The following is a 72089-nucleotide window of genomic DNA, read 5'->3' on the forward strand; positions in this document are numbered from 1 at the left end:
AAATACAGTTTGCCTTATTTGAACTTCGCGTCAATTATTCAAAAATTATTCGAAAACTTAGACATATTTCATTTGTTCCGAATAATTTTGAACATACGCATCTTGATTCCTTCGAATAATCGAATGCGAGGATATTCGATTCGGTATTCAAAATATCCGAATATTCACAGACCCCTCAAACTCAAAACTAACCAATGTCGATCTGGTATATAATTCCCGTCCGTCTTTTCTATCGTCCTTCGTGCCATCTTCGTTGCGCTGTGAGCAATATGAATAAGTGTCAGGTCGGGCCACACCGATCTCGACATTCATGTAACATTTGTGGGCCGACCCTTCGCCACAGAATGTTCCGGGTAGTGTCAAACGATTCATCGTTTTGTACAACATAAACTGACTGGTTAAGTTAGAGCCTAGCTTGCGGCTGAGATTTGAACTGGAAACCTAGGTACCCGAATTCCACACCTTTAGGAATCTTCATATAAGCATTGCGGCCCAACCGTTTGTCACAAAGCGTTTGGGGTGGTGGCCTACGATATGACGTTTCGTGCAGCATAAATTTTTTAGTTAAGTTAGGGTCTAGCTGGCGGCAGGGATTCGGACAGGCGACCTATGTTAGGTGTCCTAAGGCCCGATATTCGATCTCTGCCTCAGCATCGGCTCATTTATTTGCGACGTGTTTCATGTAGTTTCCTAAAACCGTTGTAAATAATTTGTTTTAAATAGAATTTATTTTGAATGTAATAATTACCATGCTTTAAAAAAAAAAACTGTGCAGATAGCGTAGTTGGCGTAGTGGTCGGAAGCAGAGGCCAGCGGAATTGATTTTTTAGCGCCGCCGCGGGTTCGGATTTCGCTCCCTCAGCTATGAATTTTTTTATTTCTTTAGTTTATTCACTCATATAGACGCCAGCTTTCAGCTGCAGTGAAGCTATTATGCTACTGCTTAAAATAAAACATTATTCAGGCCATCTAAAAATCAAACGGATCGCTAAAATGCAGGATTTGGGCTGATTAATTGTAATCACTAACTCACCGAGTCTGGAGTAAACGATTCCTGTGGTTGCCATTATAGTGCCTTCGCGCTTCCACACCGTCGAAAAGCGGTTGTATGTTTGCCTGTCAGAAGCCACATTCTACCACGTGGGCCACCTTGGTGAGGTGACGTTGTGAAGTCATCCCAAGCTACCAACCTGATTGTGACCAAGCTTCCCACCGTCGCGGTTAAATTAATGTTTGGTCGCGAGAGATTCCTAAGGGTCAACTTGAGTTTCACAAGCCCCACCAAGGGCAGCACCTGCCATCGCAGGGTGGTAGCGCGTAGCACCTTTGCTCAGCAGCGGAATCAGGTCTCACAGAGATCTGTGATTGTAGAGAATGACCACTTCTGCCGCAGTATTTGTCTAAAATGATGCAATATCAAGCAGTCTTACATATTATGATATATGAACAAAAGTAATCCAGTTCAGGTCAAGCAAAAATACTTGAAACTCAATATAAACCATGAAAAACCATATCTAATGGTGCTAGCGCACGATAACTCGTGGTTAACCCCAGGCCCGTGACTTTTTTGCTTCCACGTCTACGCATTACCCAAACGCTGAGTACAAATTACTAACCATGGATGCAAGAAATTTGGTTCGTAAAATCATGAGCGCGATTACGCGGTCACACGTCTCGTCGGGGAAAAATAAACCAAAAGATGTTACAGTTATTTAGAGAGCAGTAAAACTTTTTTGTTTTTAGCACATCGTACACTGCAAGGCCAAGCGAGCGATGATTGAAACCAAGGTTGTTAAGCTGCTGCTTTATTTCCATGGTAGGGATACCTATAGTGGCTGGCTTTGCCCACCACATTGCGGCACCGCTTTCCTATACCGCAATTCTAGCGAAAATAGAAAGAAGATATGACTGTATGGAACTACACACAGTGTGAATGAAAAAAATTCACAGCAACGCCGCCATCTTGCTTTGATTTGACATTGGAATTTCATTGGAGTATTTTTTGCGCTGCAGCCAATTTTTTGAAACTTCACTGAGCTGACATCGGACTTCGTTCCGGGGACAAGGTTTAGAAATTGGGAATTCAACAGCCTTTCTAGGCTTAATTTTTACACGTTTTACTCTACACTCTGGTAATCTGACAGACAAGGGGCCGATAATGAAAATCGTGACTGCGGTACCCCGGTTGCCATGGACTGGCAGCCACTCGCACGGCCCGGCCAGTGCCCCGTTCTTTAGCGCACCATGAAGGGTGTGTCACCCAAATGTTTACACTGTTTCTAAAAAAAGATTTTAGGGTTAGAAGAGTGCTTTTAGAGTTAGAAGAGTACATCGCGGCCACGGAGAAGGCATGCGGCTCCCTGCCTTTCGTGTTCGCTTCGTGTATCTACAGACTGCAGAAACTACGTCTTCCACAGCAACCTTCACCCAAAGAAATAGCGTTGTAAAATGGGCATTCATAACGGGCTGCACGGAAAAAAATATTAGCCCTGAGTGCGGTGCGGGCCTCCACCCTCACCCTCAGACAATGTATCTTTCCCTCACCCTCACCTCCTGACATCTTTCCTCCCTCGCCCTCACCTCACCATGCCTTCCGTTCATCGCCCTCACCTCACCATGTCTTTCCTCCCTCACCCTGCTCCTCACGAATTTTCATGCGCCCATCCTCCCTCACCCTCACCTCACTGACTGAAATACTCATTAGATGAGGGTGACGATGCCCATCGCTGGTTTTACGTATGCTTGCCGCGCACAAAGTCAACTTACGTTTGCTATTTCGCAACGCTAGTGCGTAGAGATGTTGATATTACAAGCATTGACATTTCGATAGATGCTGTGCCATTATGTTTCGCTTCCTCTCCAGACTAATCGCAGAGTATGATACATCGGCCGTGGCATATGTCTTTCCTGCGTTCTAAGCCACTCTATTGGTTGAATATTTAGGGGAAACCCCCAATGGTGAGTACACTTTTAGTCACGGAGGGATTACTCATAGGCATCCACCTAAGCGTTGCCTTGGGTGGAAGCCGCCCATTTTTCGCTGCAAGCAAAATGCGCTACGCCGTGAATAATTCTGAAGCAATTTACTTCTCGTTTCACATTTCCCGTGTCTGTGAGTTTCCCCAGTCAACATCCTTAACACAAATTTTTTTCATTTGAAGCCATCTGCCCATTTGTTCATGAGTTTAGCGCTATTTATTAGCCGTTTCTGGTGTCCTGCGCACCTACTATCGAGTTTTTGGTCTCCTTGGGCTTTCTCTGCAAATAGTTGAAGTACCTAAATAACTTCGCATCCGTTCGATTTTTCATCCATCTTCGGTAGCCGGCAACAGTAATTCCACTAATGCTGTTCGGTCTTCAGACGATATCCAGTACGTATACTCATACATTACCGCATTTTTGGTTATGCGGACAGATTCTGAAACTAATCTGACAAACCTTCTCCGGCATATTTTTCGCCACGATTGTGCGTATGAGATTTTACAAAGCGCTATATAACCATAAGTGAGCCCTGGAAAAAGTATTACTACTTTCCTCAAAGCTATGAGTGCGTTTTGCCTGTTTTACGTGGGTTGCTGGGTGCATACTTCCTTTCGCCCTGGTAGTCAAGGGCCTCGACACATCTCACGCTCGTTGATTCATACTTTCTACCCATGGGAAAGACGGCTTTGTATAGTGAGCGCCTCTTCAATAGTAACTTTCAAAATCGATAACTCTGATCGATTCGCACTATATACATGCATATATACGGTCACCTTAGTTTGCAGAAATATTCATGAGGTACTGTACGTATGCATTTCTTTAACAACTAAGAGCAGGCTATCGTCTGGATGCATTAAAAGCCAGGAAGAACTGCTCCACAAATTTTCGTTCAAGTTGAAAAGAGGATAAGTCTTAATTCCATTCTTGTTGCCGTCTTTCTGCTTTGGTAGTTCAAAACCAGTGTCGGTAGTTATAACAGGCAACTTCTCTTAGCCTTTTACAAATAATGAATTTAACTTAATTCTATATATCTTTAAATGCACTTTATGAATTATTATCCTGTCATAATAATATGTGTAGGTACTATAGATCCACCGGTCATGCCACCTCCCAAACAAAGCAGATTAAATCAATCAATGCATTCAAGATGAGCGAAATTTTAGCTTGTTGCGCGGTGCGTGACGACGCAGAAGCCCTCAAGGTAGCGGTTTAAATTATTTTCTTCAGGAACAAGAAACGATGACTGCATGGTTTTCGCTCCTTACGCAGTTATTGTGAAGAGTTGTTGTTGTTAGACTTTCAAAACATGGCACACGCCCACACTAAGGGATCGGCCAAGAATCGGGAGGCACTCGAATAAGAAGAGCTGCTCCTTTTCGGTCGCTGTATTGCTGCGGTCCGCCAAGTTTTAAGAGCGTTAGCTCTTACTCACAAGGTTTCGAGATTTCGTGGGGTATGCTACCGCCCTTGATCACAGCGCCATCTTTGGCAGCAACTACTCATCACGCTTCGCGATTTCGTGAGGTCTCCTACCACCCTGCGATCAAAGCGCCATCTCTGGCTGCAACTAGAGAACAGCGCAGCTCGCACTAATACACGTAGCGCCATCTACCATTGCATTGCAGAATTAACCACTCGCCGAATGCCAATGGTGACGTCACGGTCCAATATGGTCTGTAGAGGTGGAACTATGTGGGCATGACGTCAGGGCACGAATGATTGTTTCATTGAGGGGATTTAGGTGTTTGCACACATTCCCTGTGCACCGCGGCCCCCTTGCCTTTTGCCAGCCGATGTCGCTGCTGCGGCGGTGCGACTATTGTGCCGCAATGCCAGTGTCCGGGTGGAGACAACTTCAGCGGCGCCGCCATATTGAATCACACGGGATCAGCGGAGCTAGCGTTTGTTCATGCTCGTTCATGCTCTCGGCGCGCTTCAAGGGGCTTTAACTTGAACGGCGTTTTGCAGCGAGAGCTACACTGGGCTACCAGTCGAGCATTTCGCTGTACATGGGAGAGGCAAGTTGTGATTCATTAAGGCGGGTTGTCTCCACCCTAAACGGCGGCACTGGCATTCAGGCACCCTAGGTGCAACTCCAAGACTGCGGACTGTGTCTCATGGCCAAGGACTCCACTCGACGCGACGGCGATCCAAAGCCAGAGGGGGTGTGTTTAGCCGCTTCAGGTGCCAATTAAATCTACTGAAAGAAAAATGATATTTTTTTCATAAATCACGATAACTATACCAAGTAGAAGTGATTTGCAAAAAATTACGCAAAACTTCATATTTCAGCACATTTTATTCCTGTCAACATATGTGGACACGACGTCTGAAAGCTGCTACACGAACAAAAACACTGCAAAAGATTAACTTACGTTTTATAAGTGATCATTACACATGAACAAACGTTAATCTATGAAATATAAACTTCAGATAATTATTCTCTAGTTCCTGATCTATCAAACGAATAAAAATAATCGTTCTGTGACGACAGGTAGAGGAAAATTCGACATTTCCGGCATTGAACATTGCTTTTAGAGGTTCAGCGTTCACGTCTGCACCGTTCCATAATTAACATGTTCAGAAGTTTGGGACAGTCGATGTTTCCATCATAGGCAGTGCTTAAAGTCTGGCATCATCGAAGGGGTCTCGAAGTGATCTGAGGAAGAGTGGGAAGAACACAGAGAGAAAAGAGCGTGCGGCCTATTTAACACATGGTTTTTAAGAAGAGGTCAAATCATTTTTAAAGGTCGTTGTTTGCTCAGTTTATATCAGAGTCCTGAAACAAACGATCCCTATGCTCCACCAGTGTGCTGATTGTTGTTTCGTAGCTTTGTAGTTGAGCGGCCAACTCTTAACTGACTCCTGGTTTAAGAGCACTGGTTCCTCATTTTCATTCCTTCTTTTGTAGTGCTGCCGCTTTGTATTTTTCGTCGTCTCTGGTTTTTAAAAAAAACGATAATGATACTTGCTGAATACTGCAGCGAAATTTAAAAAACGATAGAGAAGAATTGTTCAGACCGCCAGTGAAGTAGAAGCATAAAAAAAGGTTTCTTGCTTCGGATTCACTCATCCCACATTCTAGAATGGGGAGGCCTCAGATCCCTTTTCCATATTGGTGGGGGCCTGAGTTCTTCCGCGACTCCTCTGACTTTAAGCACTGATCATAATGCGCTGTGTTCGTCTGCTGCAGCTCAACGTAGTGGCGGTTCTTTGTGACCATCGGCGGTTCTTCATTGCTCGGTCTGCAACGCTTCTTTGGAGGGGCTTCTTTATTGGCTATTTTCATGAACAATGCTCCAGTGCAGGAGTCTTTCAACTTTCTCTTTGCAGAAGCATATTTTTCAACATCTGTAAGCAATAAGCCTATTTCTTAGAGCATTTTCTCGAGAAAAATGCGCATAGTGGGCAGAAAACACCTCTGAGATATTTTTGGCTTTAGGGTGCCATGTCCATGTTAATGGACACAAAACTAAACTCCACCGCAACACTTTTTCTTCGTCGATCACAATGAGAATTGGTGTGCCACTTCTACAATAAACTATTGACGCATTCCAATTGGTAAATTGCATCGTTCACGACCACTTGAAAAGATAGCATGCAAAACAAATATATTCACTCGTCCCTCCAAAAAACGCTTTGATGACTATCTTTTGTTATTTTTTACAAACATGTTTCACTCCAGCTGCAAGAGTTCGCACCAGAAACTTGACAGGGAGAATCAAATTGTTAAGAGCGCAGAATTCAAAGTTGGAAGTTCGCCTTGTATACGAAAAAATAAGGAGGCTTAAGTCGCGTCCACATATGTGGACACAGCAGCTTAAGGGGTTAGTCACCCGGCGCAAAAGTACCTTAGTCCAGCAGTCGGCTCTTTAAACTACCTGCTTCGCCCCGATGCACATTTTGTTTGGTGAGCCATGAGCACACCCAGTGCAAATCGCTCCTGCAACCAAAGTGTGCGAACTGTGATGATAATTATGCCGCTTCTTTCTCGGGTTCTCCCAAAAACACAGCGGCTTTAGACATCTGGCGTCACGAAAAACTTATAGCAGGTCACCACGCAAACACGCGCTTACTCCAAATCTGAAATCAGAGGATCCAGTGCTCCAGAATTGAGTAAGCATGGCAAACACCAAGGTTCGAAATCTGCATCGTATGTCCTCCCGTTGAAGAAGTCTGGTCGACAAAATTCAGGCGATCAAGTGCAGAATTCTACCTCTAATTCTTCAGCTGTGTGGCCTGCTTCCGCGTTGAGCAGGTCTACTCGGGAGCTTTCTGACAGCCAAGAGCAGAGTCCTATTTGGGATCGCTCAATTGACCCATTTCCGCGTTCTTTTTCACGGCCAGCAGCAATGGTGCCTGAACCAGCCCCAGTTGCTGGTATCAACTCTTCAACCTCTGTGGTGCATCTCGTTCTACCTGCGCTGTTTACTGCAGTTCGAGCCATTCTAAAAGCCATTCCGCAAGCAAAACCTCCGAGAAGTGAAGGTTTTCTATCGGTGGGGCCTCTACTGGCTCAGCTTCCTAGGTCTTTCATTAGGCGAAATTTTTGCGAATAAACGTGGTAAAAATAGCGGTGTTTCAGTGGAATGCAAACAGCTTCAGAGCAACAAGGGAAGACTATCGGAGACTTCTTGAGCTAACCAATTTTTCTGCGTTGTGTATACAGGATACCGGTGTGGATGATGATTTCCGTCTCTCGAACCATTGGTCGTACAAATTATCACATCCATTTGGTTTAAGTTGGGCGATGTTGTGTCTAAGAAATCACCTAACCTCCTACCTGATCCAGTCCAGTGATTCCGACATTCCGGAGTTCGTGGCCTGCAAAGTCTCCTTTTGAAAATTTTGCGTTACTGCTATACGGGCAAGTATTGACTTAGAAGCACCTTGATGATGCTCTTTTGAATGAGTATGTTTCAAAAGCTGGCTACCATTTGCTGATTCTCGATGATTTTAACGCCCAAAATACTGCTTATGCTTTAGTGACCACTGTGACGTCCGTGTTAGTGTCGTAGATTGCACCGCATAGAAATGTAACTTATGTGTTTTGAACGACGTCTCTCCGATCTTTTTACGCGGTTTTAGTTATTCGGGCTGTATAAATATCACTCTGTGCACTCAAGAGCTGGTGTCTTGCGTAGGGTGGGCCGCAGACATGTAGACTGGCGGGGGTGATTACTATCCGATACTGGTAAATCAACGTAGCTTACGATGTCATGACGCTCGACATAAATCCAAGCTTAGCAACGGAACCTTTTATTCACAACATAACTCTAAAAGTTTCCATGTGCATTAGTGCTGACTGCCGCGAAAACAATGAGGTGCCGACAGGGCATGTCTCTTACAAATTTATCACTCTGTTGTACGCTCTACCCTGAATTATCGATGTACAGTATATGGATCAGCAAGACCATCGTACCTTAAACAACTGAACTCAGTAGATAATTTAGCTTTGTCTTTCCACTAGTGCATAGAGGAAGTCATCTATAGACATGTTTTGTGTAGAAACTAACGAACCATCGCTTACAGACAGAATAAATATTGCTCATATGTTCATATATTCTTATAATTCGTTCACTACCTAAACACACCTGTCACAAAATAGTCACAAAGTTCCCATCTAGACAACCAGCTTACAACTAACCCCAGAGAACTAGGCCATTGCTGTTGCGTTTTGAACAGATGTGCCAACACTCTCGCCTACTGTTCACATTACCTGGCACTGCTCGTAGGCATGGTTCACTGCCCTCTATGGTATTATTTTCCTGCATTCTGTGATTTTACTCTTTCACAGTTCCATAAAAAACAAATTTTATAGCAACATATAATACAGGAATTTCTTGCACTTGCACCTTGCTTCTTTTTATACACATGGCTCTAAACAGATGGTTACGTTGGAAGCGCAGTTGTAGAAGTGAATTGGAATAAAATAGTAAAGGTTCCGCAGTGCGCACCAATTTTCTTTGCCGAAAGTTACGCCGTCTGTGTAGCCATCGAACAAATAATAAACGTGAACCTCACAAACAGTATTATTGCAAAGCCCTCTCGAGTTTACTTACTGCTCCCCACTCTATAAATGCAATCATTCGTATACTGGGTGACATCATACACAACATTGTAACAGCCACAACTCAAGAACAAGACATAAAACTGTGCTGGGTCCCGAATCATGTCGGAATAAAGGACAGCGAGAGAGCACATTGGTGCCCTGCTCAAGCTCCTGGCAAGGAAATAAAAAAGTAAGTATACCATTTTTAGGATTGGATGAACACAGTACAACGAACATTAAGGAAAAAATGGCGCACAGCTTGGTACAATGAAGTAAACAGCAAACTGTACTTATTAAAGCCAGCTTCAGGTGAATGAAAGTCATGTTTGCACAAGGAGTGATTCATTGAAGTTATTTTATGTCTTCTCCGTATAGGCCACACACACATCACAAAACACTTTCTATTGATAAAAGAGGAGAGACCTGTTTGTAAAAAATGCGGAGATGAGCTAACAGTTAATCACATTTTATACTCATGCACAAAACTTGAAGAACTTTGCAAAAAATATTTTAATCAGTTTTACAATGAACACATTCTTTTGTACCACAATCTGCCTCATCGGTGAAGATGCATTTGCTGACACGTCTTGTATTTTGGGCTTTTTCAGAAATGCGGGTTTCCTCGGCAAACTCTAAATTTTTACAGATTCGCTGGATTCTTTGACACACCTCAGCTACTTTCTTTCTTCTGAGAAGAAGGCTGAGGTTTTGTTTATGTTGTGTTTGAGAGCCTCCAGATCCTTGCCCAGGCTAGGATAGCTGCGGAGGTTTCCCGAGCCTCTTGAAAGCTTTTTTAGTAGCCATTTCTTAAATATCTTTCATTTGTCATCACTAAGTGGTACTAACATTTTAGGCACGGCACCAAACATGGTTTTTAACATTCCTATAGGGTTCTGCAGGAAAGCGTTTCTTATACCTTGAGTTTTGCGCATGATGACCTAAGTTGGCCTCTAGATAGCGTTAGTACTGACACCTCTTCGCTAGTGCAAGATAAAGTCAGTCGTTTCACCAAGTAATTCCCTATATCTGCTGAGTTCAGAAGTATAGATGTAGGACATTTATTGAATTAGAAAGTAGAAAACACAAATAAACTTTAATTTATTCTCCTTGCGTTCAGTATTTATCCAACAGAATATCTTCGTTGCTGAGAGAAAATAGCTGGCATCAATCTGGTAGGCTGCCGTTGTTACAGTGTTACAGCAGTGCGTCTGATCTGTATTGGCCGTTCTGGAAACGCACGAGAAAAACGCCGATCAGTAGTGACTCGGCCAAAGTTCACCCTCAATTCAATATCTACTCCACCAATCTGACAACTCATCTTCGTGACCCAGTGTGTAAAGATGAGGATGCATAGGACATGAATAAATAAATACGCCAGTTGAGAAGCGACACAATTCCAGAAGAGCACCTGTCTTGTATACCGCACAGTGTTTTCAGAACAGGACGAGCTCTCGTTAGAAAATAAGAGTCATTTACGTTTTCTTTTTTACTTCTCAAAAGCAACCAAATGAATATGCTTGAATATTTTCCTCTATTTCATTCTTTTGTACTAGCGTCACCCACTGCTTCATAAAGGCCGTGCTTATTTTTTGCTTCAAATTGGACATCAGTCGTATTATAATTCAGCGGCGAATTTGTCGCTGGCTCATCGTCTCCTATTCTGATGATATCCGCACTTTTATGTGCAAATATTTAGGTAAGAAATGATAATCAGCACTAGATGCGAAAAGCACGTACATCACCAGTTGGCAACCTCTTCGCCCTTACAGATGTCCTTGCTGTAGAGAGGAGGTCCCACACCGCAGTGCTTAGAGAACTCGTCTAGGCACTTCTGGGGCAGCGAATCTTTCCGTGCTTCCGAGGCCCAGAGGATGCACTCTGATGAGGGAAGAAAAAAGTACTCTTTAATAATTCTGGATGCGTACAAATCGTTGAACCAGAAGTGTTTACTTTGCATTTTACGGAGAAAATCGTGGCCAGAAATACCGTCTTCTTGTCGCTTTCGCTGCAGCCACTTTTCAGACTGACGAGATGTCACTGATCTTTGGATGAAAATATGATTAGTTTTATAGAAGAATGTCTAATCGACGTCAACTGAGAAAAATCATGTCAACTGAAAAGTACACATACAGGCCGTAAGCCAGCCTCTACAATCCGCAAGAAAAATTGGCCTGGGCGTCATTATGTTCACTTGTAAAAATTGAATTTATTGTTAAGTTCCGCGTTTCATATTGCAGCATGCAGATCTATGAAGAGAAGCCCACTCCAATATTTAATTCCTGTTCCTTTAAGATTTCATTTTTTGAAGAAAACACGGCATCAGGACCGAAACTATCAGATGGTGCAAAAATGGACTGTGGCTGACTCAGTGAATCAGGGGCGTTGATATGTTCTAATATTGTGTGCTCAGGCACATGGAAAAGAACTCCGCATTCACCGCCTTGTGATTGGCTATGTAGCCTACCTAGCCTCCGATGTGGGCAGCGAAAAATCTGTTGACGCACCACAGCCTACTTTCGAAGTCGGGTGGTGATGATTCCAGCCCATACACTCCATTCTTGCGCCTTCTCTGTCTTCTCAGCGCTCTATTTTCAGTGATAGGTATTTTTACTTAGGATTCGGTAATATGTATACACAAGCTAGCCGAAATATTTGTCCAGTGCTCTGGTAAGTTGATGTAAGCGCTTTATGATGGACTTTCAACGATCTGTGCAAACCGTCTATTGTATGTTCGCGTTCGTGGATGCGGTATTTATGATGATCAATAAAGTCATGTAATGAATGATCCTTCCGGAGGCTAACGTGTCATAATGTTGCTACTAGTGCTACTAGCGCCAAATACATTTATGTAATTGAAGGATTTTAAAAAATAACTCTCTGACGAACTCAGGAAACCTGGGAAAACGGGCTTACTTAGCGGGGCTGCCTCCAACCACCCCGAAATTTGTCCTGGCATATTTTCTTGTTTACCACACCCTATTGATGTCGTACGGCAGTCAGCACTAGTCTATGCGAGCGGGTGAACCATTTTAGATAGCGCATACGAAGAGTAAGCCATTATTGTGAAAGTTCTGAGTGCACAGCGTACTCACTCTTTCCCTGGTACGGCGTCTCCATGACTGCGCAAGTCTCATAGTCCGTGTAGTGGAATGTTCCAACCTCGGGTTTCGCGTCATCTGTAATCACGCAGAAGAGAGGAGTGCTAGTTCGCTGCGGAAATCGTAAGTTAGAAAATCTAGTATACTTGGTTGGGCACGCATTGGCATTCAAGTGCAAATATGAAACCAAAATATCTTTCAATATGCTTTCTACTGCGCATGTTGGCTCCTAGAAGTTATGCTTAAAGAGTAATCCAGACTCGGGTTTAGAATTAAGATCTTGAATCTATTCTGTTAGTAGCATCCTCACATTGTGAGTTACATCCTCACCTTCAGTTAGGTGATTGCGTCCTCACGCCGCTTTCCTGTTTCACTTGTTTTTTGGGCAAGCGACGATGCGACTAATGTTGGCCAAAGCCATGCCAGTTTTCTGCTTTCGATTCATAAGCCCTGTCTACATGAACCCGATAGAGTCGAGTATAGTTTGCTTGTCGGGTAAAAAACCAGTTGCCGGGTTCATGTAGACGCTGTCGGGTCGAGTAAAATAAGCGGCAGAGCGAGTCGAGTTAACTCGCCTGCAGGGGGTAGGTTAACTCGCCTGACCCGCCTTTTCAAAAACCATGTATACGCAGTCGGGTCACGGAGTCTGGTAACAGGGAACTCTGGGAAAGATTTCGGTCATGTGATCAGTCGACCAAAATGGCAGCCGCCGTCGGTCCCCGCGCTGTTTCCACCCGAGCTTCTTGGACCGACCGGGAAGTGGGATGTTTTCTGGGGCTAATAAATGAAAAAAAAGTGAGCGAGGCGCCGGACAGCAGACGGCAGCGCAACCAAGATGTGTTCAAAGATCTGCAGGCCGAAATGGCCAATCTCGGCTACCACTGGACGTGGCAGCAGTTGCGGAACTGCTGGAAGAATTTGAAGAAGCGATTCACGGCCGTGAGTATAAACATTCCCTCACCCGAATTTCGACACCCATACGGAATGATACGACGTTGCAGCACAAATCTGTCTTGCGTGACAAGAACGGTTGGAGCAAGAGAGAAGTGGAGCTGCACCGTCGGCTTGGAAGTGGTATGACCACATGAGCGCGCTGCGGGAACCCGCGGGCCAAAAACAGTAACCGGAAACTTGCACGATAACTGCGCACCTCGATGCTAGGCCCCACAGCGATACTTACGGGCTTGAACAGAGTTCATGTAGACACCAATCGGGGCGAGTCAAAGGCGAGTCACCGAGCCCGACGCTGACTCTACCCGGTACTGTCGGGTTCATGTATACAGGGCTATAGTGATCCCACTTGTAGCGACCGCCGAGATCTTTTGAACGCACAGGTTTTTCGACTAACGTAGTCTTCAAGACTGTGTCCTATGCCTGTCGTCAACGCAGAGTAACAAAATTTACCCGAGCTTAACCAGCGATAGAAAGCCAGGCTCATACGAATATCTGCTCAGACCATTGACATGATCTCCTCATTCTTTGTGGAAAGCGTTTATGTTTGTACTCCTCTAGGTTTGAAAAGCTTGTTGAACGCATGCCGAAAGTTTCATTGCTTTTTTTTTAAGCGTTCGAGCAGCCAGTCGGGCTGGTGGATTAACCCTTTGAAACACGGGACTAAATAGCAATGTTTTAAATACGATAAATCCGATTCACAATTCAGCATTAGGTTCGACGGGCTTAACGTCCTAAAGCGGCTCAGGCTATGAAGGACGCCGTAGTGAAGGGCTTCAGAAATTTCGTCCACCTATGCACTCTAATGGTGTCTTCGACTGGTCGCTCCAGCAATCCGGTTAGGATCTGGCAGAGTGGGAGCTGCTCTCGCTACGAGCGCATAGCGAGACTAGTGAAGCCGAATGGTCAGCGAGTTTTTAGAGCGGAAGCGCATGAGGCAGAAGGGGGACGTAACTTCCGGAACCCCTACGCGGCACCGCTGCTGATGTCAACAGTAGCCGCACGTAAGGCACGTAAGGCCACACGTGGCCACACATAGTTTGCATCGCGGTCGCCGCTTAGCCTGTCTCGATCGCTAGCCCGGCTTTCCGTCCCACGGGACGCTCATTTTTCGAACATCGCCTTTTTGGATAGCACTGGCGTCCTCGCCTGAGCTGCTGCTCGAATCCCTGTTGTCATGCGACTGAAACACAGACCGCGTTCTTAGCGTAGTTATCCGTCGTCTCTTGGACATTTTGCCTCACATAGCTCGGCACACGCAAAACACAGCACAGCAAGGACGCTACTACTGCGTGAAAAGCCTACACTTGCTTCTGCCTACGCGCAGGGGACGCCGAGGCCTCGCACCGCTTTCGCGAAATGGCGGAAGTGGCTTTGTCACGTGGACTCATCTCGGAGCCGCTCCGACGTTTTCCTCGGAGCGCCTCAAAGCGCTCTGAGCTGGAGGCGATCGCTCAGAAAGAAACAGCCGAATGCAGCCAGAGTGGCCGGTTTCAACCAGCCGAATGTGCGGTCGCCTCTCAGAGCGCTCTAGAGCGATGTAAAGCGACCAGTCGAATTATTTACCGCGCACTGACATCGCACAGTACACGGGCCTCTAGAATTTCGGCTCCCTTGAAGTTCGATTGGCGCTACCGGGATTGAGTACGCGTCTTTCGGGTCAACAGCAATGTTTTATTACCACTGGCCACCGCCGCGGCACGACTGACAATTCACATATCCTTTCTAAAATAACCGTGGAAATAATTTTTGCGACATTTAAAATGACTAGGAATATTTTTTGTACATTTTGGAACATTGCCGTTCCCCATTTACAGACCGCTAATGACGTCTGTAGCAGTCTTTATGCTCTATACTGTGCTAATTTCATCTTGCTTTCTGGGGAAAAGCTTACAGCTGCCTGCGACGTCTACGCTAATTGTAGAGGGCTAAGTTAAAAGATTATGCTATAATAACGTTTTCGTTCACTGAGCTAGCTCTATCGCAGCCTACGTTTATGAGTCCGTGGTAGACAGGAAAGCATTTGTTGAGCATTGGATTTTTTATGCTTCATTGGGGTTTAACGTCGCAAAGCGACTCAGGCTATTAGAGACGCCGTAGTGAAGGGCTCCGGGAATTTCGAATACCTGGGGTTCTTTAACGTGCACTGACATCGCACAGTACACGGGCCTCTAGAATTTCGCCTTCCTTGAAATTCGACCACCGCGGCCGGGATCGAACCCGTGTCTTTCGGGCCAGCAGCCGAGCGCCATAACCACTCAGCCACCGTGGCGGCTTCATCGGCTTTTTTAGAGCACAGCTATCAGACGCACTTGCAGCGACGACCCACACATTGGTGTTGTGTGATCCCGTGACCACCTTCTGAGCCTGCCTCACGCAGCCTTCATTATCTTCGGGTGGAATACACGAAGGAGGGGGGTGAGGGGGGGGGGGGTGCTTGACTATAACATGCATGCGCTCCGCCTTTCGCTTCGTGGAGTATTTCCTGTCATCGGTTGGGACGCGTGGGCGTCAAGCGCGCCGAACGCTTCTAAACGCCCTTCAGACGCAGCACGCTTCCGAGAGGCGACTGCTCAGAAACATGCCCCAGATCCCACATGCCTAGGAGGCGCTTTGTACGCTGCCCATGAACGTGCTGCCCTATAACTTCTTCAGATCTGTGCCGGTCCTATTAATAGCCAGGATGGGACAATGTTTACACCAGCAGAGTCTCGCCTTTGAAATTTGCCAGTGTCAAACGCAAATGTATCAAAGAAGGAGCATTCGCACAAAACTCACAGCTAGTGAACGGCGCAGGAGCTGTAGTCCTTGATTTTTATTTCATGAAATCATGAGGTATTTGTTAATACTGTGGTCTGTTTGCTTCATTTCAATAGTTTTTTCCCTCTATGAAAAGACTCCACAAACAGTCGTCTATGCAAGGCCCAAAATCCGTCTGCTTAACGGTAATAGTTTAGGTCTTTAAATAAGTAACTAAATATAATCTAATTCGGGACGTTTTCCAAAATCATCATTAGGTATGCGGAAGCCAAATATACAAAAAAGTGTATTTCGAAGGGAAAAAAAAATTTAGTTTTCTTATCTTCCAGATTTGTGACATTGGCTAGTAAAGGGTTATTTGAAATGTCCCAAACCTTTGCAAACAATCACGAAGAAAAACTGGAATCAATGTTTTGTACATACATTGCTATTTTAAGGCAGTTTATGCAGCAAGGAGGTAACACACAGCGAGAAATTTAATTTTACTCTATTACGGTCATAACCTCACTTCTCTTCTTTATTGTAAAAAACCGGAATGATAAGACACGACGCCCTCATCCGGGTCCATAAAAATTCCTTACCATAACTCCACGTATATTCTGTCAATTAAAACTCAACCTAACACTCTTACGGGGCACTGCGCCTTGCTACATACATTCATTATAGAGCCACGCTGAGGGATTCCAATCAGCTATAAATTTGTTGTTATGAAATCTGTTTTCTAATCAGAACAGCAGATGATCCAAGAAAGCAACAGCCGCGGTTTTGAGTGGTTTTTCATAATCATTGTATAAATTCATGACGGTCGGGAACCAAAGCTCCTCCGCCGCGTTCGCTGCTGACGAATGGCGCTGTCTTGGCGGTTGATTACACTGCCGCATCAATATCAACATGAGCAGTGATAACCCCCTTACTAGGCGAGTTTTAACCAATATATTTAAACTTTTCTTCAAGCGCTTCAGGGCAATATTATCTGATACCCTACGTAAAGCAAAAACAATTCCGAGGTATTTTAGAAATCATTCACACCCGATGCTGCGTAACGACCATGAATGTACTGTAAACCAGCAATTTTTGTTCCTGTCAGCCCCAGGCTGGTATTCTATTCAGCCCCAGCTACCCAGGCTGGTATTCTATTTATGTTTTCCTCTTTTAGACTTGGTATGCTACGCGTGGCTGCTACAATGTAGCAGCTTCTAATGCGTCCTATTTATGTGCGATATTGTGAAATCTGAAACCTTACACACTACGCTGACAAATTTGAAAGTTCTCACCCGATCCTTCCATGTACAAGAAAGTGTCGGGGCTGCTTCCGTCCGCGACATAAAACGCAATTGTCTTCCTGCAAGAAATAAAAACAAAATGTGGAGGCAAGAGCCCTTTCTAACTGTCACCATCTATGGGCACCGTTGTTTATTGGATATGAGTAACAGGAAAAAGTTGCATTCCGAACTACAAGCTGCAACTAATTTAATTTACATCGTATATTTAGAATCCAGATGTGGAGGTCAACAGTCTTGAAGGCTTCGTGTGCCATGAAGGCAGGCCCTGGTGCATGGCACACGCTGGAAGTGTCATAAGATGCTGTGTATTAGTTTACGTCTTCAGAACACTCCAATAACCTCAATTTTTTGTTACCTGGAAAGATCAACTAACTCTCCTATTCATTGCGCATCATATACCTCCTGCCATTTCTGTGTTCAAGATCCTATCATTTTAATCTGCCTCTGTGAGTGCCTCGAAGTATTTGTAGAAGATTCAGAAAGCACCTAAACGACCAGAATTTGCAAGGAATTCTAATCACTTGCATGGCTAATAAGGACATATCTCTTTATTGTCAGGTAGAACTCTCGGCCACAGGCGTCCACTAGTATTCAAATAGCACTTCCGTGTCGTCAATGTTTTTAATATGTCCAGTGCCTGAATATTTCTTTAATTCATAGGTTGCTGTGGCCTTTTTGACTTTTTATTATCTTAGCACATTCTTTAACAATTGCGAGAGATTCGCTAGTGCCGTCTGTGCAAGTGTATTGGGCTGCTATGCGCGCATTATGTACGCGAAAGATCGGCCAAAAGCTATTAATTTCTGAAGTTACCTCATGTGCTCTTTTTATTTCAAGAGCAAGAATAGGTTTAAAATTAAGCGTCGTAAACTTCAAAGGCGGGACCATTTTTCGTATATTCGGAATCAGCATCGTTGATTCGATATAGCAGAGATTAAAACAGCACCTTTGAAAGCTAGTTAAAGTAACTTTCTCGTGTATTCCGCAAAGGATATATCATCGTTCTAATTTTTAGTGCAGCAAATACGGACGCAGTTTCTGTGATTTATCATGTGGAAGTAGTAAATGTGGCTTATTAAACCATACCATGAGCATCGGAGCCATTTTATAAATTTGCAACATGGGACAGCCAACTCGACGAGCTTTCAAAGGCGCTTCTTTCATTCTCGATATTTAAAACCACAATATCGATTCAGTGAAAGCCCCGATCACTGTCTATGTCTAAACAATCCCCTCATTTTCCTTTTCTTGTCTGCTCAATATTGATTATGATTATCAACGTGGCAGCGTTAAGATAGCTCATGTCGCAGAGAAGTCGGTGTCGGCAATGTAACACGGTGACCAACAAATGAAAAAAAAATCGTTGAGATACGAGGAACCGAACCTAGGTCTTCTAGAAGGAGGCCACGCACTGAACACGCTACGAAAGTTTTTTTTTTCTTTACTACATGAAAGTACTCCTAGGTCGCTACCCTTTACACGCTACGAAGGCTAGTTAGTTCGAACTAAATAAAAGTGTGCATTGTGAATGCGTTGGTGTCTTTGACTTCGTGAAGTTTGCTTTGAGTTCTGAATATCATGGCAGCGGTACAACAATTTGTCGCGTTCCACTCTTAAAGGCGAAACTTAAGCGTCCTCCAATTCTTTTCAAGCTTGGGCTAACATTCGATGTTAACAGCCTTAATTTTAGCAACTAACCTTGCGCTATAAAACAACAGATTAGTTTCTCGATTAGTTCAGTCCAGTTAACCAGTCATCTTTTCATTGCATTATGTCACTCGCATTCTGTCCGCCTTTCTGTGCAATCCTTGAGCACTGGCCGCACCGACGTTCCTTCCCCGCTTAAAAAAAAAAGCTTCTGTATCGATCACATTACCCGGTGGATAGCTATACAATATCTGACCTAATGAACATTTTTTTCTGCTGTATCTTTGATTTATTCCAGCCTGCATGGCTTCCGAGCTGTTTAGTGGAATAATTCACGCCAGCTCTCCAAACTTCGAGCTACAGTCTTGAATATAAAACTAATATTTTATTACGAAGAATTTCTTAAAGCGTATCATGTAGTTTTGCTAACAATTTATGGGTCACACCAGAAAGGAACGCTGCACATTTTCATCTAACACGAAGCGGTGAATCTGTGGCTTTGATGTTCGGGTGGTGATCCCATGTTCACGGGATGAAGTCAAGGCAGTGGACGCCACAATTCGGCTGGTGAAAAACAAAAGCGCTTTGACTTTAGAATGATGTCAGACCCCGCGAAGGAACCATGGGTAGTCTAAGATATCCCGACTAACTCCACGACAGCGTCCGTCCAATCCTCAATGCCCCTCTGCGACGGTTAAGCAAACAGCTCGCTTTATTTGATGTGTTTACTTATATACTGAAAGCCAAGCCGCAGTAAAAAGTAAACTTCCGGAACTGCAAAGAACCTGTTTTACTGCATTTTACACTAATTACGCTGCACTGCTTGCCAGCTAAATTTTAGTTGAAAATGCAAAACTAGACTCGTCGTGAATCTTTGCATTCGTGAAGAAGTTCCCAAATAAATACAGCTTTAACGCTTGGAGTTTATTTAATGCAACAAACAAGCAATTTCACTGAACATGGTAGCAAGTTGGGCGCGTTTTTCACTATTTATCATGAATGGGACGCCTGAACTAGGATGACCACGGAAAGGAGGCACACAACAAGCGCTTGTATTGTCGTTTTCCTTATTCGCGCTTTCCTCTCAAGATGAAATGCGCGTTTTTAACGCGGTTTTTGGCGAATAATAGATTTAATTGCTTATGTGCAACAGGGACCAGCACAAGGCCTAGCAGTCACCGAGAACTTCTACGCAGACTGGGCAAAGCATTATCTCCGATGACCGCTTGTTGTATGAAAGTAGAAACTTACTTGGGATTATTGTGATGGCCCCTTAGAAGCCAGATATATTCGCCTTTCTTGGCGTCTTTGTCAAACCATGCTCTCTTAGCCGTCAGGCATTCGTATATGGTGTCGTTATTGACATCAGAAATGGCAACAACGAACGGAAACTTGCCGAATATCTGCGTAAGAGAGGAGAGTACACGTGTAATAAAATGTAGAAAAGCAATGTTCAAATTTAGATAAAAACATTTATGCTGCACCATTTGATAATCGAGGGCGACTTCTGGAGAACCAATGCTGAGATGTATGAGTGCATGGTTTTCAGCCAAATAAATTTTTTGGAATTATTTCATAAATGATTAACACTGCGAGATATTTTAATGTGAATCATCGCCTTGTATTCGCAGAGCAACCACTAGTATTGAAGCTTTACTGACATTCACTGCTCGGTAATACCCTGGAAAGAGGAGCGCATTGACAAACTCTCTCGCTCTGTATATATATATATATATATATATATATATATATATATATATATATATATATATATATATATATATATATATATATATATATATATATATATATATATATATATATATATATATATATATATATATATATATATATATATATATATATATATATATATATGATGGCTTGGTTTTTCTTACTGTCTTAACTATATACACTCTATAAGATAAACTAAGCCGTGCCTGACTCTACCGTACACGTCGATGATATAAAGATAGTGAAGAAGACTAAACCTGACTTCATTACTGCAGAGCTACTTCTTGCACATAATAACCAAAGTTAATATCTGGAAATACACAAAGCCTCGGCTACACTAAGACATCAGGAATACTTGTATGCTACCGTCACTGATAGTTCCTCAGGCTATCACGTCGTCGGTTTGGTGTCATTGGAAGTATAATTCTATCTGGTCTTGTAATTATTTCCAGAGGCTTATAATCACGATGAACGCAAATGTAGAATATGTACATTGCCGCCGTCGTGTTGGGCAGTGCAATGAACTTATCGCAGACAACAATCACGACAGCCGATGGCGGAGAACTTAAAATTTTATCTCGCCTAAACAAACAAAACTGACAAAAACTGTTCAGCGTAATTAAAGTCGTATTAGCTATGTAACGAGCCAAATTTGTATTTTTACTTGGACCATGTCAGTATGAAGTTTAGAGCTTAATACGCGGGTAATCGCACCTCCAATTTCAAAGAGCTGTCACATGGAATGAGAAAACTTTCTTCCAAGATGCATTGCAAGAAATTACTTTGGACACCGCGACAGCATCATATATTTTTTGTAAGAAATCGAGGAGAGCCGGGGGAAATCTCTGGTGCGGTTGGTGCGAAATGACTCTTGTGAGAGCTCGACCGCGAGCTTGGTACCGCCTCCTATTAGCATCACACGATACACTCCAGTGTCGCCCGTATAGCTTCTGCCGCTGCAAAGTGCACTGCTGCCTTCGCAACCTGTGTATGCAGCAGCGTAAAGCTAACATTGGCGGCGTAGTCTAAACTAATCGTTTGGTGCGGCGTAAAGGGCGTATCTTTCCCGACCTATAATACGTTTCGCAGAACACTGCAGCGACTGTACTTTTCATGACGCCGGTTTTGCCTCTTTATTTAAGTGTGGTAATAAGAACTATGTGTTCTCTAACGCAATCACTACGAGCACTCTAAAAAAAGCGCCATTTGAATCACTGCGCAAATGCAGTTTTCACGGTAGTGTGGTTGTGCCACATTCAATATACAACACATCAGGCGTGCAGACGCTGAGGTTGCCGAGATCTCTAATGAGTCAAACGGCTAACTAGGCAGCTTCCCGCTATCATTTTCTCGAGCGCAGCTGGGAGTGATAGTGAAGGTTCAATTTTGGTACGCGCCTACTCGGAAGAAAATTTCCGCTTTGTAAGGCATTCGATACGTTTCATGTTCTTCAGTGGTTTCGCAGAACGGAAGCTAAATGTAAACAAATATATATTAAGTAGAATTGATCTCCAGCTCCCCACAACACGTAGGCAATGTGTAAAGGAACCGTATACAACGTTGCACTATTCCACACGTAAGATTGGATGCTCGATAGTGGCAGCCGCTTCCTTACAATATCAGTTATCAGCGCTGATGCGATTCCTACGCACTATTTCGTATTCGGAGTAAAGTAAAAGCAATTCGCTGACGTTGGTAAAGCCGCTAAGATGTCACTAAAGTATTAAACACACAAAAGCGGGAGCTTTGTGTAGCAAGACGTTCACGTCTGCTCCGGTAGATCGCTTTCGACGTGACAACAGGCGCAAAATTTATCTTTGGTCTCTGGCACTTTGAGCAATACTTGGTGAGGTAACCTGTTTATCATGTTGCTCAATCTTCAACAAAGCCTAACGATGGATACCAGGGCTTGGAAACGCGAAGCTTAATGTGATGAAAGTTCGAGAACATATGCAATTGTCCAGTACGTTTGACAGTGGTGAAAATTTATATGACCTCACGGCTATTTGAAAGCCCGGGCGCACTTTGTTGATAACGAAAAAGGAATAGAATTATATATAGGGGTTCAGGATATGTCACCCCATGTAATATTTCTGTTCACGCTCAAACTGAACGAAAAACGCAAGTGTATGATCGCTTGTGATAGCCGTTTTTCTCAAGTTTATTTTGCTCATTAATTTTGGTTGCCCCAAGACTGTGGAAATGGCGCATCGCTTGTACGGGCCACGCTATAGGGGGCCGTTACTAATGAATTCCCCTCACCCAGTGCCGTCACCGGCAGCGACACTGTCTGAGTGAGCAAGCCAAAAAGGCTGGTTGGTAGAGGTATACTTCCGGCGACGAAAGAGATGATAGGCTGCAATGAGAGAAAGTTTTCTTTCGACCTTATTCTTGACGACTTAACACCAAAAAGGACCGTGGACCTTGCCTTACGGGCTGATCGTCATTTACTCTACAAGCTGACAACGTTAAGTCGAGGTGTTCTAGTTTTCTTTTCATAAATTACGTTGCTTTCGTCTCCAGGAGCACAGTTTTAGTATGAGGCATGAAAGCTGTAGTTTAGCGAAGACAGCAGCGAAGAGTAGGGCGCCATAATGAAAGTTTTGTTGAACCATCAAATTATGTGCTCAATCAGTAAGAACTATTGGACCATCGGAACTGTATTTTATAAGAACCGAGAAGCATCGGGAATAGGAGACAATACCTTCACTAATTACGATAGCAGTCAAGAGAAATGGACAAATTTTTAACATCTGCTACATTCCTACCACTAGCGCCTTTCCCTGGAGATTACCTCGAAGCTGTCCGGAACCTCGCTGGCTTCATCGGCCACCACAAGCGACCGCTGCAGGGTGGCACCAAGGATGAGAGCGAAACAAATACGCTGCATAGTTCTCTCGGCGACTTGCAGTGGTCGGGCGATGTGGGCAACTTGTTGCCGCACATCTCCATATATTCTCTTTTTTTTACCGAAAAGCACCTGCTGCACAGTTGCCATCAAGGTACCAATAAATCGTACTCAGAGCGGTCCAGCTGCAATGTGTAATTGCCATGAGTTCAATGCCCTCAACGGAGCGTCCAAAAATTTGTTCATCATATGGTGCTGCAGGATTCAATTAAAACCGTATTAGAGAACATGGATACGTCAACAAGCCGTTAATTGTTTTTGACGCTATGGGTCCGAGGTTTTTGGCACTCATAAGTCGCTTGTTTCATTTACAACCAGGCGGGTGCAGTGATCCCAATGCGCTTGAATTTAATTAGAAAATAAAGAAAAGTACAAAGTTTCCATAAAAAGCTATCAGATTTTTTAGGTAGGAAATCAAGCCTCTCGCTCCAAACATTGTTTCTGTGATTTTGCAGCTGTGACTTTCCAGACGACGCAATTGTGACAAAAACGTATTGCTTTCAGGTGTCTTTTGTTAGACTGTCCCCGCTGTGCTCTTTCATAATCTAAGAAAAATTAAAGTTGGTAAAAAGCCTTTATTACTATTTCAGTAGGCCTCTAGCGCATTTCGCAAATCACAGTTAGGCTGTACAGCCAACGCGCAATCGGCACTGGAACTCAGAGTGAAAGTCAAAATTTTCAATTCGAAAAACAATTCTCAAATTCCTGCTGTGATTAGGGTGAAAATAAAAGTTCCCTGAAAAATTGCATTTGGTGAAGAATTTCCTCCATAAAAACGCAGCCGCGCGGCCGGGTTCGAACCCGACCGCGGCGGCTGCGTTGTTGTGGGGGAAAAACGCTAAGGCGACCGTGTGCTGTGCGATTTCAGTGCACGTTAAAGATCTCCAGGTGGTCGAAATTATTCCGGAGCCCTCCACTACCGCACCTCTTCTTCCTTTCTCCTTTCACTCCCTCCTTTATCCCTTCCCTTACGGTGCGGTTCAGGTGTCCAACGATAGATGAGACAGATACTGCGCCATTTCCTTTCTCCCAAAAACCAATTATTAATTTATATTAAAAAAGAATTCATTTAAAACATTCGTGTTTTTGTAGCATATTAGCGTTCAAATGTTTTAATGTCGCGTTTTATACAATTTAATTTTCATTAATAACGTTATGTAATAGCCTCGCTTTTCAATGGCAAAACAGTTGTTTAAAGTGTTTCGCACCAGAACTCAGTTTAAAGGTGTTTTCGTTTTCAAAGTCCGACACGCCTGCCGAACATCTTTATAACGTCATAGCATCAGCTATTTGGTTTTGAGGGAATCCTCTCAAATAGCAGTACGAAATGTCACCTGACGGAGATGAAGCGAACCCGTGCTGGAACATACTGAAAGAAGCAGATAAGAACAACGTATTGGTTATCTGTACCCTTGGGCACACGAACGCGCCCGCAATTGAGGCTGCTGACTTTGAGGCTCGAGCCACACTTTTCCAAGCCCTGAGCACGCAGCTGTCATAATCTCTAGACAACCCGTCAAACCCATCTACTAAGCTACAACAACATCACACAATACTGCAGGGTGAACAGAAGAGCTTTTCTCATACCTAACGGGATTTTCAAGAATAGAGAACAACACATATTAAGGATAAAAGAAAGTAGCACTCTTCCTGATCTCGCCACTTTGAACGAATGGTGCTCCAACATACATAACCCGGCCTGCAGGAACCGTGGACAATGTTTCGCATCACTTGGCTATGCCAAACAAACTCCAACTCGTCAATAACATCTGACCCAACCTATGAGCGCTGGGAGGTCAACCTGCGCAGCCAAGACCAGAAGAACCTTACGGGAAGGGGACGAGCAGCACTTCAGAGCTTTGGGCTCGTCGATTGCGGCCAAACAACTTTTAAAATCGGATTCAACGTTTGCCGTCCCTCTGCCTTTATAAAGAGGGACGGTTTGGTCTTTTATGCATATGTTTCTATCAGGTGCACTCTCCTCGGCCGTTTTTCAGAAAAAAACGTATTGAAACCCCAAAAATGCGACAGTGCCACTGCAAACTCGCTGTCGCACTGCGCACATGGCCATATGCTGATGAAGATCAAGTACCCGAATGACAACCTACAGACGCCGTGCACCTAAGCTGGATGCACAGGGTCCGGACACATGTCAGGTGCGTTAAATGTTCCTCACGCGGGCGTGGCACGTCTATTGTACCGGCAAGGACGAGAAAAGATGGAAAAGCGCAAGGAAGCGTTTGAGGGGATAGACAGGAATTGAAGATTGTTAATTTATTTTTTACTTTGTTTTCTCAAAGGTAGAGTACTTTGCATCCGGCATGGAATCTCCAACGGGCGCGCTGACAGTGAAGATGACATTTGCAGAGTTGGTTTCGGAGAAGCGCTCCCGTCCAGAGTTCGCAGGCGATCAGCTTGAAGCCTTTTCCTCTAACGCGCAGCTAACCCTTGCGTGTGATAAAAAAAGTTATGCAGTGTCGCCCCTAAATCGACAGCATAATAAATCGACAGCGAGATGGGAGTCCAACGAAGTTTTAAACAGAACATTGGAGTTTAAACGCGCTTCTACGGCACTTCACCACACGTTCTAATGGTAGACCATTTCAATTTACGGGCACATTCGAAGACGCACCGCAGTCATATCGCTCTCGGTGTCACCACTACGGCTATGTTAACGCGACAGCATTAAGTGGCCCGTTCCGCAGAAAAGCCGGTGCCGTCGTCGGCGTCGGTGGCGTTCGCCATCTGCGAAAAATCATTGATGCATTAATAAAGAAAAATGACTAAAGCATTCGTCGAGTTGGGGAATCGAACCAGGGCCTTCAGAGCGTGAGACGAGCACGCTAATCACTCCGGAACGTCAGCTCGACGGTTTCGCATGAATTCAGGCGCGTCTAATGAATACAGTGTTGTATTAGAAGGGTGCTTTAGAGAAATGTACCGTGGTATATATTAGTACTTATGAGCATGGAACATACAGTAGTCGCAGTTAGGCGAGTAGAAAAGCATGTTTTCGCTACTTTTCCTCTTCGCTTGGCACGCACGTAGCGCCACCACGCGGCGCCCACTAAAACCACTTCCTTCGCCAGCTCCTGCTCGCAGTGTACGCCACTGCCCTAACAGATAGCGCATGACGGCAGCGCCTCCCGCTGGTTCCGTTCGGGCACACTGGGGCCGTGTGGGGACGCAGCAATCACGCGGTGAGCGGCGAACAACGTAGCGCACATCCAAGGCGCGTTCACCACAAAGCTTGCGGCTTGCTGCCCGTTTGCTCGGCGCGGAAGCTATGCTGGCGTTCGTGGCATCGGGTTTGTCGAGAAGGATGTCCCGACGAACTACGACTGCAACTTGAGTCCCGCGCGTTTCGGCAAGGCGCCTGGCAGCACTTCTACGTCTTTTGCCACTCCTCGCATCCATTTCAACAAACGTAGCATCTGCAGCATCAGGTTCATGCGGCGTCAAAGGTATTGGCCGTGAGCGGAAAATCCTGGAAGGTTTAATAAATAAAAATCAGTACGAAGTTGGTCTGGGTACGGAATCCAAAACCCATTACGCTATCGCGTCATACCCTCCGGGCAGAGGTTGAGTGTCCCCTCCAAATTTTCATCAAGCGCATGACGGCGCGCTGGAGAAAATTATAATGCCTTTTTGACAATATTGGTTCCTTGGTTAGAAATGCCCCCAGTAAAGCATCGCGCATGTTGATATTACCAAAACTCAGGCACCGAGTGACGCCAGCCTGGCACAAGTTCCGTACTAAGGGGGCGCTGCAATTCATAGTCATCAGTATGCTAAAACAAGAGAGTTGAAAGTAAACCTCGTGTACCGAGCCCGTCTGCACCCAAAAGACTGGACTTTCGAGACTGTACTCCTAGAGCACCTATTATGGACTACGACAGAAAACTGACACTGCACAGCACGTGCTATGAATACTAAAGAATGCTTACTATATGTGCAATCACTTACCTGTATATATTTGAAACCGTTGCCACCATCCCTTCAACGCAGATATTAAACCTAAGAAAGAAATCGCCAATTGAAGCAGGAGACATGACAAGTGCAATGTGGCCCTGCACGTAGACTCTAAGTCTGCGTCTGCAGGAATGTCATTCCAGCAGTAGGTGTTGTAGTTAGGACCCTGGAAGACGAGCTGGCTCAGTCCGCTTGACGACGGGATACCAAAGGCCATTCAATCAGCTCCCTTGCCAGCTGATACCAGAGTTCCTTCTTAACATGCGGCACCAGGCAGAGACAGCTGCACTTTCAAGCGCTCGATAACACTGGCTGTTATGGGGACACAGGATTCATTCACCCTCTTCGCATTTAGTATGACCATGTTCTTTTAGTGGCTCGTTTAGGCAGTTTCCTGTCTGCCCATCTATTACTTTGTTCATGTTAGGGGAGGCGAATACGTGAACCTTTGAGCACAGTGCAAGGAGTTGTTTTTCTTGCCTCTTCTCTGAACTCTTGCGATTGCCTTCCTCCTTAATGATTTGCAGGCGAGCCTTCTGAACCGGAGGGGGGCTGAGAAAGTATCACTAATATCCACACGGTGCCAATCTTCTTTAGTCTGTGCCACACGTTATGGGCGTGCGGCACGACTACTAGCTGTTCTTGTCCTCTCCAGACTACCATATTCCTTCTTCTGTCTTTCCTTTCGTTTTCCTCTATGACTCCTCCCGTCTTGGGTAGCATTTTTCTCCTTCCTGAGTAATGACTCAGCAACAGAGGGGTACCACGGGGATGGGTACCACAGGGCGTGACGGAGGCCCATGTGTTCGCGAAAGTTTCTATACAATTGCCACGCCTTTTTAGTAGCATTGCGCAGGCAAAGACTGACAATGCTTCTTTTCACACCGTCCTACAAACATTCACCTTGAGCATTTGAAGTGCATATCGGAAGTGGGCCTATGCGCAGAAATTTCCCTCTAAGACATTTATATTTTGCCCTATAAAAATTTAATTGTCTCCAACAACATTCAACAAACCGCAACAGTTATTCAAGATAAAATTTTCATTAGATTGATTTACAACTCTCATCAGCCTTTTCTGTTGGCCAGGGGCGCGATTACGAATCAGTCTCAATCGAAACTGTCTCAAAAAGTGTATCATTTGCCTCTCTCCTATTGGTCAGCCGTGGGCGGCGGCCATTTTGATTGTTTTCGTCACTGACTGACGTCGTAGATGGCCCAGAAGTGTTGACGTTGGCCATCTAATTATGCGGGCAGATTGAGACGATTTTTTGAGACTGGAAAAGGTAGTATCAATACGTTTGAGACAGAAAATGGCGGCTGTTTACATCTTCGTATACGCGGGTGACCGCGCGAGCAACGGTGTCGGAGGGTGCATGAAGACGACTTTGACGCGCGGGAGAGTTATTTCGAGGAGACTGCGCAGTGTCTGTGCGACGAACTCGCCGTTGAACTGGGAGGTGCGCGGGTGAGTGCGCTGTCAGTGGAGCGGCAGGTGCTGTGCGCGATGCGCTTCTTCGCCTCCGGTGGGTTTCAAGGCGCCGTTGGAAATGAAGAAAACGTCGGCGCAGCCCAACTGACTGTGAACAAGCCTTTGCGGCGGGCAGCGGAGACCAATGTCAACGTTGGGTCACAAAAGGGGGGTGTTCGCTTTCCGAAGAGACCCGAGGAGAAGGCGGCGGCGAAGGAGGGCGTCCTTTGCCTAAACGTTCGCCGCGGCAGCATCTCCGGCGTCGTCGGGTCGATTGGGCACTCATCACTATCAAGGAGTCTGGGGGCAGTGCTGCGAACGAGCCGCAAGCGGTTCTACGCTGCGGACGGGATAGTGAGTATACCTCGGCCACTGTTTTTGACCGCATGAGTTCAAGTGCTACAAGTGCGGGCCTCGGCAGCGAGAGTGAGTACGGGCTGTGCTTGTTTTTTCTCAGATCTGTGGCGCGAACATGTGCATCCTGGCCGTGGACTCGCGCTGACCCGGATCCTTCCGCGACGCGTTTGTCTGGCGGCATTCCGAGGCGGAGGAAGGCCTACTGCTGGACGACGGTGATTTTTTTTCTGGGTAAGCAGTAAAATAGCCGTGTCACCCGTCGGGCGAACTCAGTTACATCTATTGAGCTCCAGAACTATGCATTTGCCCGGATCTGCTAAAGCTACAAGAATCAGTCTGGACAGTTACACAAATGCAGACACTTTACACTATGATACAGTGTATTGCCACCCTTTCCTTTTGTTAAATATAATTGCAGCAGAAACACAGGACACATATTACACTGTTAAAATGCATAGCCTTTCCTGTTGAAGAAAACGAAGCAAAATGCACCTGACAGCGCTTGTGTTTTGTAGGAAATCATAGCGCATCATTTATATGAATATGGTGGTAAAAGACTGACCTTACAGTAGTGCTCACTTATACATCTAAATCCTGCATGTGTGTATGCTCTTGAATGTCATATTCAGCAAAGCCTGGATGTCGGCTACTTGGTATGAGTCTTCTACTGTGTAGCAGAGTGTCCTGTAATGCTGTTGAGATCACTGAGAAGGGACATGCTTAGCTGCGTAATTTTTTTGTTATGCAGGAGACTGTCTACCCACTGGAGCCATGGCTGCCTGCACCAGTTGCGTGGCATCACAGGCCTGACTCAGCAGAAGGCCTGTACAACACGCCACATGCTTTCACACAATTTGTGGCTGAGCACTTTATCAGTGTGCCGAAGAGCTGCTTCCGTTGCTTTCAAGGGCACCGGATGCACCACTGCCAGTGGAAGTGGACAGTGCACATCATCACCGCACGTGCTGCACTTCACAGCCTCTGTTTGGATGTGCCCATATCAGCAGAGGGTGCAGGCGACACTGTCTCTGACCCAGATAACAACGGGCCACCTCTAAATGGTGGCTACCTCGTACAGACAAGATGCTGTACTTTTGGTCTCTCTAGGACGACCCGTCTCCAGAGGAAGGCGTACCGAGGGATGGTGCAGCGGCAGTTGCGATGGAAAATCTAGCGTCCATAGACGACTCACCATGCTGGCGTAGAGAGTCATATCAGCCACTCTTCCCCTGTTGCCACTGTCATTTCTTTGTGTCAGTGCACAACACACATCTGCAAGTGTGTGAGCAACTGTGTGAGCAACTGTGTGATGTGGTTGTGCCCTTGGCCAACCTGTGTGCAGCCAGAAGCCAGCAGTGACAAACAAGTGCCCCCCACCGGCTGCCACTTCATTTTCAGTGTGTTTGCTAGTATATCTTCCTGTCCCTCAGCAGCATGTTGCAGTCTCTTCCTGAAGACGGAAAAGGTGTTGAAGCAGCTCGCCCGATTTCTGAAAAGCATCATTTTGAACGGTCTTTTGTCAATGCTTACGTCAGCCCACCTGCCCCTTCTCTGCTGTCTCCTTCCAGGTTGGTGAAGTGCCTGTGGTCATTACCTGCGTGACGAACATGCATGAACCAAACGTGTAGTGCTGGAATAAGGCATGAAATATTTGTGACGCTTGTTGCAATCAAAAAGTTGTTTTTTATTGCATCATACATTCAGTAAGCGCGTTTATTTTTTTAGGCACAGCGTTTGACACGAGTGTTTCTATTGCAGAAAAGGCAGTGTACATACAAGCATACTTTACCTTGATGTACAATTACCATATGGTATTTCTGAGTGCAGTTAAGAAAAAAAATTCTAAAACATTGAGTTCAAAGTGCATGTTTTCTTTCATACAGAGGCTACCTGTACAATAAATATGGCATAGTACAGTGTACATAATGCATTTTCCGGACTACAAAACATTTTGGCACATATAAGTAGTGTAAATACCAAAGCTAAGCTTTACCTTAATGGTGTGTGGCTAGGGGTTTCACTGTGCTAAAAGCTGTACCTACTGCAAGGAGACCGCTGTACAACAATGCATAATAAAGATTGTAAGGTGCAGTGGCTACAATGACTGCTGAATTTCTAGAACATCTTCACTGATACACAAAGATGTGTAAACATCACAGACACATCATCAAGGAGATGGTGTGTGATTAGAGGTTAGTTTACAATCACAAATCTGCAACACCGTTGCTGGAAATGCTCTACAGCTCTAAGAATATACAGGCAGCTCCATTGTGGGAAATTTTGAGCACTCGGTTATTGCCCCATAACTGACACCTAGCTTGGTTTGCGTAACACAGGGCTATGAAGTCTTGTCCATGTTGACACGAGACGATGACAATGCCGAATGGCCGGACAAGCTCCTTATGCTATCGCATAATATGTGTGATAAGTGCAACTGCTTTCAAGCTACTTCTCGCCTAGGTATTTAATATCCTAGTCATTTTCAACTGGCTGTTTCCTTTCAAACTGGAGTGGCCTGTATACAGGGTGCCTCAGATATGATGAAGCGTAATTTAAAAAAAAAACCAAGTGGTCTTCCGACCTGAAAGGAAGTGCATGTTAGAAGCTACGCAAAGTATTTAAAGCCCTTCAAACACTGCCCTCACCAAACCCAGTTATAGCAACATCACTCCGCCTGCTGAGCAAAATACAATAACATATTACACATCACTGCCCTGTCCTACCTACCTCACTGCCCTGGATCATATGCAATTCAAGCGCTGTGTACCAGCGAACATGAACAAACTTGCTCAACTTTCTGCCCAGTTGCAATTAGCCTCTATACAAGCAGACTACTTCTTTCCTGGTTGACCCTTAATCTACTACATGATCAGTAAATAACGTTAATGGAACAAGCTCGTTCTCTCCTCGGTGGCAATAGCAAAGTTATCAAGTCAAGTGCTTCCTTTCTCTCTAAACAATGTGGAGCATAAACATCACAATTTCTGCATCTTGCACAGGAAAAAAAAAAACTACGGCAACAACTGAACATAAACCGAACGGAGCTACAAAAATACAAACGTAACATCAAGTGCTTAGCCCGATGTGGGCGGCAACACTTGGTTACAACGCAGAAGAGTGATTGCTGCCACAGAGGCAGGCCGTGTCGGCTCATTTCCCGCACCGAGATTGCAAGCTATCAGCAGCGGCACCTGTCTGTCGGCAGTTGCTTCTATGTGATGATTCAAGGTTTTCTGGTATTTTCTAAAGAAAATAAACAGAACCACACGTCACTCGGTGATCGATAGGCGCCGACCGAGAACACAGACTAAAGTTGTCTTCGTCGATTTTCGAGCCGAGCGCTGCTTGTAAGTTGATCTCGGCAGGCCCGTAGCATTCACTGCCTTCAATCAGATTTTTCTGCACACTTAAGACATCAGCAAAGTACCTTGATTTTAGACGGCACGCGAAAAAACAGGAACTAGCAATGGAATCAGCTGTTTTCTTGCAGGCCGCCATGTTCACGTTATGCCACTGCCAGCGCGCCCTCATGGCAAGAGAAGTTATCCTGCAGAAATTTAATTGCAAAACTGAGAATGCTTCTAACTTTCCCTCATGTTGTTGAGATTGCAACACAGCTTACTACCAAAATAAAACATTACTTGTTTTCTTCATTGCGTTTTTTTTCATTTCCAGACTAACATGTTCACGCTATACCGCTGACAGCACACCTTCGCGGCAAAAAAAGTGACTAAACAGCAAACTTAATTGCAAAAATGAAAACACTGCTTCTTTTCCTTCGTGCTGTTGGGTTTGAAATACAGTTTCTTAGCAAAATAAAACATTAATCGTTTTCATTCACTGCGTCTTTACTGCAAAACATTAGTCTACGGTCCCTTGTCGTGCGAATAGTGGTTTCGGGGCGGAGCCCACCGCCTCCTTGCTCCGCATTGGCCGATTTGGCGATCGGCATTACTCGGTGTCGTCATTTTGACGTGACTGTCTCAATATTGAGACAGTTTTTTGAGACTGATCCGTAATTGCGCCCCAGAAGACATTCATGAAAAACGAATGAACGTTTCTCAGACGTCTAACTGAGTTTTTTTCTCACTGAGTGACATTGGCCTAATTTAATGTAATTTTCCTAATGTCTTTTATATTTCAAAGCCAATGTCACTTTTGAATAATGGAACTGACTTCGCAGTAGTGACGCATGATATGACGATGCAAGTGTTGAGCCAACCTTCTAGTAAAGGGTGGTGACTATTAAACGATTATATTCAGGACAGCCTTTGATTCGCGCAGGAAGAATGGTGTACTGATACATGACACCCAAAAAAGGCAGCATCGCTGGTATCATAGGCAAGGCAAGGATCAACTGCCGGCCTCCAAAACAAAAAAAAAGTAAGCAAGTATTCCGCCAGCATGAGGACACGAAAGAAGAGCACACGTGAAAACAGCATGCGTAAAAACAACGCACAAAAACATCACAGTGACGAAACAGCACAGGAAGAAACGGCACAGCGACAAAACAGCGAGGGGAAAACAGCATGGCGACAAAACAGCACAGGAAAAAACAGCACGCCTGATAAAATGGCACCGCCACGAGATGGCACCGCCAACAGCATGACGTGAGAAGAGCGCAGAAAAAAACAGCACAGCGGAGTACGGTGCAGCGCTGCTGGAGAAATGAAATGCCACAGTAATAACCGCAAGCGGTAAATCACAAAACATGCAGCAGCGACATTTGAAGTTAGCGAGTGCGCGTTTCGCTGGTTCATTAAGAAACAAGACTAGTTCATTCATAGAGGAACAACGTTGCTTGAACGGTGCATATGGCAGAACTAGCGATTATGTATCATCATCAACAGCAGCAGCCTGACTGCAGCCACTGCGGGGCAAAGACCTGTCCCATGTCTCTCCAATTAGCCCTGTCCTTTGCCAGCTGCGCCTACCCTTCATCTGCGAACTTCTTAATCCCATTTGCCTACCTAACCTTTTGCCGTCCACTGCTACGCTTGCCTTTTGTTGGAATTCATTCTGTTACCTTTAACGACAAGCGGTTATCTTGCCGTCGCATCACATGCCCTGCCCAAGCCCACTTCGTCCTCTTGATTTTGACCAGGATGTAATAAATCCGCGTTTTTTCCCTGCATGAGTGGTTATGTATAGGCAATGGTTTGAAATTTCCTGCATTTGTTCTACAACTCTGCTTCAGTGTATTCCCACCTATGTTTGTTAGGTTCGACTAGGTATTTCTTGTGGATCCTGAGCAAACGGGTAAGATTTCTCGAACATTGTTGTTTTTAAAAAATTGGCTTCTCCTCAGACAACCACTGTGCAGCATTCTGGGAAAACACCAAACAACCTGAAAATCTCGACTCGGGCAATCCTGCCATCGTTAAAAGAAAGCATATGATATTGGATATTTTCAATGTTTGTAGGCCCTGTAGCTCACTCCAAACAAAACTGCTGAAGATTCAGTTGCCTACAGTGACAGTTTTGAATAGTGACTTTGGTTCATCCAGAGCTTCACGTCGGGCCTATTTCCCCAAATTCAGCATCATGATGGTCCACCCGCAGATTCGGTGCTTTCAGAAAAACTATTTCAGCGTTATTCATTTAATTACCAGCCACAACAAAGTGGAGATTTTTTAAATCGCGAATATTACCCTATGTTGTTCCTTAATGAGTCAGTGAAACGAGCACTCGCTAACTACAAATATCGCTATCGTATGTGTTGTGATTTACCGTTCGTTTATGGCAATGATTGTCCACCCCTCCTGCAGCGCAGCACCGCACTCCGATGTGCTATTTTGTTGTCGTTCTGTTTTTTCCCTGCGCTCTCCTTTCGTCCTGCTGTTTTTCTCACTGTGCTGTTTTCTCACTGTGCTGTTTTGTCACCGTGTTGTTTTTCCCTGTGCTCGTTTGTCACTGTGACGTTTTTCCCTAGTGCTGTTTTGTCAATCAGCTCCTTTTTCTGCACCGTTTTGATGCATGCTGTTTGTAGTGTCCTGTTCTTTCATGGTGTCTTTCAGCATAGCTTTTAAACGATGACCATTTTATGAGCGATAGCTATGTGGTGTCCATTCAAAACGTCCGGCGCAGGCTCAGTAGGAAGGAGAAGTTTAACGCATGCCAGGAGCTTGTTATTGCGATAAAAAAATGTTTATCTCCATTAAGAAGAACAGAGCCAACAAGAGGACAGAGAGAATATGGGCACACCCGGAAAAGAGAACGAGCTACGGCCAAGGTTTTGACAATATTTGTGCAGCCTCTCCGTTGCGCGACTGCATGCTCGACTGCAAGTGGAGCAGGCCAAAAATACTTCTCCCGTGTTTGTTATATTCATCGGACTGTTGTTCCCACTTGGCACCCTCTCTTCAAAGCTCCGTAAGCGCTGCACACTTTGAACGCCAAGAACGATAATTTTTTTCGCAAAATAAATGTGACATTTGTTTTGAAAACATGGTTCTTTGGTGCGAAGATGTATAAGCACGGCAGTAACACCTAAGAGTAGTTGTGGGCTGCAGCCTGCTTGGTGTCGCAGTCTTCATAAACGTGGCAATTTAGTGGCAATAAGGAGCTTTACTATATTTCATTTTATTTGTTAATCTCTCTGAAATCATTTGCGTTCGGCAGGAAGGCGTTATTCCATGGCACTGAATTTTAGCACTTCGAATTCAGCGTTCTTTGACACTTGTGAAAAAATGTTGCTGCTTTTCTCTGACTGGTAAGTCTAGTATCAATTTTAAATTGTGTAAATCGGAGCCTCGGTCATGAGGGCTGTCGATTCGGTTTCAAAAGAGAAATGAATCAGCGCTCTGAACACATTTTATGGCGAATGTAGCTTGAAGTTCACATCATGATGTCTTGTGCGAATGCGCAAGGATGCATAAATACAAGATCTCATTTGTTTAACATGACATTAAATCTCTCTTATCGAAAAGATCTAGGAAGGCAATATTTTATGCCCTTTCAATTTGCCCCCATGGAAGCAGTCCCGTCTCCTACGTTTGCAATTCAATGTGACAGATCACTGCAAGTTCCATCACCCTCTTGTCAGACGTGGGCCTGAATGTCCCCCATAAGAAATTTACGGGCTGCCCCACGTGTCTTCTAAAACATGCGGTCATCCCTCTTCGGATCAGCACGCAGTTGAGAAAAATAGGGTTCTCTATGGGGCCAGTGGCTATAACCTGCGCAGCTGGAATTCTGAGAGAGGGCATGGAAAGACGACAGCGAGAGTTAAAAATTGACTGCTCCATACATTGCTTGGCAATTTACGCCCCAGAATTAAGAGACAAAAAATCTCTTCCTCAGAATTAATTGGACTAGCAGAGGCGGTTCACTGCATTCGTCTGAATGTTGCATATACAAATGGCCTGCGATACCGTTTTGGACAAATGAACAGTCCGCATTGTGACAACTGTGCTTCGATAGAAACTGTGGAACATATCCTGCTTGAGTGCCCTGCGTATGCTAACGAGCGTGTGTACTATGAACATTGCATGCAGAAGCTCTGCCCAGTGCCCCTAACAATGAACAAAGTTTTAGGCCCCTTAGCCTGCTTCAGGCAACAGAGACTTGCAATGAACTTTCTTTTTACATATTTAAAAGACATTGGACATCTCGATAAGCTCTAAATTCACTTGCAGGTTACCTTCATGCATTCTTCTTGCAGTGAACTTCGTCAGCCCATTCGTCGGACTATGCACTCCATCATTCCATAGGTTACATCAATACTCGCCACTGCATCCTTAGTACCCATTTCATGGCTGCATTTTATCTTCGTTTTTTTTCCACCTCTTCCACGCTGCTCTCCTTCAGTCTTTATCTCCCAAATTCCCCTCCCTACGCAGAGTAGCATGCCAGCGATATTGAAACGCCGGCTAAATTCTCTGTTTCTTCATTAAAGAGTCTCTCTCTCTCTCTCTCTCTCACTGCATTGTTTTACGAGTTCAAAGGCACTGAAAATATTTTCAACCACCCTACAATGCTAAGGGCATCATGCTGCACGTGACTCTACGTCTGGAACCCCTGGATGCTGACCCCAAGAGTAAAGGTATAGTAAATAGGAGAATTTCAACTCCAATGCAGAGTAAGTGCTCAATATAACAAATGTGCCCTTGAAGATGGCTGGATGAGGCATACGCAGGTAAAAGGTGATAATACTGCAACGTCCCTCCGGAATTTTGCCACCTGCTTAACCCGAAGATGGCTGGTTTCGTGCGAAAGTAATGGTGCAAGGGGTCAAACCGGCTCATCGAGTTTTTGTGAAGCTTGACTTTGAGGTTACCTCGGTCGGAAAAGAAATAAATAAAATAAAATTTTTCCGCGATTACAATTGAAATCTGTGGCGGCGCGACAGAGCAGCTTCGCTGGGCACTGCATGAAAGCATTAAGCAATCGCCGCAGCCAATCACGCCTCGCGATAAACTGCAACAGACTTTCACACTGTGCATTCCACATCGTAGTTTTGATCAACTTGCACCTTTGGGGCCAACTTTAACCTCCGGCGAGAGCCGATCACATCAGCTTAACTTCGATCAGAGCGTAACCTTAGTCTAATATCGTCGCCAGATGTGCCGACGATCCAGACAAGCAAAACCATAGGCCAATTAGACTAAGCACGTACTTTCGAACGTATATTTGGTTTAACTATGTTAAAACACTACAATATTTGGTTTTATGAATTATTTATAGCATATCACACTCAGACACGCATCGTGTTGCTTCGCAGTACAAGATATCTTACGACTTCCGAACTAACAGGCCCCTGTCTAGGCAAAGCAGATACGCACCGGTCAGACGCAGCACGCCGTCGGTGAGAAGACTTTCCCTGAAAAGCGATATTTACAACAGTGAGCGCAAGGAAACTTCAAACTCCGCACACTTTTATGAATAGCATGACCAGTGTAATAAGCCTGGTGAAGCACAGAAGAGAGCACCGTCGGTTTAGAGATTTTGTTTTATTACACTAGAGTTAGAAATCTAGGACGCTTAAGCACCAGATTACATGACGCCCCAAGTGGGTTATTCTGGTTAGAACGAGAAGACCACGCAGCTGTTATTGCACCAACGAGTTTCGTCTACTTAGCATAAGTGCGTGCTATAAATTTTCTTAACCAGGGAAAATTGGGGATTGGTCAACAGGCTCAGCTAAACTCTCCTTAAGTTCTGCGGCTGAGCCAGCAACTCTACCCACTAATGAATTCGGTTTAACCTCCCTGGCTCGGCTGAAATTCGCTGCGGAATTTTTTTAGCAACTCTGCGGTGTGGTGTACTGGTGGACGGGAGCATTTGAAAAAAACATGCCGACAAATTGCAGCTGCAGGATACCGCATGAGCATCGGTAATGAAGGACAACAGTGTGTTTCAAGGAGCCTATAGCTAGACATAATCAGTGCTCACTCCGGTTGCGAGACTTCTCGCAATTACATTGGCCTAGAGTTAGGTATCCAAACATTCTCATCCTTGCTATAGCATGCACAAATGTTATCAAAGCTCTGCCTTCTTGGTATTTTTAATATACAGTTCAGCCCTCTTATAAACAACCTGATGGTCACGCGAATATCTCTCGTTCTATCCGAGGTTCGTAGTAAGCGGTCTTCCTATGTTACAACTAAAAGTGCAAAGTCAGACAGTGCAGGTTTTTATGCGCGCCTTCCTATTCAAACTATACCATATTACGTGGCTTTCCAAGCACAACAGCGCCGTCACATGATCCTCGCTGATATCCTTCCTGCCAACGAGCTGCATGAGGAATGCAACATAACCAATCACGATACAAGCGCTCACGTTAGCAGGTGGTAGATCGAGTCCGTCGTTATCGCTGTCATCAAATTCCTGGCAGTGTGAAAGTCCCCCTACTTCGCGTAATATTCTTCTCTTCAGTGAGTGGCTTTCTAAGGTCGACGTCATTATCTGCACCAACGAAGTAATCCCTCCAGACATCACATCGGGTCAGCGGCGCATCGACGACGCTTTGTCACGAATGCGCATGCATCCTATAATGTAGGTGTTAGCCAGCGTTTTTCATCGTTTCTCAGTCACAATAAGCGGGATTGAAAAAAGCAATTGTCCATGTTCTCCTCTGTTAGTTCGATCCACAGGGTCTCATCACTCCGTGGCAAGGAACAGAAAAATTTGTACTGGGACGTCGCGGCACCTGGTCGGTCAATTGCTATCGAAGCCATAGCACGGTTCCCACTAAATTTAAATGGGATCTACGTTAATATTAACAGGCCTTTCTAAACTACTACACGGTTCTGTACATTGCACTTGTTGAGGTGAGCTAAACTTCCGGCACCAAATGAGATCCGCCTAGCTGACATTCTCGAGCCAGGAGACCTTACTTGTGTAGTCATCAAGCGGCTTGAGCAATCGTGTTGAGATACATCCTGGTTAACTGAGCTTTTTTTCGTCTAGGACAAATCATCCGAAGCCTACTCCGACCTGCAAAATTCACTTTAACCAGAAGAGGTTTCCTGTGCTCCAAAATATAATCTAAGTTTTGTCCTCTTCGGAATGCATAATGCCTGAAGAAAGTTGGGCGAGTTGGTATATACTCATGATTCACAACAGCGCAGAAAGCAAGGACACAAGGGAGGTTAAGTCTCCCTTCTGTCCTTTTTTGCTGCGCCGTTGTGAATCATGAATGGTTGCCCTCAATGTCACTTCAACTAGACCGCTACCCGTATTTGCAATTAATATTCCATTTTCAGAGCATTTCACAACTGACAGCAACATTTTGAAGTCCCAACTCCGGGCAGTGGATCGCGCCAACGCTGTCGCCGTCAGCCACGGGCTGACGGCAATCTACCGCGACCAACACCTCACCTTACCACTTTATGCAGACGAATTAATGTTATCCAATTCAATCCCTGTGCTACAAAAGAGATTCAGGAAAAAGGCCGCAATACATCGGACGCGTAAAATTCAATTAAATATTTTCTGAGTAGCATTCGCCTGACTTGAACACTTTTTCCGTGTGCCTGTGAAACGACAAACCCGTTGTAGTCTGTAATTAACAGTGACTCGTGATACAGGCATTCGTACTAAAAGAATGTTTTAACACAATTTTTTATCAACGAGATTTATTGCCTCTGGGCATACATGGGCGAAGGTGTGATTATAATACTTAGCGCTGCTACTGCAAAACAACCTTATTCAGCAAAGCAACCAATACTTGTGTAAGACTGGACACGGGCTTTAGAATCTTCAGAGACTGGCGCTCAACGAAGAAGACGACGAGAAGCGCCGAACATTGCGAAGCTCGAGCGCCGAACGCTCGGTCGCTCATGCGTGCTCTGGACTGAACGCGGTCTCTGATCTGTGCCTGGACGGTTCGGCTCGTTGTTCGTGACGCTGTGCTTATTACTTTGCTGTGCTGTGGTGTGCTGTGTGTGCTGTATTAGTAGTGTGCTGTGTTCTTATTACAAGTGGAGCAGGTGTCAACTATCCCTCGCCCTGGAGCTTCGCACCCGCGCATTGACTACCACCTCTGCAATGCCTGAGACCGTCACCCAAACCGCTTCACCACTTCCGTCAGCTGTCATCTGTTCCGGCGCCACGCGGCAGCGTGACCCGACCATCTTCAGCGGCACAGATGACACGAATGTGGAGGATTGGTTGGCCTCCTATGAACGCGTAAGCGCTTACAAGTGGGACGATAGCGTCAAGCTCACCAACATTATCTTTTATCTGAGCAACGTAGCCAATCTCTGGTTTCGAAACCACGAGGCTGACATCTCAAGCTGGGCAGCTCTAAAAACCAGTCTGACAGAAGTCTTTGGCCGTCCCGCAGTGCGAAAGCATCGCGCTAAACAACGCTTGCGAAGTCGGGCCCAGCAAACCGGTGAAAACTTCACCAGTTATATAGAAGATGTCGTTGACCTCTGCAAGCGTGTCAACCCTTCTATGAGCGAGGCCGACAAGATCAGACACATTATGAAAGGCATTGAGGATGATGCCTTCCAGATGCTCATCACCAAAGATCCCCAGACTGTCTCCGGTGTCATCGGCTACTGCCAAAGCTTCGATGAGCTGCGCAAACAACGCCTTTCTACCCGGCGTGCAGGCTTACAGGAGGCCGCACTTTGCAGCTTGGCTCTGCCAGGGGACGGTGCTCTGGATCAACAGTCGCTCCTCCAGAGCATTCAGCAGTTTGTACGTGAGGAAGTCGCATGCCAGCTATCTTTGTCTGCCGGCCCGCCTACGCCTGCGCCGTCGCTCACTCCCAACCTACAGCGTATTATCGAAGAGCAGGTCACTGAAGTCCTGCCACCTCCTTCTCATCCACCCCTGATGGCGGCTCCTCTTACGTATGCCGATGCCGTGGTGCGATCGCGGCCCTCACCGGCTGCCCCTGTCTACAGGCCACCTACCCGGCAGTTAGAACCCCAGCGACCTGCAACCCCACCTTACAGTCCGGTTTCCCGCCCCCGATCACAGCCGCAGCCACTCAACTCCTGGCGCACACAAGACAACCGCCCTATTTGCTACGCCTGTGGCGTCGCTGGTCACGTGGCTCGTTTGTGTCGCAGTCGTGACCACCGTCAATACAATTATAGGCGTGAGCCGACGTACGACCTTCGGCCGTCGTCCTCGCCTGCATGCATCACACGAGCCGCCTCCGGATTCTCCTTCTCCTAGTTACCATCCCCGCTCCCACCGCTCGGCGTCTCCTGGCCGTCGTTCCCGTTCCCCAATGCTCCTTCGCCAACCCGCCGTCCACGCGGAAAACTAACCACCGCAGTTCCAGAGGCAAGAAATGTGTCCCCAGCGGCTCACTCAAGACCTGTTTCTGCGCCTGCCATTATTATTACCGCTTTCATTGAAAGAGTCGCCGTCGAAGCACTTGTTGACACTGGCGCAGCCGTTTCGGTTCTCAGCCACACCCTCTGTCGCAGACTAAAAAAAGTGACGACGCTCCTTTCTCCCGTTTCTCACCGGATGGCCAGCGCTCAGGACATTCGACCGTTAGCCGCCTGCACCGCCCGCTTGCTCATCGGGAACGTTCCCTACACTATCGAGTTCATCGTCCTCGCCCGCTCCTCTCACGACGTTATCCTTGGCTGGGACTTCCTCTCCTCACATCACGCCGTTATTGATTGCGCCCGTGCTCAGCTTGACTTGTCGCTCAAATGTGACGCCGCTCAAATGTGACGCCCCCTTGGACGTAACCGCTGGTGCTCCCGCTACTGTGGTCGTCTCAGAGGACACAGACGTTCCACCTTTCTCTTCAGTGCTGGTGCATCTTTCTTGTGCTGCGCTCTCAGATGCAGCAGTGACTTATACCCCCTCTTTACGATGCGCTGACCAGAAGTCTGTTTTGCTGCCTCACGCTGTGCTGACAATTGTTCGTGGCTCCAGCGCAATTTATGTGGCCCACCCGTTCTCCTGCCCTACCACTTTACTACGTGACCAATCGTTTGGCAGCGTTGCCGTTCTCGATCCCGCCTCCGCAAACCCCCTCGTCGATAGCACGGCCGGCCTTCACGTCAGCGCCAATACGCCTGTTCCCATCGCGAATCAGTCGTCTGTAGATATTTTTCACCGTTCCGTCGACGCCGCCCTGACGTCTAGCCAACGAGACCAGCTTGTAGCCGTCCTGCAGCGTTTTCAAGCTTCGTTTGACTACCAGCAACCTTCCTTGGGCCGCACCACCACCGTTACCCACTGTATTGGCACTGGAACCCATGCCCCTTTGCGCCAACGTCCGTACGGCGTGTCAGCCGCTGAGCGCAGCATCATTCACGCCCAGGTGACCGGCATGCTTCAGCGTCACGTGATACAACCGTCGCACAGCCCGTGGGCATCGCCAGTGGTTCTGGTCAAGAAAAAAGACGGTTCCATCCGTTTCTGCGTGGACTACCGTCGTCTGAATAAGATTACACGCAAGGACGTTTACCCTCTCCCCCGTATCGACGATGCCCTTGACTGCCTGCAGGGCTCTGAGTTCTTTTCTTGATTGGACTTGCGCTCCGGATACTGGCAGGCGCCGATGGCGGAGGCCGATCTCCCAAAAACTGCATTCGTCACACCCGGCGGGCTCTATGAATTTAATGTCATGCCTTTCGGCCTCCGCAATGCACCCGCCACATTCGAGCGCATGATGAACAACATACTCCGAAGTCTCAAATGGCACACATGCCTTTGTTATCTAGACGACGTTGTAATCTTTTCCCCGGACTTTCCGTCTCACCTCCAGCGCCTCGAGACTGCTCTTCGCTGCCTGGCCGACGCTGGTCTCCAACTTAATTTGAAAAAGTGCCGCTTCGGAGCTCGGCAGCTCAGCATTCTCGGTCATGTCGTATCGAAGGATGGCGTTCTCTCAGACCCGGCCATGTTGCGAGCTGTGGCCGAATTTCTAAAGCCCACTTCTGTAAAAAACCTCCGCAGCTTCGTCGGCCTCTGCTCCTACTTCCGCCGCTTTGTCCGCAATTTTGACACTATCGTCGACCCCCTGCAAAAGCTCCTTTCCACCCACGACCTTTCGGCCTGGTCGCCAGCCTGTTTTGAAGCGTTTACGACACTCCGTCGCCTCCTCACCACTCCACCAATTCTGCGTCACTTTGACCCTCGTTCTCTGACGGAACTCCACACCGATGCCAGTGGCGTCTTCCACGGTGCCGTACTCGCTCAACGCAAGCAAGGCTTTGAAGAATACGTTGTCGCTTACGCTAGCCGGACACTCACAAAAGCTGAAGCCAACTATTCTGTCACAGAGAAGCAGTGTTTAGCCATCCTTTGCGCGATCGTCAAATTTCGCCCCTACCTGTATGGACGCCCTTTTGGCGTTGTCACCGATCACCACGCCCTCTTCTGGCTGCCCTCTTAGAAAGATGCCTCTGGCGGACTGGCGCGATGGGCTCTGCTACACCAATAGAGTTCGACATTCGCGTTATCTATCGTTCCGGCCGCAAACATACCGATGCTGCTGCCCTCTCACGTTCCCCTCTACCATCTGAGGCAGCGCCTTGTATATCCTCCCTGTCTTCTTTGAAGTTTGAGTTCGCTGATATGGCTTCCGAGCAACGCAAAGACCCGTGGATCACTTGCCTTTTTGATCTCCTATCTGGACAATCGTCTCGACCTCTTTCCCGTGCTCTCCGTCGTCAGTCCCACCATTTCGCCATCCGAGACGAGCTCCTTTACCGCCGCAACTATCTCCCGGATGGTCGCAAGTGGCTTCTCGTCATTCCGACATATCTGCGCTCCTTCATTTGCTCTTCCTACCACGATGATCCCCAGTGTGCCCATGCCGGATTCTTGAAGACTTTCACCCGTCTACGATAGCGGTACTACTGGCGTGGGATGGCCCGTTACGTCCGCCAGTTCGTTTAGTCCTGCACCACATGCCAGCGACGAAAACATCCACCTCGCCGACCCGGCGCTCCTTTCAGCCGCTGCCTTGCCCAGTACAGCCCTTAGAGCGTGTTGGCATCGACCTCTACGGCCCTCTTCCCAGCACATCAACCGGGAACCGCTGGATCATCGTTGCCATCGACCACCTTACACGTTACGCAAAAACATCGCCTTTACCATCCGCTACAGCCCACGACATTGCATCCTTCATTTTCCATCGCATCATTCTTCGCCATGGTGCGCCCAAAGCGCTGCTCAGTGATAGAGGTCCGGCCTTCCTCTCAGAAGTTGTAGAAGCTCTCCTTCGGGAATGCAACGTTGTTCACCGCACCACCTCCGCCTACCATCCCCAGACAAATGGCATGGTTGAGCGTTTTAATCGCACCCTCGGCAACATGCAGGCCATGTATGTTGCTTCCGGCCATTGTAACTGGGACCGCGTTCTCCCTTTTGTCACATACGCTTATAACTCCGCTGCTGAAGCCACCACCGGATTCTCTCCGTACTTTCTCCTGTACGGCCGTGAGCCTTCTTGCAGAATGGACACCATTCTACCTTACCGCCCTGATGCTTCTGAATTTACTACTCTTTCTCAAGCCGCAACTTATGCCGAAGAATACCGACAGCTTGCCCGTCCTTCACTTCTCACGCCCAGCAGCAGCCGAAAAGCACCCGTGATCCCCCTGCACTTCCTCCCGCTTACCTTCCTGACTCTTTAATCTGGCTCTGGGTACCCTCCTCAGGTACCGGCCCTTCCTCCAAACTTGTTAGCAAGTACCAGGGACCCTACCGTATTCTTCAGCAGACATTCCCCGTCAATAACATCATCGAACCCCTTACTTCATACCCTGATCATCGCCGCCGAGGCCGCGAGATTGTCCACACGACCCGCCTCAAACCTTACTACGACCCCGCCGTCGTCACATCGCCCTAGGCCGCGAGGATGGCCCCCTTTCGTCCGGGGGGAATTGTAAGACTGGACACGGGCTTTAGAATCTTCAGAGGCTGGCGCTAAACGAAGAAGACGACGAGAAGCGCCGAACATTGCGAAGCTCGAGCGCCGAACGCTCGGTCACTCGCGCGTGCTCTGCACTGAACGCGGTCTCTGTTCTGTGCCTGGACGGTTCGGCTGGTTGTTCGTGATGCTGTGCTCATTACTGTGCTGTGCTCTTATTACTGTGCTGTGCTGTGGTGTGCTTTGTGTGCTGTATTAGTAGTGTGCTGTGTTCTTATTACACTTGAAATAACAAAATGTCTGTACGAATGTGGGACAAAGCAATGTTAGAACGTGTGGGCTATTCCACGTAAGGAAAATACAACCGGTGCTAGAGGCGAAACGAAATATCGAGTTATCATTGAGCATTGGCTTTTTAAAGCTTAGTTTCTCATGTGCCCATACTCAGCTCTCTTTTTATGGACGTCTTTGTCCGTTGCCCACAGTCTTGTGATGCTATAGTTGGACGATAAGGCGGCGTACGTTATCGAGGCACCAAGAGCGGCATGACAAAAGCAACGAATAGAGAAGAAATGAGGTTAATTTATGAGTTATAGAAAACGAGCCAAGACGTTGAAAGCAGCGAGAGCATAGAAAAAAGCTCATGTTGACCTCAGTCAAGCGTAGACCATTGGCGACCAAGGAAGTCTTGCCATTTGAAGCACACTGCTTGCGAATGTGTATGCTCGGCTGCAAGCTGGAGCAAGGGTACAATGCTTCTACCGTTGCCCTCAGAGCCCACCGGACAATGTCTTTTCAGTGGCCGCTCCTAGAAACTCGGTATACACTGGGCAATCCGACCACCCGCCGGAGATGCCACAGACAAAGGGAGATTGCTGTCAGAACAAAAGCGTCATTTTTTTCCAAGCACTTCATAAGTGTTTTTGATGAAGACTAATCCGGCAAACTTATACCGGTGAGTTTTTTTGTGCTATACCGTACGTATGCTATTATCGTGGTATGCGCAATCATTAAACATGGCTACAGTGTTATGGAATGGTAATTTTGTGTGATTTGCTTTTCTGAAGCCTTCGAGCCCAGGACAAACTCTGCGGCGTAACCCAATGTCGGGGTTTTTGTGTATATTAAAATCAGTGCGCACTGGCAAACTTTTACCAAGGAAGGTTCCTTTGATTTGATATTTAAGCATTCTTGCAGCCAGCCATTCTTTGCCCAGACGATATATTTGGCCCAAAAATAAAACTGAACAAGTTCTCTAGAGAGATCATGTCCAGCTTTTTTGGACATCCCTGTTAATTGTGAGGCAAAAGTGGAATATTGTAAGCTACTGCCAAGAACGTACTTATGGGAACAGGCTAATCTTACACTTCACAGCAAAATCTCTCTTTTGAATGTTTACTTTCATTCGCATCGAATAGTTAGGAATGCCATAAGGACCAAGGGAGTGGTTGTTGGAAAGGTATAGGAGAGGCATTTGTCCCGCAATCGACATAGTAAGACTGGTGATTACGATAATGAGCACAAAAAAACTATACGCGAGACGAGAAGGTATCTGCGGGTATTTTGCTTTTTATGGTGCAATCTCAAGATATTCGAAAAAATAGCGTCCGTCAGTTCCCCGTCGACAACAATGCGCTCCTCCAAAATTTTCTTAGCGCCAGGTGGTTCTGGCTTCCAGAAAAGTTCATGACGTCTTGTCGCTAGATATTACAGGCATGCTGTAAAAATATGTCGTTCTATAAAAGTGACTGTGAATCTGCTGTGTCACTGTTGTTTGCTGTCACAGTTTTTAGATCATGTGTTCCGAGCCTGTCTATGATATAATTTGTCGTGCGCGCTCAGTTTGCTTTTGTAGGTAAACCATCCTTTTTGATGCCATAACAACCTGTGATGCTGGCACGCATTCCGCCAGAGCCGAATTTAAAAGCGACCTTTTTTATCAGAAACAATGGTCAACAAACTCTACACGCAGTAGTGCCAACCGTTTCTTTTGAAGCGGTCTAAGACCCGAACCTGTACAGCGGTCTCTCTGGGAGTGCTGTAAACACGTGTGCACGAGCAAAAAAATCGGCTTCGGTACTCGCATCTCTCTTTTTCTGGCATTATAATTATGAAATGAGAACGCAATAAGCAGCAAAACATATCGCATGACAGAGGCTGCCAATTAAGTTGATTAACTTCTGCAAAGTTCATGAGCCCTATTTTCAAAGCACCGTTCACTGTTAATAGTGTGGTTATTGAAGTCATTGAAGAGGAGACCACGAAAAGAGATGACAAAAAAATATAGGAACAAATGTGCCGCTGTGAAAGAGGGCCAGCCACGGTGATTTCCCGCGCTAACAGATTTTGACTGGCTTCACCGCACAGCTCATGACCATGCTGGCAAGAACTTTTCTTTTATAGCATTAGCTTTAGTGGGATTTTGCCGCCACCTTGTCACCGGAAGTTCTTTTACTCCCTGGTTTGAGGCCTCTTGGCCACTGTGGAACCAGCGGGGTCTTGGTACGGTCAAATGCACCATGCTCACAGACTAACGGTTTCAACCCTGCAACCATGTTGCGGTAACGGCAATTTAAGTAGACATGAAACGAGAAAAAATGGCAGCAGCTTAAATTGGCTAACCCTGGAATTCAGCGAAAAGCAAGAGCATGGTTGCTAAGCGCCGCAGGCTCGTCCATGGCAGCTTCGCTACACGCTCGCGACCGCCGTTCTATATACCCCCAAACGACGACGTGGTATTGACATGGTATCACATGGTCTCACGACACCCCCATCGGATGTCATCACGTGACTTCGCATCACCTTGTCGGATGTTCTTAAGGTCAAAGGTCAACCCAAAAATCACCCAATGTCAAAGCTCAGAGGTGAACGGTCAGATGTCAAAGGTCAACTAAAGGTAATGGGTCAAGGGTTCGACACCATAACTGTACCACATATGGTCATACACGGCTAACGTGGTTAGGCTGAATGTCGTTCAAGGTCATTTCCTGGCCTACGCGATGGCTGATTTACCTAGCGTAGTAAGCTTTTCGCTTCAAAAGCAGAAAGCACTCACGATGCACCGTGTGCAGCGAGGGTGTTGAAGACAGAAGGAACGGCACTTTGCAGCATAGAACCGGTATCGAAGTGCTTTGCACCGTTACAGGTTGACATATTCAGCGTGAAATAGCCAGTAGGGCGCCCTGGATGGTCTTTATACCCGGTAGTTTGAAAATATGTCTTGGCAAAAACGAGATATAAAATACTTGAGCTTCCCAAGGAACTTAAGGGCAGTGGGTTTTCCGTTTTCCTTTTTTTATATCCATTGTTTTTTTATAGGCCGTTTCATTTTGAGTCAGGCTTGACTGTAGTACGCTTGACTATCGCAGCACCTAATGCTTTGCGTCGCCCTGGTATCCAGTGCCTCTGTGCAATAACTTTTCTCCTCTTATAACCTCATCTTCGTTGTTCAACGCGGCCATCTTGGGCGCTCGTAGTTAGACCAATCAGAATAATTGAGTACAGTCACTTGATGTGCGAACGGGGAGACCTCTGTGATGGCAGCATGCATGCTATGACCGCACGGCCCGGAGTCATATGACTTGCGTGGGTTACGTGGGTGGCGCTGGTCACAATAGCTGGCACGCATTTCTATCTGAGTGCTTTTTTGCCACTTAATGTTCTTCTTAATTAGAGAACGCGAATCACTTTTTCGACGCGTCATCGCAATTTTTGATCTCCAGAGCAGCGCAGACGGAGCGGCGAGTCCAGATGCGAGATGCAACAACAAACCGGTGAGTACTGTCACACAATGGAGATATCAGGAAGACCTTGACAGAATTTCATACGGCAGAATTCATTAGTGTCAGACCTTACAATCTTCACCATCTTGTGTTCGCCCTGCTGTTTGCTTTTTTCTTGCCCTAAGCGCAGCATTCTGCACGTAACACGTACAAAAATGTCCTATGGCCGGCTATAGGATTTTGGCCCAAATAGCGATAGACCTTTGCTATTTCTTTCTATAGCTGTCTATACAGGCTGATATATTTTTCTATAGAGAGCTTAAGATAATTGTATAGTTTGAAAGCTATAGCTTTAGTGGCATATATTTTTCAATAGCTGGCAATAAGCACCTCTGTGGGTGCTTATAGACATTCATAAAAGGCCATAGACGGACATGGCTTTTTCCAGAGACGCCCATAGGAGTTTTTTGTATTCGAACAATTGAGTTGTTACACCGGCAGCCTTGGGACCAAGCTAGAAGGACGCACGAGCCGCGGCAAATCATTGTCGCGTTCCCGCCACAAGAAAGCTGCAACGTTCGGTCAGGAACCGCGAGGCCGCAAACGCTGAAAAAACGCGGAAAACCAGCTCATTGAAGAGCGCGCTTTAAACGCGGCTTTCGGGCACATGCGAGAAAAAAAAATGTGCTCCAATCCCCGCTGTGAAGGTGGTTGGACAGTGAAGCTATGCTGTTAGCATTCAGGTTAGAGCCTGGCGTTTTTCGCTTAAGACAACGACACGAAAACGAAACCGGGGTTCATATATCGTTGGACACCTGAACCGCGCCGTAAGGGAAGGGTAAAGGAGGGAATGAAAGAAGAAAGGGAGAGAGGTGCCGTAGTGGAGGGCTCCGGAATAATTTCGACCACCTGGGGATCTTTAACGTGCACTGACATCGCACAGTACACGGGCGCCTTAGCGGTTTTCCTCCATAAAAACGCACCCGACCGCGGCGGCTGCGTTTTTATGGAGGAAAAACGCTAAGGCGCCCGTGTACTGTGCGATGTCAGTGCACGTTAAAGATCCCCAGGTGGTCGAAATTATTCCGGAGCCCTCCACTACGGCACCTCTCTCCCTTTCTTCTTTCATTCCCTCCTTTACCCTTCCCTTACGGCGCGGTTCAGGTGTACAACGATATATGAGACAGATACTGCGCCATTTCCTTTACCCAAAAAACCAATTATTATTATTATTATTCGAACCCGGTAATAACTGATCCGGAGTTCCCGGGTTGGAACCCGACCGCGGCGGCTGCGTTTTTATGGTGGAAAAACGCTAAGGCGCCCCTGTGCTGTGCGATGTCAGTGCACGTTAAAGATCCGCAGGTGGTCGAAATTATTTCGAAGGCCACCGCTAAGGCATCTCTTTCTTCCTTTCTTCTTTCACTCCCTCATTTATTCCTTCCCTTACGGCGCTGTTCAGGTCTCCAACGATATATGAGACAGATACTGCGCCATTTGGTTTCCCCCAAAACCAATTTATTATTATTATTATTATTATTATTATTATTATTATTATTATTATTATTATTAATATATTATTATTATTATTATTATTATTATTATTATTATTATTATTATTATTATATTATTATTATTATTATTATTATTATTATTATTATTATTATTATTATTATTATTATTATTATTATTATTATTATTATTATTATTATTATTATTATATTTAGCGCGAAATACACGCGGCGAGGAGGAAGGTGCTTCGCGTTGTTTGCAGACGCAGCTATATATTATGCGGTTTGCACTTCACACGATGATGATGATGATGATGATGATGATGATGATAACAACTTCAATATTCCACCAGATAAGGAGGCCCCCTACTCCCCGACCCCGGCACGCAGGCCTAGAGGACGGGGGAGGGGACCTCCGCGATCACAAGCAGGCAAAGAGGTCTTGACTCTTCGCGGCTTCTGTCGCCAGGCGGATGGCTTATTGCTGTTGAGCAGAGACCTCGCTCCGCAGCAGGGCTTCCCAGGCTTCTCTACAATTTATGTTTGCTTTAGCACCTGGTGAGCCAGCGCATTCCCAGATTATGTGGTCGAGGGTCCCTCTCTCCCCGCAGTGCTTGCACTTATCGTTTTTTCTAGCGCCAGTCTGAATATAATAAGACTAGACCGGATTTACGAAGTTCCCAGCTTGAAGGCGGTCTTTAACGTTTACTGACATCGCACAGCACACGGGCGCCTTTTCCGTTTCGCCTTTATCGAAACGCGGCCGCCGAGGTTCGGTTCAAATCCAGGTACTCCGGCTCAGTGGACGAGCGCGTTAACCACTGAGTCACCGCGGCGGTTAGCAGTCACGCAGGTATTGCGTATTCCTGGCGTAGCATAGCCCTATGTAGAGATACAGAAAGATATCTAGAACGGCTGCCTAGCTACGCATAGCCCTCTCTCAGCAAGTCAGCAAAGCAAATACAGCAAGTAAGGGTGTTACTCAGGGAGACACAATCATACTAATGCTAATGAGCGAATATTTACTGGAGGTATTCAGAGGCTTGAATGGAAAGAGTTTTGGAAAAGCGTTTATGGAGAATACCTAAGTAATCTGCGACTCGCTGAAGACATTCGCTTGCTAGGTCACTCAGGAGATTAAATGCAAAGCATGACCAATCAGCTAGACAGGCAGAGCCCAACGACGAGTTTAAAAATTAATATGCAGAAAACTATAGTAATGTTCAACAGTCTCGGAAAGAAACGGCAGTTTACAGTTGCTAGCCAAGTGCTGGAAGTGTTAAGGGAATACGTCTACTTAGGGCAGGTAGTGACCGCAGATTCGGTTCACGAGAGCGAAGAAACTAGAACAATAAAAATAGGGTGGAGCGTATTTGGCAAGTTCTCTATGGTCATTAATGGCAGTTTGCCAATATCCCTGTATAGAAAAGCATTTAACAGCTGAATTTAAAAGACTATTCATGTAAGGGGTAAAAACGTAGAGGACAATGAAAAGGGCTCAACCAAGTTAAAGACAACGGAGTGAGCTATTGAAAGCATGATTATAACTGAAACGTTCAGCGACACGAAGAGGGGAGAGTCGTCATCAGCCTGACTACGCCCACTGCAGGGCAAAGGCCTCTCCCATGTCTCTCCAATTAACCCTGTACTTTGCCAGCTGCGCCCACTGTATGCCAGCAAACTTCTTAATATAATCCGCTAGATAATTATATCCTAGTCGACATCAAGAGGAAGAAATGGGTTTGGCAGGACATGTAATGCGAAGGCAAGACAACTGCTGGTCCTTAAGGGTAACGGAGTCGGTTCCAAGAGAAGGCAAGCGTAGCAAGGGGCGGCAAAAACTAAGGTGGGCTGTTGAGATTAAAAGATTTGCGGGGATAGGATGGCAGCGGCCTTCGCAAGACAGGGCTAATTGCAAAGACATCAGAGCCGCCTTTGCCCTGCAGTCAACGTAGTCAGTCTTATGGTACTAATGATGATATATGGCAGTGGTGACTGCTGCAAAGGAAAAAGCATGCACTAAGACGTGGCCACACAGCCTTGGACAATGTAACTCTCGATACTTCAGCGCGCGTTAGGAGAGGATAGATGCCGGAAAATTCATTTGCAGTGTTTGGTTTTGGGGCGTTCAGAGGCTTTAGGCGTCAGTACCGTATATCGTCATCATCTCATTGCCATAAATTCACGAGAAATCAAACTCTCGACTTACTTTGTTTAAATATGCCGAAAATTTAGCAACTGTGTGCCCGACTAAAAGCATATACGTTTTGTCTTCGATTTATGTTTTTTTTTTCACTTCAGAAATACTTCGCCATGCTTGTTTAATCGATATAGTGGGATAGTGTACACTATCAGAGTTTTGTTTTTGACGCGATTTTTGAGCCGGAGATTTAACTCTTATTTAAATACTTTTTGCAAAAGGTTATTCTGCCGCACACGACTTTCCCTTCAACTCCCATTTTCCAGCGGATGCCGCAATTGTTTATTGCAAATGCATAGTTTATTGCAATCTCATCATATCGGAAGTACCAAAACTTGCATTAGACCAAGCACTCGTCCGCGAAAGGACGACTCGTGCATTTAGCGCCAGAGAGGTCATGTGACCAAGCACAGACCGTTGGCGGGCAGTAGGTCTTTTTTATAGGAATATTTCAATTCAGCGAGTATATTTATTCCCGAGTGACGTCCGTACATCGCTCCGAGCAACGTCGACCGTCGGCATGCGATACGAATAGTTCGCATGCAGCGCATTCGAGAGTGGCAAGCACCCACAAATCCATTCGTCCCGCAAAGCGAACACAAATTGATGCGCCCCTCCACTGACGGTCGTAAAGAAAGAACGCTGGCTAGAAAAAAAAAAGCTAATAAAATGTGGAGGCTCTTTTTTTCACCACTCATTTATTTTATCGCGCTGCGTGATCCGCTGATATTGGCGCCCATCAACTCGTCGACAAATTTCTTCATTTGTGCCGAAAGCAACTAAAATTACCAGAGTTAGCGTGCGCCTGCAAAAGCAGCAAACGAAGACGGAGAATCCAAAGTAAGAACAACTATTTGTACGAAAGCACTAATCCGGAGGCGCAGTGTCTAGAAAAACCGTCTCCTGCCGACTGTATACGTCCGAGACAATATAATATGATGATGATGATGATGATGATGATGATGATGATGGTGGTGATGGTGACGGTATATCGAGAAGCACGAGCACCCCGTGCCCCGACACCGCCCGCTCATTATCGTCTTCTGCGTAGCATGAATCCATGCTTTAAGCATTCTCTCATTTTATCGTGCCGACCGTCCTCTCGTTCATTATACGTTTGTTATCATAGTTTTTCGCGCCTCAACAACTTTTGCTTTCAAACACTCGCTTGTTAGTTTATCTCGAGCAGGATTTTTAAAATTATTTCACTGTATTTGCATTGTGACTTGTACTGTAGCAGTCATGCTATTTCGGTCGCTCTATCTGTTCGCCATGCCTCGTGCTAGCGTGGCATGAAGAAGAAGTAGAAGAATCTGCAACTGAGCGTACCAGTCGGCGATTTCGACGCTGCAGAAAGTCAAGAAACGGCGGACGGGACATTCAAAGTCTCTCACTTCACATGTCACTGGCAAGCACGCTGAGTTGCCGGCGTCCGGCGCTTCCGCGGTCGCCGAGGACGAGGGCAGGAGGGAAGAAAGCGTTTCCAGCAGCGCCGAAGCCACCGATCGCCATCAAAAGAGCCGCAGCGCTTGCACTGCCGACCTACCGCTTTCCGAACCCATCTCGCCTAATGCTGTTCCTGAGTCACAGTCACCTGACGACGTCACCGCTTTGCCCAAGTCTTCCTTTTGGCCAGGGATGCCCACGTCGCAAGCGCATGAGGACGTCTCCGCGCTCTCCAAGCCCGTCTCAATAATACGCGCGCCCTCCTTGAGTCAGCTTGACAATGTCCCTTCGGTCGCACAGCCCACATTGCCGGCGCACCTTGTATCACTGGTAGGTACCAATTCGTACAGCGCACTTGTATACACACCATATGAACATTTCACGTAAGGCAAAACCTCGAACCCTTGCTTAGGGCACGCGCATGCTATGAACATTTGAGCTAGAGTGTGCGTACAGGTGAGCCTAGCCATTCCGTTCTAGAACGCGAGTATCCAGTTTGAAGGAAGTTAATAAACTTCCTTCTCAGTATAAATGAAACATTAATCATGCATTATTGCATTAGTGTACACTTTTAGCTACTCTTTAGGTTAGTATTAAGCTTGCCTCAACATAGATGCATGACATTAAAGCTCGGTGTGGTTGGTGGCTTCTCAGCTGAGCTGAGAAAAGGTCTCTCGTGTGCAGCTTCAGGCCAGACCTCTTTTCTGCTTGCCTTAAACAATCGGATTTGCAGTATTTCATATCATTGTTATTACAGAGACCTTTTATTGGCGAGCACATTAAAACAGGCGGCGAGAGAAAATACGCCTGGCATCACTGATGCATCTAAGCTGACTTGTATGCTTGACGCCGCTCAGGCGCAGTCATAGGGTCTTATTAATGTGCTCTGAGAGCTTGTGAAATAGGCACGGAATATTAGTGCTGGGCCCATCCAACAGGGAAATGTATTTTCTGTGACAAATTGACATGCCATTCATCTCAGAAAGTGAAAAAAAAACGTCGACGGGTTTAAGCTCTCGTGGACTGAAATTTGACGAATTTTAAAAGCGCTTTTCATTGCTAAATGTAGATCATAGTCAGTTGTGTTCAAGATAGCCTGTCGAAAAAGGTACAATCACGGCGCTACTAATTACATGCATACACATATGTATATGCATAGGACAGTAATTTGTGAAAACTGCTAAACTGTTGAAACTTTTCGTCGGCGCTAAGGTCATCAAATTCATTTGCATTCCGCCAGGTGATGCCGGAGCCCATCGAACCCGATGAGTACCCTCGGGTGCCTCGCATGCACCGAAACTCCCGTGCATCCCTTTCCTCCGTAGGAAGAAGGAGGTTCAGCTTGTTCACGGACTTCACTGACCTGCGCAGCGGTTTCACAACCGTCCTCGCCCAGTCGACGTACATGTTGAGGAGACGTTTAATCTATAGATAATAATGGCATTAATGTGGACATTGACTGGCACAATGTACCGTAATTGCCGTAAAAAATCTCCATGTAATTATGGTGACATATAAAAGCAGTTAAAATCTGAATTGTTTGCGACTTGCTTTTGATGTACAGGATTAATGGTCGAGGGAACCATACCACCTACCCTCATTATAACGAAACGGACGATAAATAAATAATTGATATAACGAAGCAGTGACGATTCTCCTTGGTAGCTCGATCTATCTAATTCACGATCTTTCGACACTGCTTCCCCAATCCATCATACCACTCAATTCCTTGCAGCAGAACGTCTGTAGAAGGAGAAAAATAGGAATAAGCGTGTTTTCAATCAAACAATAATCAATAACTAAAAACAAATCAGTAAATCCTTTTAGACTCTACTGTAGGACTTTAGTTTGTCCAAGTTGATGCATTTTGATTTCGATTGGTGTAAACGCGAAAAAACAAAGGCTGACACGTGGAGAGCGGCACACACAACGGCTTTTGTCAACTGGTCACTATGATAGAAGCATTCACTCGTACTGCACAAGCCTCGAGATAGATACAGTCATAAAAGAGAGCACAAGTGACGCTCTTTATAAAGCTCGTTAATCAGAGACGGCAAAAAAATAATGTCAATACTCCGTGGAAAACGGTGACACTGTGGTACCACTTATTACCTTAAACTTATTTTACTTTTCCGGAATGCTTGCGGAATTGGCTTCGAATGCTAGTTTAAGTCATCAGGGCTTAAACGTTCCAGAAATATTATGGATCTACGCAGCACTTAAGTCAAAGCGTGACATCTGTTCTACCCTGATCTTTTCGGATACACAATATGCTACTAGTTTGGCATAGGCATCAAGGCGCGACGCTTGTGGTGCCACGTTGTGGTGCATCATGGAAATGAATGCCTACTGCCCTTCAAAAGTAGGTCTAGCGTCTGCCAACCGACTGCAGTAATATACATTTGTTCTCTCCCGGAATATGACTTATGTGAATATCTGTGGCAATCAAGTACGGTACCTTTTACGTTGTTAGGGATAGCCCGTGTTTTCAGTACCTTAATTGTAGTTGTGTCTGCGGTAAGGTATCGTGATTAGGTGCCATCGCTACGATCTCTGGTTCACATCTTGCAGAAGTATACTTAAAAGAAGGCTTCCTTGGCGTTCAACGGAAAACTATTGTGGCAGTGCAGCAAGCTTTATTTATTACGGCGCAGCCACTCGACAATCCGGCATGTGCACAACTGGTCATAGAGCGCTGAAGACAAGCAGGCAGGCACTAAGCAAAAAAGAAGGCTATCTATGAGAGTAGCTGTTTACATCTCAAGTACTCTTGGCAGTGCCCACACCCTCACGCACCCTAGACAGCGGTCTGAACCAAAAACGGTCGCAGCTACGGACTGCTGTTATCATTGGGTAGAAATACAGTAAGGAAGGTTATAGTTGAGAAAAGTGTTGAGCAAGTCAGGGAATTTCTTCCGATTGTTCGGAAATAGTCTCATCCTGAGAATCAACGAGTAACCCTTCCCAATCCCGAAACAAATACCCTCAGCCCGCGCCCCAGCGACCGTTATAAAGAACAGTTTGAGTCAACAATGATAACAGCATTACGTGCAACTATTGCTTTCCAACTGCACATCTTCCTTGCTTCGCACTAACGATAGCGCAGTCAAAGCCGTTGAGCAGAGCATGCCACGCATATACGCCTCAGGTGTACACATTTTTAGCATTTTTCTGACCGCAATCGAGCGGATCAGTGTCTGTGAGAAAAGTGGTACTGTGGTATTTTCTACCTTGGCATCACACGACTGACCATTTTGTTTGCCAGAATACGGTCAGATTTTCAGGTTTTTTTACTTCCCCGATAATGATCCAAACTGAAAGTTCTCTTGATACAACCGCAGTGGCAGGTTCGCTCTGTATGCGTCATTTTGCTTTTTTTATTTTATTTTCAGGATGAGGCACGAGGAATCAGCCATCTCGCACAAAGCTTGCAACGAATGGAAACCAAGCCAACTGCATTTCTCTGCTGCCTTTTTCTCATAGTTGTGTGCATAGTCATAGCGCTGCTGCAATCAAAGAAAGGAAGAGGGGAAGGCGGACGTCTGTGCGCGTCGCAGCACTGCAGAGCACACAGGATGCTCTTCCAGTCCGTTCTCGACAAAAGCGTGGACCCGTGCGAAGATTTTGGCGCGTTCGTTTGTCCACACCACAGGCAATATTCAAAAGACGCATCCGCCGTGGGCGCTGCTACGTCGACGCTTCCGTCTTTGCACCTGCGCTGGCTTGACGGACTTCAGGAGCTCATAGAGGACGGAGCAAAGCTTTTGGCAGCGGGTAGGAAAGCTGCCGCAATGTACAATGGCTGCATGACTCAATACCGATCGACCAATGACAACGTGACGCATTTCATGGAGATGCTCGGACTGCGATGGCTCGAGCCGCGGGAGCCGGAGACAAGCGCATTTGGTCTTCTTCTGGACATCGCATACAACTGGCAGGCGCCGCTGTGGATCCGGGTTGCCGTATTGCCTCCGACCCCTTTCCATCCAGTTCTCAGAGTGTTTATCAGTCGCAACCCTCTGATGGCGGAATGGCAAGCAGAGCTACAGGCAATCAATGGGAATGAAGAGTACCGCGAACGCTGGAGCGAAACGAAGGAAGTACGTGCCAACGACAGTGACATCTCTCGTCATCTCAGAACTAGAATCAACATCTTCCGCATGTTTTTGAACACGGACCTATCCGGAACACACGTTCCACGTCATTTTTCGCTAGCAGATGCCTCGAACCACGCATATTTCGCCAGTAACATGACACTATTGCTTAACCAGCACATTAAATCTAACCGCAACTTTTCTCGCAAAGACATGATCATCTTCGAAGAAGCGCGTCTCCTGGAAGCTAGCAACGCGACTTTCGCCAGGTATGACAACAGCGAGTTGCTGCAGCATATATGCTGGCTCTTCAGGGATGTGTACGGCCCAATAGCCGACCCGTCTCGGGCAAAGTCGCAAAGCGTTGGTCCTAACACAAAGACGCGACTTCGATACTGCTCCTTTGTGATGGAAGCCAGCTACCAGTTGTTGGCCAACGCACTCTTTGCTGTCTCGCGCCTGACACCCGACGAACGCGAATCCATCGATGGTTTGCTCAGGTCAGTGCAGCAAGCAGCAGTGCAGCTGATGAGAGACGCGGATTGGCTGGAGTGGCGAAGCCAGAGCGTAGCCATTGCAAAGCTTGAAGGCATCAAGACTGATTTGGCCTCGCAATGACCTCTTGACGGACAGCGGACTCTTCAAAATTTATCGCTTTTTTCCTGATGGGGCAACCTCCGTCAGCTCATACTGGGTGCAGACAAGAAAGTCCATTAGAAAGTACATCGCGCGGGGCCCTCAAGAATGCGCGGAGCTCCTCGGCGCACCTGGCAGCTCCGCCCGGCCATTACACAGTTACTCACACGTGATGAGTGCGGTGCACGTCTCCATGGCAGCCTTGTCGAGGCCTTTGTTCTATGGGTCCGGGACCCAGGCAGTGCTTTACGGAGACCTCGGCTAGCAATACGCAAGGAAGATTGTACGAGCCCTAGACAGCAGAGGGGTTCAAGTTGACGCATACGGCAGCGTTAAGCACCGATGGCTTCCTAGAGCTTCTGCTGCCGAGTACTCTAAGCGCGTGACGTTCCTGGGTGCGGTGAATATTTTTCCCGAGACGCCTTCTCTGGAGGTGGCGTACACGGCCTACCTCAAAGCCACCGAGAAGAAAGCAGAGGAAGAGCCCAAGCTTTTCATGAAGATGACCGAGGCACAAGTTTTCTTCATAACCATGTGTCTCGGAAAGTGCCACCAGCAACGCGGACAGTCGTCAAGAGCCTGTAACAAGGCAGTAATGGGCTTCCGCCCCTTTTCTGAGACGTTCCATTGCGATACAGGGCCTAATATGAGCGTTCTGCAGAAATGTGGATTTTTCCAGTAGAATTCTCCGGAGAAGTTCCACATTAAGGTTTTTTGTTTGTTTGCTTGGTTTCGTGTTCTTGACCAGTCTACGACAACGCGCCTGAAAAAGTGAGCAGCCAGCATTTCCTGTTTTCTGCTGTGAAATTCACGACGGAGGAATTTGCACAGACATCTGTTTTCATCTCTGTGACAACGTTTAGCTGTTAGCGCAAAGAATAAGCCTAACATGAAAAATAATTCCTAATCTCAGTCGTAGTGCATGCATTCTTGTTTCAAGATGTTCGATTAAAAATAGCCCCAGCTTTGGTGCAGACATTAGGCATTTCTTGGATTCATTTGTTTATGGAGTCCCTTTTTCGTTTCTTTTTTTGATGTTTGTTTCCTCCTCTAATATTCATTATATGTAATCAGCGTCAGGCGGCATTTTGCTTTAGATGTATTTTACTGTGCTTCTACAATGAAGTGCCTTTGTATTGAAGGACATTCTAGATCGCTGTATGGACTGTCGCTTACAATTTAGCTGTGCGAGAAACTAACCGGTCCCGGAAGTTCGAACGCTGTCACTGTACATGTGGTGATATCTGTCTTCATTTTAATAACTGAGCAATATGAACAAATGGGCTGTAGCAGTGTGCCCTTTGTATCGTGTACCGTGTTCCCGTGCAAACGAAGATCGCCACGGTGGCGTCGGAAGGCAACTAGGTGTCTAGAAAAGACTTGTATCGAAGAAACTCATTTTGCTGAGAGTACCTTCAACACCTGCTCTCCTTGTTCAGTACTGACAAAATACGCGTCATTGTAATGCACCCTCATGTATCGCAGACGCAAAGCGGAACACATCTTAAAAAGGTTCAATGGTTTTATTTGTTGCTCTTGTCATTCCTTCCCTCCCTCATTGTAATGCCTCAGTGCACAATGCTTACTGTAATAAATGAATAAAAAGTGCTTTTATTTGCTTACTCTAGGAAATGAATAAAAGTTGCTGTTATGGCGCTAATTTTCACATGCGAACTAATCGATCTTAAGGTGTGTAAGATAAAATCAATTTCGCACATGTCGGTGTCACTTGCCGAACAACTCCATTTAAAAATCAATCCGGAGTTCGGTGCGCACATAAAACCTGACCATTTTATTGATTTTGTTATCACTCCGGATTAGAATGTCCGATTGACAGTGTTTAAGAAAGGATATTCTCTGTACTATAATATTCCCTGCGAAACTCTACCGTTAAATACCCTCCTGGTGGATTCATAGAACGGGAGGAATCCCTGGTGGCTACATGCGATTAGCCGGAGTTGAAACCAGTCAGCTAATTAATTCGTTAACCGATTGCCTACTTATGTGACAAGCTACTCTCAATTGTTCCATTCATTTCTAGCTTTGTCTTACTAAATATGCGCATTCCTGGTCTTCTGAATCATTGCTTGGCTTGTGCCATGTATACAACGCAATTTCTCCTAGCTGAGACACCATAATTTGTCAATAAATGATAAGCAGCCAGAAGGAATAGAACGCTTGTATATTATAACAATGCCTGGTGTAAGGAGTCGGCGATGTATTAGAAGTAGTTTCACCGCCTCATAATTTCGAACAGGCTTACACTACTGATGTGAACCGGTTTCTCAAGAACTGACCTGAATTCGTTATGTAATTTGTCTGAAAAACTAGGTGAGTGCAGTTTAAATGGTTGAGCAGTTTCACAATGTACACGTGTACCTCATTTTCTGGAGTCAAATTTGCAACACCTATAAAGTAGTTTTCTCTAGTAATTTGCGAACTGCACATGAGAGGGATGTGTGCTGACGTTAAGCCGCAAATGAAGTAATGTTTTATGCACCGGAGCAAATTTTCGAGTCCCGACTTTCCAAGAGGCAACTGTGGACGAATAAAGTTTGATACATTTGGCAGGGCTGTTCACTGATAAGTGTGGCTTACCGCTCGGAAAATGTTTTTGATATTCCATCTGGTCCTTCATATTTCTTGTCATCAGTGTTTAACTACATCGTAAGCACTTCGCGCTCGCCATTGTTAAACAATCTGTCAATGTCGTTTTGCATGCGCTTTATGGGATAGGGTCCGTAGAGCTATTATCACGTGTGAACACAGTGTGAATACTGAGTGGGATATTGTGTTTTTCATGCAATTGTAATCTAAGCCGACTGTCTTTTAGAGAAGCGCGTAGAGATGCCGGCGGGAAAAATAGTTGCACGATGGCGAATTAGCAACGCGAGGGAATTGTCACGCTTCCTGAGCAGGTAATTTGGAATTCACGGGAAATTTGAATTACGCTCTACCACCGAATTCCTCACAAGCAGTAGCTGAGTGGCTGCGTTGTTAATCTACGCTCGTGTGCGAGAAAAAATAAAAAGATGTTCTTGGGCGCCCAATGTTGAAAGCACAAATTAATTCAGTCTCATCCGCAGCAACAGTAGCATTGTAAGAGTTTCCAAAAAAATTAATTAGACAAACGAAAGTGATAGACACGGCAACCTCATGAACTGAAAGAGTGGTAATTTCTCAGTGTGCTCCCTACAGCCTGCCCCCTTCGTTTTTTCGCGGGAAGAGATGTCAAGTACTTCTGATGCGAATGGCCTCGTGCTTTACTTTAGCGTGGAGATCGTATCCTTTGCTTGATGTTTATCGAAATGTAACGCGAGAAGAGCACAATAATATTATCACCAAGTGGTGATTGCACTCCGGAGAGCAGAAAGGCTGCGAAAATGGTGTGTAAGCAAAACTCTTTATTTGGGCTGACTTGCACCCACAATGGACTGAATCACTCGGTGGCGGCGTAGCAACAAGCGTGCTCGACGGCCGTGGAACATAATGCCCGCCGCTGTCGGCCATGCTCACTTTAAAGCTGATAGCGAACTTTCGAGATAAAGCGTGCAAAGTTACTAGAACATTCCGGAACAACGTAGAATCAGCTCTGACTGGCTGCGATCAATCGAGATAAATCTAGTCGCGTCTTGCGTCGCAAACAAAGCGATAAAGTGGTGTGCCGGCAGATGTGAAAAATGAACAAATACTGCATATATTAGCGGCATTACTCCCCTTTTAAAGAAGCATCGACGCAATGCATTAGAAGAAATAATGCGACTAGTAAGAGAGAAACGCATCTTGCGAAAATAGAGCATAGAAATGCAGCGGCCTTTAGCGCGCATAATACGGCTTCAGACGGACTACATGGACAACTTCTGATCGTACGCGACGTCGCTGGGATGCAGTCATTGCGTCAGGGATGACTTCATAATCCAGTTCACCTAGCAGACGAAGGACCTTGTACAGGCCGAAATAGCGGCACAAAAGCTTTTCATTCAATCCATGGCTCCGAATGGGCGTCCACACCCAGACTTGTCTCCTGGCTTGTATTCCGCGTTGCGTCTTCGTAGGTTGTAGCGTCTGGCGTCGGACCGCTGCTGATCTTTAATCCGTAGTCGGGCAAGCCTTCGAGCTTCTTCTGCGCGTTGAAAGTAGGCGGCAACGTCGACGTTCTCTTCTCCTGTAACGTTGGGCAGCATGGCGTCTAGCGTGGTCGTTGCCTCCCTGCCATGGGTAGCCTAAAAGGCGTCTTCTGGGTGGTCTCCTGCACTGCGGTGTTGTAGGCGAAGACGACGTAAGGCAGGATGACATCCCAGGTATTGTGTTCGGCATCGACATACATGGCAAGCATATCGGAGATAGTTTTGTTCAGGCTTAATAGGGTAAAACGTTGGGACAGTTGGCAATCCGAGTAATCGGCTCCTGAGTAGACAAGAGCGGTAACTTTCCGGCCGTCGATAGTCACTTCTATATCGGATGTCCTGGCTCTTGCATTGCAATTTGGCCTCGGCACCGGGTCATGACTTCGTCGTGTACGCGAATAGCTGGTGGGGCGTGTCGTCGAAGCTTTTCTGTGTGGCGGCGTAGTTTTGAATGCAGGTCGCGTCGTGGTCGGGGTTGTCATTTTGTGCGGCGTCGGTGCAGCGAGAGTAGCATCTTCATGCTGCGTAGCGAGTGCAGCGTCTTCAGGGGGCGTGGTCGGTGGAGGATCTGCGCCGTTTCGTTCGTGTGCAACCTCACCTCTAGAGGTTGCTGTCTTTAGTTTCCTCTACAGGGGCTGGGAGACCTTCCTCGTACCGCGGCTGCGTAGCTGCGGCGTGGCGACGCAAAGCGCGAGGTTGACGGCGATGGTGAGCGCGAAAGGCGGTTCGGCGTGTACTCCTCTCGACGCAGGTACTCGTAGCTTTCCTGCGGTCGTTGGCCGAAGCATGGTCGTGGGACGTCAACGGCAAATCCTCGAAGACCGATACGTCGGTACGGGCAGTGACGAAGAATATGGCCGGCCTCACCGCACACAACTGCCGGTTGTCGCAAGTCCTCCAGGCGTCGCATTTCCTGAGGCTTCAGCGTCGCTCATAGGCTGGGCGGGGGGGGGGGGGGGGGGGGGGCTGGGAGGGAGGCGGCGTTGTGGAACAAGTGGCCCATCTCGGGGAGGACGTGGGGGTTGTCGTTGGGGCTGAGCAGTCCTTACTGCAGCGGCGTAGGTAATGGCCTGGGGTTTGGTGGCCGTCGGGGTGCCAAATGCCTGTTGCACTTCTTCCCGTACCACATCCATCAGAAGTCGTTGCTTGCGGCTGTGGAGAGGATGGTAGTAATCGGCGTAGCTCCTCGCGGACGATTTCGCGGATAACTTCCTGCAAGTTGTCGCTGGCGGTGGTTGGCGAAGTAGTGGTGTTTGGCGAATTAGTGGTGCTTGTAGCGGCGTCCTTTCGCTGTCTGGTGCGGTTCGGCAGGGTCCCGAACTCAGGCTTCTCTCCATGGAGACGTTGGTTGGCTGCTTTTTCGTCCTCGTGTGCGAAGCGCAGAGGGCTGGCGTCACGACTTGAAGGGGGCGTCCGGAACACGGAAGGCAACCCACCACCTCCACCAGATGTCACGAATTGGTAACTATACCCCGGAGAGCAGAAAGGTGCGAAAATAGTGTCGAAGCAAAACTCATTATTTGGGCTGACTTGCGGCCACTATGGACTGAATCGCTCGGCGGCGGCGTAGCAACAAGCGTGCTCGACGGCCATGGAACTGAATGCGTTCCGCTGTCGGCCGTGCTCAATATAATGAAAGCGAACTTTCGAGATAAAGCGTGCTAAGTTACTAGAACAATCTGGAACAACCTAGAATCAGCTCTGAATGGCTGCGATCAGTCGAGATAAATTTAGTCGCGTCTTGCGTCGCAAACAAAGCGATAAAGAAATGTTGCGGCAGACTTGAAAAACGAACAAATACTGCAAATATTCGCGGCAATATATACTGATCTACCAGACACAAGTGGCGGCACCTGTATAGTAGTAGTGCCTCTGCATGAGTGATCGCGCATATGGGCAATGCACGTTAAAGGTACTGTGCAGACAAATCGTTTGAATAACGTCAAATAGCATTATTAAATCATTCCTGGGAGTTTAGAGAAATGGTTATTTTTCAGATTTTACCTTCTGATAGGGGAGATACTTGCACTGTTACATACTTTTGTGGGGCCCCGATAGGTTCATGTTATTCTTTGAATTGTAACAAATAAAACGCTGCTTTACGAACTTAGGAGTGTAGATGTGTAAGCCAGTTGGTGACACATCTGGAGGCTCTATACACAGCAGCATACACAGGAGAGAGGGAGGCTGTGTCGTCACCTCCCTCTGGTTTCTGTCTGCTGATGTGTATAGCCTCCTGATGCTTTAAGAAATGGCATTTCCATGACCCACAGGCCGAACCCAGAGCTCTGCTAGAAGCAAATACAGATTTTGCGGCAGTAACACTACCGCATACTGTGTGTATGGCAGTGAAAGGTGTGGCTATCACTGCGCCAATCGTCGATTTACACCGATCCGATGGAAAGCGCCCGAATTGCGCCACTGTGAGTGACTAAAACAGCGAGGACGCTGTTGTGTACTCGGCACCAAGCGATGACTCCTCGACCGACGATAAGTTCGTACCCGTCGTTAGTAAGAAGCCAAGCGCAGACAGTGCCAATTTTTTTATGCTACGTTTACTGTGAAACCAAAAAACAGCGCTGACTTGTCTTCCGACCATAAATATCTTACATACTTGCAGTTAGCACCGCCGATATATATTTTATAATTGAATGATACAACAATGTATGTTCACAACGTGATGGTAAAATACTAATTTCAATAAATCTAAATGTTCAGCAATTACTTAGAGAAGCAACATTCAGGATATCTTTATTCTAAATATAGGCGGTCTTATGGGTAGTATTTGTGTTTGAATGGTGCAGCCCGCGATTTTATTTCTGCTATCGGCTTCTCTCTCATGTTTTGCTTTGTAGCCAGTCGCTGAGGCGTCAATACGCTACTTTAGGTGCGGTGGTTTCAGTGGTGTAGTTCATAAGGACCCCAGCGTTCGCACGTAATGCGTTGAGATTCCGTTCTACATGTCATAAAAGTGAAAATTGATTTCCGAAAGGTCAAAAATGCCGTAACTTCGACTTGGGACGAATAATATGTAGACGAGGCTTTTGGCGTTACCAATTCAGCCCTGGTATTCATCGAGGACGTCTTTTAAAGAATAGCTGATGAAGGCTATATATGAGCTGCTGGCTGCCACCGTCAGAGTTTGCACTTGGTTTGGAGCTGCCTTCATGAATCTGCGTTGCTTGAGGAAGGCATTCAGCCCTTTCAGAAGCAACGAGTAACACTGCATCTGTGATCTTGTCAGGCGAGAAATTTCATTTGCGGAGTTCAGGTTCTCATGATGAAGGTCTCGAAAATACATTGATGACGAAGCGCTCCAAGCCAGGGTTACTTTCTCGTTCTTCGCCGAGAAAATTGAGTCAGGGCTCTTTTCCTATCAATTCACAACGACGTTGAAGGCGATGTTGGAGCAAATCAGGGGCTTTGCGGGACTCCAGGGGTGTCCAGAGGCTGTGTTTGGACGTTCACCACGTTTTGTGGACAGCGTTCACCGGTAGTTGGAGATAGAATGGCAAAGGCGGCGGGCAAGGCAAGCTTCGTGGTGACTTCAACTGAATCCGTGAGGTTCCAGTGCTTCTCCAAGATGAGGTCATGGAAAATATGAAGGTCGGTAAAAGGCGTGGCCAGATCCTCCAGGAACGCTTTTAGAGTTTCGAGTGCCTTCAGGATTAGGTTTCGCAGGGACCCTCGGTTACATCAAAAGTAGGTTCATAAATGTGGATAGGGATGTCCAGACGCCCAGTGGCATAGAATTTCGCCCCCTGGTGGGTGGAAGCATAGAGGATTTTTGTATGTTTTTATGTTATGTCATTTATGTTATATTTTTGATGTTCAAATTGGGATATTAATGGGACAGTCATTTTAGAGATAACTAATTAGAACGCTGAAGAAAAACAAACACATTCCACCGGTTGGTTAAGAAACCACAACCTCCGAATTTCGTGTCTGGTGCTCTACCAACTGATCTATGGCTATGGTTGTCCAATCTTCTGCTTTGGTGGGTTTTTATGTGTAGTATAACCGAACCTTGAGAGTGTTCACCAGCGCACCGTCGTCCATAACTGTGGAGAGCTTTATAGACGCATCGGGTTCACCCGCCTACCACTTACCTTCGACCGTTTGATAGTGGTAGGCGGGTGAACCAGACGCGTCGATTAAAGGATACCACTTACCTAGGTACTTACCACTTACTTACTTACCTTACCGCCGACCAGTTCCCTTCTACCGTTTGGGGAAGTACTTGTTTTGTATCAGAACGCTGCCCTCAAGTAACTGCAGTTTTTTTATACGTTATGCTATAATTAGGGAGGCGCCGCTCTATTTTTGTCACGGCTATAGAAGTGGAGGCATCTGCGCCTTGTGGGGAACCCGGTGGGTCTGGCAGCGGCCACCCAGAAGAAGCGCCTGTACACCGTGAGTGACTAAAGTAGCAAGGACGCTGTTGTGTTCCCGGCACGAATTGATGACTCCTCAACAGGCGGTGGGTTTGTAGTCGTCGTTAGTAAGAGGGTCAAGCGTTGACACAATCATCACGGCACGAAGTGCCGAGCAAACTACAGCCTTCTTCGTGCCATTGGAACCAACGGACAAATTGAACCACCTGAACAGGCAAGCCATCTCTCTGTATCTTGAGAGTCACGAACCAGAAGGGATTAAGGACTTTAAATCCCCACAAAAACATAATTGCCATTGATGTCATGAAGCAAAGCGCACTATACAGTTTGTTCGCCATCACCAACCTTGGCAGTATCAGTGTATGCCTTGTTATTCTCCAAGACAGCGGAACCAGGCCAGGATTAATTTACAATCTTGACATCGCCACCTCTGATAGCCGACTTGCCGATCTCAATCAAGCCGGCAACCAGCAGCATTCGTCCATTCGTGCCTAAGCGGCTACAGTGCAGGAAAGGCATGAGGACTGGCCACCGGAGCGGCTTCCGTTGCAACTCCATCGTGTGCCCAAGATGCTATGAGCAAGACAGAGGCGACAGTCGCCGCTCGACTACATTGAAGTGCGCCAATTGTCGTGGCCCTCACGACTCTTCCTCGAAGGACTGCCCTCGCCTAAAGACAGAAAGGGGGGTACTCAAGCAAATGGTCCTAGACCATTCCACCCTCAGAGCAGCCGCTGCAAGAGTGAGACGACGTCGTTCGCGTCGCCGAATGTCGTTGAAGGAAACAATTACCTTTGAAAAGAAAAACACAAGCGGCACTGCAGTTTGAACGCCTCCACCAAACGGCACTAAATTAGGAAAGCCCGGCGTCTGGTGACACGTGACCTGCTGCCTCAGATACAATGTGGCCACCAATAATAAAACCTAGACCGCACACTGCGTCAGGTACGTCGCTGCACTACATGTCTGCAACAGCTACAACTGATCCGGGCAAAAGGCACTATTCGGACCATAGCCAAGATATACAGGTGTTTGCAATTCTCACGTCATTAATGTATGCCATGCGTGCTCTGCTTTCCAGATTGCTCACAGTAGTAGCACACAACGCACTGCAAGTACTGGACGCGCTTCATCCAGTTCTTGCAGCTCTACAATAGAAGACGCCATGGCTCCTTCGGAACTATCTTTTCGGAAGAAAGTAGAGCCCGTTTTTATTTTTCAAAGGAATGCCTGTGGACTCCAGTCCCTCGGATTTCAGATATTCGGTAATATGTTTATGAAAACGCAGCCAGGGCATTACATCCCAGACGGCGCTCCTAGTAAAAGCTCTTTCTGCGAGGACACAGTCCGTCATCTCCTGTGTGAGTGCCCTGTCTTTGTGAACGAAAGAAGTGAGCTATGTATTGCTCTGGACCGCCTTGATCCTTGCCCTTTCACAAAGGACAAGATCCACGGTCCGTGGCCACAACAGTCGACTGCCATTAAGGCTTACAAGGCACTGTTTTGTTTTTTGCGAGAGACTGAATTTATTGACAGGTTGTGACTGTGTTTACCGATCCTTCCCTCTTCAATTTTTAATCCTCTCAATCCCTTCACCAGTGCAGTGTAGCCAACCGGAAACCTCTCAGGTTAACATCCGTGAGTTTCCCACTCTCCTTATGTATCTTTCTTTCGTTTGTTAGACCTGTGTTACCGGGAGTGCCGCGTAGGAATGGGATCTAACGGTGAGGGCAGAAGCTCTGCGAGAACCCTCTTATGCGACTTACGGCAGCAAGTCTGGCAGAATCGAGGCCTTCGCTAGGTAATGAGCATACAAGGGAATGGAAATGAGGAGCTTCTTATGAGATGCATGACGGAAGCCAACAGTCACCGAAACCAATGAGCATGGGGGATGTTTTTTTTTTAGTTCGTGGAGTTCATGGCAGCCGGGAACACAGGATTCATTCCGTTTTACGCTGCACCAGCGACTATCAAGATAATCGAACTACCTGCTGACCCGGCGGACGCCAAGTTCGATCCAGGACATTATGAGCGAAAGTTAGCTCTCAGCGGTTGTGAATGCTGCTCTTTCTAACAACAGTGTGTGTCCGGTCAGCGTAAATGTAAGGGGAATACCCTGTATAGGTAGAGAGAAAAGAATTAGGGTTACAAGCTGGAATCTCATTGAGGACAATGGACGCGAATATCCGAATCAGTGTCTAGCTGTTCTAAGCTTGTTCCTTTACATGTCTGCTGCATGAACTTTTCATAATTAACACTCAGCATATAAACGAGTGGTGTCGTTTAAGTTCAGTTTATTATGGTGCAGCATATGCGGGAAAACAGAATGTATCTGCAGCAAGATATTGGCACTCAGTCAACCGCTTTGGTTTTTTGGAGGTTTGCACGGTGTTTCTGTTACCAGGTAGTTAACTGTGCAGGAGTAATAAGAGAAAGCCTGGTCGACTTTTCTACTTGTTTCGACTGCGTGGCTTCAAGCCTCATATGACAACGACTAGCTTTATTTGTCCGATTCATAAATGTCAATCATAAGCTCAGCTACGACTAGATGACAAAAAAAAGAAAAACTCAATTAAGAGGGGGAGATCCGGTGACCTCTTTCGAACGGTAACTACATGCCATTCGCCGAACCCACCTGACCACTTCTACATCTGCATTTACTGCCCCTAAGAGTTTGCAGAAAACGAATGAACGCCACCAAGACTTGCGATGTCAAATGATGAATCACAAAGCGGCCTCGAAGGGGCGTGACAGGGAAGAAAAAAAGGTCGAAATGAAGGGCATCTATGTACGTGGCGCTAGAGTTTCGTTGACTGGAGTCTTTAAAAGCCGCTTCACATGGCAAGAAGGAGGATATGAGAAGGATTTGGGGACCGTTTATTAGTACTGCCCCACAAGTACTATTCACAATGCAGCATCGTTGCTTCACCGTTGTAGTGTTCACCGCGCTGCAGATATCGCTAATGCTGGCCAAGGAGGGTAGCAGCGTACCGGACAGCTTTTTGATGAGATTTTGGGCTCCTACTCTCAGATTGCACAGCGCGTCATTATTGTTCAGCCTGCGGGGAACTATAGGACTCATCTAAATTATCTGCATAAGGTCTAGCTAAGCTGTGATTCCTCTGCTTCGATCATAGCGAGCAGGAAGGGTTCCCTGGTAGACGAGTCAAGTACTTCATAATCGAACCAACTACCGATTAGATTTAGAATGAAGTTATAGTATTAATCAGAAGAAATGAGCCACCATGCCCGAGCAATAATTTGCATCCTTTTATTATATATATTGTAAGGCTAAAGAAGAAGATGCGTCTGATGATTTGAAAAGACGAAGACGAGGTGACAGTGTTCTCGAGAGTTTTGGCCAGCGCTACGCTTGTGTGTCTTTTGCCGATCTGATCCCAGACTGCTGCCGTTGCCGTTCCCGTCGCCCCAGTACCTCGTAACAAACCCCCCGTTACATTTGGTGGAGGTGCTGGGTAAAAACATCGGCCCTGGAGCTCCGTAGTCGTGCTCTCCCGGCGCGCACGATGCCTGAGGACGTCCAACACCAGGCCGTACAAGTGGGCCAGGCTGTCATCTGTGCCGGCTCTCTTCGTCAACGCGACCCGACCATTTTCAGCGGGACTGACGAGAACGATGTGGAAGATTGGCTCACATCGTACGAGCGGGTGAGCGTATACAACAAATGGGACGATGTGACGAAGCTAAACAACGTCATCTTTTATCTCGCCGGTGTGGCTAACCTCTGGTATCGCAACCATGAGGCAGATATTCAAACCTGGTCCATTTTTAAGACTAAATTTGCAGACGTATTTGGTCGACCGGCTGCCAGGCAACTCCGAGCCGAACAGCGATTGCGTGAACGATCTCAGCAGGCTAGTGAAAGCTTCACTAGCTACATTGAAGATGTCGTCGACTTGTGCAAGCGGGTCAACGCTCGTATGTCGGAAGCCGACAAGATCCAACACGTCTTGAAAGGCATCGATGACGACGCTTTTCAGATGCTTCTAGCGCGCGACTTGCGTACCGTTGCTGAAGTCGTCACGCTGTGTCAAAGCTTTGAGCAATTGCGCAAGCAGCGGATTCTGACACGCCAGCGGCCACAGCAGGTTGAGTCGCTCGCTGGGCTCACGCCTGCTCCTGACCCCTCGCTGCTACAGCAGATTAAAGACTTCGTGCGGGAAGAAGTGGCACGTCAACTTTCCTTTCTGCCGAGCGCTCACGACCGACCATCATATCTGACTTCAGCGCTCCGACATACAATTCAAGAGTAAGTTGCTGAGGCTCTTCCACCGGCTCAACCGTCACCACCTGTCACGGTTCCGCTGACACGCTGACGTTGTCGCCAGACGACAACCTGTGGCGGCTCCGCTCACATATGCCGAAGCCGTCGCGAGACCGCCTCCTGTCGCGGCTCCAGTGACATATGCCGATGTCGT

At 46.5% G+C, this 72089-nt stretch overlaps 1 protein-coding gene across 1 annotated transcript; it reads right to left on the minus strand.

Moving 5' to 3' along the window:
* Positions 1 to 10772: 10772 nt before the first annotated feature.
* On the minus strand, positions 10773 to 23412 carry LOC144097275 (uncharacterized). The gene is made up of 5 exons (XM_077630018.1): positions 23302 to 23412; positions 20025 to 20176; positions 17118 to 17185; positions 12127 to 12210; positions 10773 to 10912 (listed from the first exon to the last, which is right to left on the minus strand). The coding sequence occupies exons 1-5, from the start codon at positions 23395 to 23397 to the stop codon at positions 10773 to 10775; spliced, it is 540 nt and encodes a 179-aa protein (XP_077486144.1). The 5' UTR covers positions 23398 to 23412.
* Positions 23413 to 72089: the final 48677 nt, after the last annotated feature.

This window comes from Amblyomma americanum, chromosome 7, assembly GCF_052857255.1.
Source record: "Amblyomma americanum isolate KBUSLIRL-KWMA chromosome 7, ASM5285725v1, whole genome shotgun sequence".
Lineage (NCBI taxonomy): Eukaryota > Metazoa > Arthropoda > Arachnida > Ixodida > Ixodidae > Amblyomma > Amblyomma americanum.

Excerpts from the sequence above, each read along its gene's own strand:
- LOC144097275 (XM_077630018.1), bottom strand. The coding sequence starts at position 23,397 with ATGCAGCGTATTTGTTTCGCTCTCATCCTTGGTGCCACCCTGCAGCGG. Across the intron at positions 17,186-20,024 it reads GGCCATCACAATAATCCCAA|GAAGACAATTGCGTTTTATG; the intron begins GTAAGTTTCTAC and ends TATTTCTTGCAG. Across the intron at positions 12,211-17,117 it reads CTTGTACATGGAAGGATCGG|ATGACGCGAAACCCGAGGTT; the intron begins GTGAGAACTTTC and ends GCGTGATTACAG.